Source organism: Glandiceps talaboti, chromosome 18 (assembly GCF_964340395.1).
Source record: "Glandiceps talaboti chromosome 18, keGlaTala1.1, whole genome shotgun sequence".
Classification (NCBI taxonomy): Eukaryota; Metazoa; Hemichordata; class Enteropneusta; family Spengelidae; genus Glandiceps; species Glandiceps talaboti.
This window is the reverse complement of record NC_135566.1, coordinates 19,541,375-19,613,463: the sequence shown is the minus strand read 5'-3', so window position 1 is coordinate 19,613,463 and position 72,089 is coordinate 19,541,375. Positions and strand designations below refer to the sequence as shown.

Here is a 72,089-nt window from a genome sequence, read left to right as displayed (position 1 = left end):
CCTATACGAAATTTGCCAGCGAACGATATGAATTTGTTAGTAACACTGGGTACGTAGTAAAATGGCATGTACCAAATGAATTGAGTTCATACTTAATACATATATACATAATATAATACTACTTACATATATATATATATATATATATATATATATATATATATATATATATATATATATATATATATATATATATACACACACACATACATATATTTCAATGTTACCTTCGTTCCTGTAGCTGCCAGCATGAATCGGATAGACTCTCCGAATCCACGTCCATTGAAATACGTCAGTTCGGCCGTCATTGTCGTTAAAGTTTGCGAAATCTGTCGAAGCGAGAGGTGGCTGATGTTGAACGTTTGTGAGTAGTAATGTGACACGATTGTGCCGCACCTTTAGGGAGCCTTCAGTATTTGCAATGGGGGGGGGGGGGCGGAGGAAATCACACATGGTCTGTTAAGAAAAACATGACCCTCCCCTTTGTCCCATTTTGTAAAACATGACCCTCCCCATGACATTTGCATATACTGAACGTTAATCAACATTGCCATTATATGTATACATACAAATTAAATGATTTTGACTCTGTATTAGAAAGCAATATTTGTACATATACGACCATTGCATGAGTTATATAGAAACGCCTGTGATCAGAACGAAAAAAAGTCTACTTCTTATCACTATCAAACTGACAAATATTGATACAAAAACAACACCGGGACTCTTTTATCAGTTTGTCTGTGTCTGTTAAAGTTTGTCATGTTGTAACATAACATTCGAGTGTAAGCTTATATAATGCAACGTAATAGTCTGTCAGACTCTGTCTGGTCCTAAAAATAACTGTACATGTCGTCACAAATTTACATATGAATACACGCCGCCATTTTGGCAGACAACAGCGTAACCGCGCGAACGACTGTCAAATTCGAATTGTTTACATTTTGTAATCCTGACTTCCGCATTCCTAGGATGCCAGTCTTTTGTTGTATAATTGGGTATGGTAACAGAGGAGATAGAGATGTTTTTTCGGATACCTAAGATTAGAACAAAAGAAGGTGAGAGGAGGAAAGAAATATCTCGAAAGCGTCAGAAAAAGTGGCTTTCAAATATATGTCGTGCGGACATAAAAACATCGGGAATTGAGAGTGGATACTTGAGAGTCCGTAGTGATCACTTCGTTAGCAGTAACTTCAACCGGTAAGTAAGAATAACTATATAGTAAACATAATTTTGTTCAATTTGACGATAATTACTGTAGGATAACATGTAATATAGTAATCCAAATTCAAATCAATCCATGTACGCAGTGACGGCAGGTAGACTAGAATATAGAAATCACACCATCGGCAAATGTACCGTTGTACGAACATGGTTGCTGCATGATGTAACCGACATGACCAATCTGATCAAAATCCGATGTAGATGTCGGCTAATCGTTCATTGCTATTTTACCTTCGTTATTTTGCCTGAATTGACCTTCTTGGTACATGTTTACATTTTTTAGCCTGATCGCCTCCTCTACATCTGAGATGGCGCCCATTCAAACGAATTTCTGCTCAGTGAGACACAGACAACCAATCAGGTTGCGTCTTACTTGTCAGGGGCATACATGTACACATCGAATATCAACAAACATCAACAAACATTGAATATCAACAAGAAGTCCAGTAATTGAACGCGTAGGCGTTCCCTGTAGTAGGCTTCTCCTCCAACGTAATCAGGTTGCGTCTTACTGAAGACAGTTTGTAGTGTACGCAACACAATGCATAGTCTTGCTGCTAGACGTTCGGGCTTTCTTTCGATGTTATAACTATAAGCGAACGAAGTTCGCATGTGAGGGCTTGCCCGAAAAAATACATATTCTTTGTCTTACAGTGTAGATGGGACTAAAAGACAAACTAAAAAGAAGACAAATTTTTGAATTTTGAATGTGGAAATGTGTCATTATATCACTTGATGAAGAATGGTACATGTTATTCTGTCCACCAACTCATTTCAAAAGAAGTTCTTCGAAAGTATAGACAGTTCTTATCGATAGCTTTGAGTCAAAATACAACTACATTATCTCTAGGAATATTACTACAATGGAATGACGTTACGATATTGGTGACACCGTGCAATGACATCATGAGTTACTGTTCCAAAAGTGTTCAAATTGTGTGGCCATGCATGATTTTATGGCAGATCAACAAGACTTGTAGTAAAACGATAAACTGCATATGAGACGATGCATATATGGAGTGTGTCTGGAACTTAGACTTTATTAAAGCCCAGAGCTAGGAGAGACAGGTGCTCCCAGCTCTGCGGTCAAATCCCCAAGTCCTTCAAATATATATGCGACGCTATGGTCGTTACAAAATTAAATCACAATAAGTAACGCATAGAAGATGAGCTTCCTAAGATAACAATATACATAATTACGAGTGTCATGGAAATGAAACAAAGGACATTAAACTTTAACTTGAATGACATCACCAGACATACGATATTAGTACCTATTGTCATGCCACCCATATGAGCGATTGCTATAAAATATATTCATTTCTCTAACTAGGTGTTTATCGACATGTATAAACAGTGTCATGTCTGAACCCAAACATAGTGATTACAAATTCATAACATCACCACTAGTCTGTGTGGTCACAGTGAATTGACATCGATGATACTGTTTCGTCGCAGCAATACGGCATGATATCATTCCACGCAACATTAATCTATAGATATGCTACATAGTTGGGAGAAAATGAAAAGTGTTGATTGAAATATTAGATTGGTTAAATAACATACACTTTACCACCCAGATGTGCTATGCATATTACTACACCTTAATGTGTTAGGAGATAACACATGTTTGACGTATTCCGGAGTATTCTTCCCTTTCCTCTGTGGTCCATCCATGAATTCCTTGATGCGTGGTAAGGCACACACCTTCTCCATAAATTCCTGTCAATCATATAAGATACATTATAGTACATAAAAGACACGGTTCCTCCTTCTATTCTACTCCATTATATTTCAAAAATAACCCATTTAAATTGAATGCCTTCCGAAAGGGCAAAGGTTTGACATTCTCGTTCTTACAGAGATTTGATGGAATACAACAGACCATGTGCAATTAGTTATTTTTCCTCAATTATTGATAATTGCCCATTGCTGTAAAGAACACGATGTAAATATTTTTGAGTGTTGTCATTATCCATTTGTTTTTGTTTTCTGTTGTGATTGTTCGAATCTGACCAGTTGATTATATTGCTCACAACAGACTCAACTAATTCCCATCAGTGGGATTTCTCTTTCTGGAGTAAATATGTTAGTGTTTGTTTGAGGGTTGGTGAGTATATGAGTGAGTGTTGCACAAGTGTATTAACTCTGATATTAGTGTTTGTTGGTAAAGTTGATGACTGTAATGTGTTTGAATGTCTGTTGTATCAGCGAGGATGTAAGTGTTGGTTTGTAAGGGTTATAATGACTGTAGGAATTTCTGTTGCAGTTGTCTTCCTCTCCACCTGGATATCTTCAGTTGGTCAAGGCGAATCCATGACATATCTAAAAGAAAAGCAAAAAAGAAAGAAGAAGTGTTAGATATTGAGATCATGGCTTGAAACAAAGCATCTTGGATTGTTACTCTTTGTTTATTTCAATAAAAGTTGAAACAATTATATGAAAGTTGTAAGAATTTGACATCCAACAACTTTCTACTCAAACTAAATTGTGTATGTGTGTGCATCATTTTGTATGTATGTATGTATGTATGTATGTATGTATGTATGTATGTATGTATGTATGTATGCATGCATGTATGTATGTATGTATGTATGTATGTATGTATGTATGTATGTATATTCATTTGATTGATTTTGGTCATTGAACCTTTAGGGCAATATGACCTATCTGTGTACTTACATATAGTTATGGAAACTCAGCTTTCAAAGATAATAAATATCGCTATCAGTTTTGAGAACAACCTTTTCAGTTATTTAAACAAAATTTTGGTTGATATGATATTGTTTGCCAAAGGTTGGTGACAATGTAGAAAAATAATGTGCAGTGAATTAAAGTTGATCGTGTATTCCACTATGCAGTTACATACCGGTATGAAAGAAGATTTGATCATGATGGTTGAGAATGCATCAGATTTGCAGTACACTCATTTGAAGATGAAATATGAAGAATAAAATGTGTTGTACATAAAAATTATTGTTTAAAGTTATTTTTTTAAACAAAATTTGAACATATTTTACCAGTTATGAATATGAGTTCACGATTTCAGATATGAGAAAGAAGAACATCGGGGATGGCAGGGCAATGGTATATGTAATTACCACAATATGGTGTGCATAAAAATTACCGTAGCGCATGGAGACCAGAAATTGATAATCTTGCTTACAAAAACAGTCAAAAGCATGTCCTACCTGTTATAAAATGTATGTAAGCTGTTGGTTTTTCCAATTTAGGACATGTAATGGCAGTGGCTTGGTCTGTAAAAAAGTGGACACAGACACTTATGTTATGTTATTTAAATATTAGTAATTTCCATAACTCAGAATGTAAGATGGCGTAGCTTGTGGTGTACAACATTTCTAGCAAAGTACCTGCCCGTATAGTACACGCTTTTTTGGACACATCTGGTTCTGGTAATCAGACCCAACCTATGCTACCTCTACCAACTATTAGCATATTGGAGGTAATTGAAGACTTGCTTACTAAATTTTTGATCTGGATGACAAGCTCAGTGTGGACTTCGGAAAGCAAAGGATGTCACACACAGCGCAGTAGACTAAACAGCAACTGTTCTTCTTTATCACACGTAATGTTACTGTTATCCGTCATGTAAAAGAACAACCCAGCTTGGAAAATAATGAACTTACCTTGATTTTATATGACATTTATTACTTATACTACAGCCGTATGGCAACGCTTCCTATTGTAATGAATTAAAAGTAGTCTATTGCAAACGTATTTGATTTGAGAGATCAAAATGGCGTGCCTCACATGGGGAGGTCCTGGAGGGGGGGGGGGGGTACCACTGGCCAGGTCTGATAGCGGTGTGTGGCCAATGATGTCAACCCCAGACCCCATTTTAGACCAATTTCGACCCAAAACCAATACCCTGTTTTAGACAGTTCAACTTTTTAGAAGACCCCATTTTAGTCCAATGCATGGTTGAACGATTCGTGTAATTTTGCGCATGCGCAGTTAATGTAACAATGCGATATCCAGGACCAAGCGTTTCTGGGGTGTGCATGCTATCTCAACCAGTGAATTAGCAGGGAAAATCCTGAACTCGTCGAGAATTTAGTAAGGAGCTCCTTCCAGAACCCCATGTTAGACCTAACAAAATAAAAAATTATGAAATGTGTACCCCATTTTAGACTCATTAGCTCTCAAAAGACAGTACCCATGTTAGACCAAAGAGCAAAAATCCCTACCCCAAAGGGCGGCACATACGTATACCCAATAGGTGGGAGTACCCCCTGGGGAGGTGCAGAACTTCTCCCCAGCCCCCGTGAGTGCCGAAAATGGCCAGTGATTTTTAGCATTCTAACGTAATAGTCTCCATCTAACATTTTAGTTGAAACAAAAGTCATCACCAAAACATGCAAAGCTGTACGATTACTTACCCAATGCTTTGAATATCACTGACAAGATATATTGGCACAAATGTCGTGTGATGATAACCTCGACACTGCATGCATGACTAACCAGCTAACAACCGCTGAGGGCAGCCTTTAATTTCACACACGTATGCGACGTGTGTGATGGGCTAAGCACATTACCGAAAACCATTAATTACATAAATTGCTCATTAATACTCATAGGATGTTTACGAAAACCTAATCAGTTCTTGCCATTACCCTATGGAACATGTCTAAAAAATTTCGTTTGAATTGATGCAGCCGTTCTTTTAAAAATGGTGATACAGGCACACACACACACACACACACACACACACACACAGACTTCATCCCTAATATATAACCTTCCTTACGGACGGTAAAAACATAGTGTCTGCATCACTTTTAGCAAGCCAAATGTTGCATTAAAGTGTTAAAATCAGTTTGACAAGCGATGAAAGACACAGACTAAAAAGGCACCATTAGGTATTGATGACGGCTCACAGTGTGAAGGCATCTCTGATAACAGGATCATCGAACACATTTTTTGAAAAGAGGCCAAAATATAATGTTATCAAAATTAAGCCAATGCAGAATTCAGTATGGCCTCCGAATACTATGTCATCTCTATATGAAAATGAAAGAGTGTCAATTTCCTCGACAACAAGACGGTATACTCCGAATTTCTTACTATCATTTCAGAGGCCCAGCAGCATTAGGTTGGTGGTATCAATGCTGGCCAGGGCAAATTTAAAACTGTCTATTAACGTCTCCGTTTCCTTAATGGATATCGGTAGAATGATCGACTCTGAGACTGTCAAGTCAAAAGTAAATGTTCATGCTATATTTTTTCTCTTTTTTGGTGATAATTTTGATGAAGGAAGAATTAGGCACCTTTCTCCTAGTTACGTAGAACATAATAATGAGTTTTATATCATATATGTGCCACAGGAAAATGTATACCCAAACAACAACAAAAATCCAGCATTTTTTATTTTCCCAATTTTAGGAAAAAAACGACTTAATCCATACCTGCACTTTGGGAAATTCTGTCAAAGAACCTGGAATATGCTCCTCGGTCATGAGTAAAGCCTCAAACAAAGTCATATCAGCATAGGTTAGGCAATCTCCAACCAAATACCCAGATGAACTATTGGTTAACAACTGAAATAGAATCCAACAGGTTGAAATAATTTTAATGGCACGCAGTGTCATTTTTGTATAAATTCTTCAAAATTGACGATTATTTTCCAAGTATTTTAAGTGGAAGAGTCTATCAAATACACCTCCTTGTATTTAATCATTGTTGCAGTTTACTTAAGAAAATATATTTGTTATTTCTATCGAACAATTCTTTCATTTTCTGCAAAGAGGTCAAATCATCTTAACACAAATTTTATTATCATATCTCCTCATTTCTGGTTGATTAATGATCAAACATATATTTGTTGACAAACAAACAAACAAACAAACCTTGCTTTCTCTTCTGGTGTTTTTCCATCCAAAAAAAAAAAATCTCGGGAATATTAATTAGGCTATATCTCAAGAATGCACACTTCAAATTCATTATAACTTGGTACACACATTTGCGATAAGAAAGTGCACCTGTCCTGAAAATATTACTAATGTAACTTTTATTTTTAATAAGTTATTGGCTTATTGTCGATTGGCCACAAAAAAGAAAAAAATGGTTTCTCGTCAGGAAATGTCGTCTAAAGTGGTGTGACTTTATCACCATTTTCTAAAACACGACTGGCTCAATTCAAACAAAATTTATTGCTTGTGTTCTGTAGGGTAGTGACAAGAACTGATTAGGTTTCGGTAAATATCCCAAGAATATTAATGAGAAATTTACATAATTAATGGTTTTTGGTAATTAGGCTATATCTCAAGAATGGTTATTCAGTCACTTTCAGACAATAATTTGCAAGCTTTACAAGACAGCTCTAACATGTAAACAGCAACTACATAAGGTTGACACATTTTTGAAATAAAGTTTCATAGCATCTTGACAGTAAGTGATGAGGGAAAGAACTTTGATTTGAGACAGGGACATGTCTACCTCTTGTGGGGTCCTAGAGATCTCCCCCTAGAAGCTTTTGAAGGTTTCTTTTGCCAATTTTGGTGATTCTTATTGTTGGTTTAACAAATGAGTGGCCTCTGGGGTGATGGGAGTTCAAGGGGTTTCCCCCTGGCAGTTTTTTGTTTCTATTTAGGCAATTTTCACGTTATTCATAGCCTCTGAGGTAATTTTGTCAAGCTTCGGCAAGCTAAAGTACATATAACTTTTTAGTCCCCGTCGGATGAAGTCCGGGACGGACTTATGGATTGCATACTGTGCATCCGTCTATGCATGCATCCGCATCTGTCCGTCCATCCGTCTGTCTAGAACTGTTTCTTGGAGATGCCTGGACCGATTATTTTCAAACTTGGTACAGGGGCAACATATACTATGGCATATGTATGCACATCAATTTGTTTCATGATACGATCCAATATGGCCGCCCAGCAGCCATTTTATTTTGCGAATTTCCTTGTCCAAAGCCATAACTCAGACATGCTTGAACAGATCTCATTAAAATTTGGTATTAGAACAGTGTTCTATGACATACATGTGCATATTCATTGTTGTCATGATACAATCCAATGTGGCTTCCTTGCAGCCATTTTGTTTGCGAATTTTCCATGTCCAAAGCCATAACTCAGACATGCTTGAACAGATCTCATTCAAAGTTGGTATTAGGACAGTGTTCTATGACATACATGTGCATATCCATTTTCGTCGCAATACAATCCGATATGGCTGCCTCATCACATATACATCAAATTAGTGGTACACTACACACAATATGCATGAGACAAGTATACAAATATATATATATAGTGTTTTATTTACCCAAAAGCACAAATGAACATTACAGATACACATACAAAAATACTATTTCGTGGGTAAATAGGGGAATCGGGATTTAGCTTACAGCTATTCAAGCCTGTCCCCTCCCATAGTTATATACAATGTTTGACAGCAAAGTGATATAGCAAAAGGAAATACATAGTACCTCGGAGTTCATAGTACTTATGAAGAACATACGGTAACAATAAATTGTACAGTGGTTTAATTTACTCTTCTAGAAGAAATTGTTTATAAGATCGCTTAAATTCGCTTAGCGTATTGATACATCTTATGTTGACAGGGATGCTATTCCAGATTTTTGCCCCTGAGAAGGAGAAAGAAAACTGACCTGAGTTTGTTCTGGCATAATGAGGGTAAATATTTTTATATGAACAGAGTCTTGTATTGTAGTTATGGTGTGAAGGTTCAAAATAATCATACAGAGTGTGTGGTGATAGTTGATGGATCAAGCCATAAATAAAGGAACCTATCAAATATCTATGCTGTTTAAAAACATCTAGAATATTCAACTGAGCAAACAGAGGAGATGAGTGATTCGTTGGAGATTTAAACAAAATGTTCTAACAATCATTTTCTGTGACATTAATATACGATTTAGATGTGATGAATAAGTGTTACCCCAAACCTCAAGGCCATAGTTGATATGGGGGAGTATGAATGTGTTGTACAAGAGTAGTAAAATGTGTAATGGTAATATATGTCTAAGTCTATACAAAATCCCACACTTTATTCTGATTAGCTTGTTTACCTTTTCGATGTGGTCGGACCAAGAGAGATGTTTGTCTAATGTAATTCCCACAAAGGTGACAACATCCTCCTCCTTGATGCTTTTGCCTTGTAATGTGATATCACCAATCAAATTTACTTTCTTGTTGCGCCCTCTAAATACTATAAAATTTGATTTTTCACTATTTATTGTCAGTTTGTTTGTATTGCACCAACGTTGAACCTCGTGTAATTGACCCGAAACATGATCCAAATTAATTTCCCCAACCTGTGAATAGGTATGAAAGAGATTGGTATCGTCTGCGAACAAACGGAAATCAAAGAAAGAGGACGAGTTTGGACGATCATTTATATACATTAAAAACAAAGTCGGGCCTAGTACAGAGCCTTGGGGTACTCCAAAGTGATTAAAACGTTTTTCCGATATATGACCGTTTAGCTGGACAAACTGAGAGCGACCTGACAGGTAGCTTTTGAACCAGTTATGACTGAGGTAAGCCCATATTTTGCCAAAAATCACAATTGGTCGGCGGAATATTATTTGCCAACCTTTGACCTACACTAACAAAATATTTGTTGAACTCCTCAACAACATCAGCTGGTTCTGATACAATACGCGTAGAACTATTTGCATCCACCTTTAGAGTAGGTGGTACTTTATCTGAACAGTTTTTCTTGCCTAACACGTCATTAATTACATTCCACAACCTGGCACCCTTACTAACAGTGAATAAATCAGCATAATAAGTCTGTTTCGCTTTTCTTATTGTACTTGTAAGAATGTTCCTGTAGGTTTTATAACGTAACACTACATCTGGGTTATGCTGACTAGAGATTACCTTTGACAACAGCTTATGTTTTGTTTTTACTGATTTCTTGATTGCTTTTGTAATCCATGGATTCTTTTTCCTTTTAACTTTGACAACTTTTACTTTCAGCGGTGCATGGTGGTCACAAACATCGGTGAATAAACTACTAAATGCATCAAATGCTTCATCCACATTGCTGTTGTTATTGATAACGGAACTCCAGTCAACATATTGTAGGTCCGAAATAAAGCTATCTCGATCATAATTCTTGAAATCCCTCTTTGTGACTGATTGTGAAATTGGTAAATTAATATTACTAGTGCACTCAAACATATCCGTACTATGACTATGAAACATGCCACATTCCATACTAATCCTCACCCTAAAAACAACCATACTAGGCCAAACAACATTAACCAGGCTTGTAAATGACAACATAAACTGCCAGCTCATTAAAACCCAATTATAGCGGGGACTATGCCATTCTCAACGACTTCTTAAATAAGTTTTCCATGTTATAAAAATGGGCCTGTAACATTGGTATAGGGGCATTGATATTGCATGTATAGTAAAGTCACTGGTATTTTAGAGCACTTAGGAGGTAACCTAGTGTACAATAGAAACTTGAATTTGATTTGTGGTGTTGATACATACATGTATAGTGTCCAAAATAGGAAGTATATTCAATCCCTTCTTACAAATTAATACTAAAGAGACTAGAACAATTTAGATTAAGTTCTTTTATAAACTATTTAATAGCATGGAGATTACCATTACAAAACCTGAAGTTCACATCTACCCCAAAGTGCAAGATAAGTGAAGCAATGATTGTGAAACAGCCATTTTTATGTATAGTTATGTTTGAAACCTTACATGAAGCTTAAGTAATATTCAAAAAAGTAGGGACAACCTTAGTTCACCAGTACTTTCTAGCTGAAGTAAGTAATATTTTCTGGAGTAACATAGTTATGATATTGAAGTAATATTTTTAAAAGGTCAAAGTAATTAATTGCAATTTTGAGCATAAATATTACAATTTGAATGAATTTTATTTCATTCAATAAATACATTTATTTATTCTCTCTAATTTATTCACTTCAGGATTGGATACAAGGCCACGGAAGATGGCACAAAGACTGGACCTGGATGGATGTGACAACGACTGCAAACGCCACAGAAGTGAGTCTACATTCTTAATTTCAAAATTACTCGACATCAAGATGTTATTGAGCAATATTTTTGTGCCTTCATCCATGGAAAATACAAGTTATCTAAGAGGGGAAGTGGCCTTTTGAATACCAATAATGTGACAAGTAGGGACAACCTTAGTTCATGAGTACTTTCTAGCTGAAAGTAATATTTTTAAAAGGTCAGTAAGTAATTGCAATTTTGAGCATAAATATTACAATTTGAATGAATTTTATTTTATTGAATAAATAAACTTATTCTCTCTTATTTATTCACTTCAGGATTGGATACAAGGCCACGGAAGATGGCATGAAGACCGGACCTGGATGGATGTGACAACGACTGCAAACGCCACAGAAGTGAGTCAACATTCTTAATTTCAAAATTACTCGACATCAAGATGTTATTGAGCAATATTTTAGTGCCTTCATCCATAGAAAATACAAGTTATCTAAGGGGGGAGAGGCCTTTTGAATACCAATCATGTGACAAGTAGGGACAACCTTAGTTCATGAGTACTTTCTAGCTGAATTAAGTAATATTTTCTGGAGTAACATAGTTATGATATTGAAGTAATATTTTTAAAAGGTCATAGTAAGTAATTGCAATTTTGAGTGTAAATATTACAATTTGAATGAATTTTATTTCATTCAATAAATAAATTTATTCTCTCTTATTTATTCACTTCAGGATTGGATACAAGGCCACGGAAGATGGCATGAAGACTGGACCTGGATGGATGTGACAACGACTGCAAACGCCACAGAAGTGAGTCAACATTCTTGATTTTAAAATTACTCGACATCAATATGGTATTGAGCAATATTTTTGTGCCTTCATCCATGGAAAATACAAGTTATCTAAGGGGGAGGAGTGGCCTTGTGATTACTCATCACATGACAAGTAGTGACAACCTTCGTTCACCAGTACTTTCTAGCTGAAATAAGTAATATTTTCTGGAGTAACATAGTTATGATATTGAAGTAATATTTTTAAAAGGTCAGAGTAAGTAATTGCAATTTTGAGCATAAATATTACAATTTGAATGAATTTTATTTCATTGAATAAATAAATTTATTCTCTTATTTATTCACTTCAGGATTGGATACAAGGCCACGGAAGATGGCACGAAGACTGGACCTGGATGGATGTGACAATGACTGCAAATGCCACAGAAGTGAGTCAACATTCTTAATTTTAAAATTACTCGACATCAATATGGTTATTGATCAATATTTTTGTGCCTTCATCCATGGAAAATACAAGTTATCTAAGGGGGAGGGAGTGGCCTTGTGATTACTCATCACATGACAAGTAGAGACAACCTTATTTCATGAGTACTTTGTAGCTGAATTAAGTAATATTTTCTGGAGTAACATAGTTATGATATTGAAGTAATATTTTTAAAAGGTCAGAGTAAGTAATTGCAATTTTGAGCATAAATATTACAATTTGAATGAATTTTATTTCATTCAATAAATAAATTTATTCTCTTATTTATTCACCTCAGGATTGGATACAAGGCCACGGAAGATGGCACGAAGACTGGACCTGGATGGATGTGACAACGACTGCAAACTCCACAGAAGTGAGTCAACATTCTGAATTTTAAAATGACTAGACATCAAGATGTTATTGAGCAATATTTTTGTGCCTTCATCCATGGAAAATACAAGCTATCTAAGGGGGAGGGAGTGTCCTTGTGAATACTAATCATGTGACAAGTAGTGACAACCTTCGTTCACCAGTACTTTCTAGCTGAATTAAGTAATATTTTCTGGAGTAACATAATTATGATATTGAAGTAATATATTTAAAAGGTCAGAGTAAGTAATTGCAATTTTGAGCATAAATATTACAATTTGAATGAACTTTATTTCATTAAATAAATAAATTTATTCTCTCTTATTTATTCACTTCAGGATTGGATACAAGGCCACGGAAGATGGCACGAAGACCGGACATGGATGGATGTGACAACTACTGCAAACGCCACAGAAGTGAGTCAACATTCTGAATTTTAAAATTACTTGACATCAATATGGTATTGAGCAATATTTTTGTGCCTTCATCCATGGAAAATACAAGTTATCTAAGGGGGAGGGAGTGGCCTTGTGATTACTCATCACATGACAAGTAGTGACAACCTACGTTCACCAGTACTTTCTAGCTGAAATAAGTAATATTTTCTGGAGTAACATAGTTATGATATTGAAGTAATATTTTTAAAAGGTCAGAGTAAGTAATTGCAATTTTGAGCGTAAATATTATAATTTGAATGAATTTTATTTCATTGAATGAATAACTTTATTCTCTTATTTATTCACTTCAGGATTGGATACAAGGCCACGGAAGATTGCATGAAGACTGGACCTGGATGGATGTGACAATGACTGCAAACGCCACAGAAGTGAGTCAACGTTCTTGATTTTAAAATTACTAGACATCAATATGGTATTGAGCAATATTTTTGTGCCTTCATCCATGGAAAATACAAGTTATCTAAGGGGGAGGGAGTGGCCTTGTGATTACTCATCACATGACAAGTAGAGACAACCTTCGTTCACCAGTACTTTCTAACTGAATTAAGTAATATTTTCTGGAGTAACATAGTTATGATATTGAAGTAATATTTTTAAAAGGTCAAAGTAATTAATTGCAATTTTGAGCATAAATATTACAATTTGAATGAATTTTATTTCATTCAATAAATACATTTATTTATTCTCTCTAATTTATTCACTTCAGGATTGGATACAAGGCCACGGAAGATGGCACAAAGACTGGACCTGGATGGATGTGACAACAACTGCAAACGCCACAGAAGTGAGTCTACATTCTTAATTTCAAAATTACTCGACATCAAGATGTTATTGAGCAATATTTTTGTGCCTTCATCCATGGAAAATACAAGTTATCTAAGAGGGGAAGTGGCCTTTTGAATACCAATAATGTGACAAGTAGGGACAACCTTAGTTCATGAGTACTTTCTAGCTGAAAGTAATATTTTTAAAAGGTCAGTAAGTAATTGCAATTTTGAGCATAAATATTACAATTTGAATGAATTTTATTTCATTCAATAAATAAACTTATTCTCTCTTATTTATTCACTTCAGGATTGGATACAAGGCCACGGAAGATGGCATGAAGACCGGACCTGGATGGATGTGACAACGACTGCAAACACCACAGAAGTGAGTCAACATTCTTAATTTTTAAAATTACTCGACATCAAGATGTTATTGAGCAATATTTTTGTGCCTTCATCCATGGAAAATACAAGTTATCTAAGAGGGGAATGGCCTTTTGAATACCAATCATGTGACAAGTAGAGACAACCTTAGTTCATGAGTACTTTCTAGCTGAATTAAGTAATATTTTCTGGCGTAACATAGTTATGAAATTGAAGTAATATTTTTAAAAGGTTATAGTAAGTAATTGCAATTTTGAGCATAAATATTACAATTTGAATTAATTTTATTTCATTCAATAAATAAATTTATTCTCTTATTTATTCACTTCAGGATCGGATACAAGGCCACGGAAGATGGCATGAAGACTGGACCTGGATGGATGTGACAACGACTGCAAACGCCACAGAAGTGAGTCAACATTCTTAATTTCAAAATTACTCGACATCAAGATGTTATTGAGCAATATTTTAGTGCCTTCATCCATAGAAAATACAAGTTATCTAAGGGGGGAGAGGCCTTTTGAATACCAATCATGTGACAAGTAGGGACAACCTTAGTTCATGAGTACTTTCTAGCTGAATTAAGTAATATTTTCTGGAGTAACATAGTTATGATATTGAAGTAATATTTTTAAAAGGTCATAGTAAGTAATTGCAATTTTGAGTGTAAATATTACAATTTGAATGAATTTTATTTCATTCAATAAATAAATTTATTCTCTCTTATTTATTCACTTCAGGATTGGATACAAGGCCACGGAAGATGGCATGAAGACTGGACCTGGATGGATGTGACAACGACTGCAAACGCCACAGAAGTGAGTCAACATTCTTGATTTTAAAATTACTCGACATCAATATGGTATTGAGCAATATTTTTGTGCCTTCATCCATGGAAAATACAAGTTATCTAAGGGGGAGGAGTGGCCTTGTGATTACTCATCACATGACAAGTAGTGACAACCTTCGTTCACCAGTACTTTCTAGCTGAAATAAGTAATATTTTCTGGAGTAACATAGTTATGATATTGAAGTAATATATTTAAAAGGTCAGAGTAAGTAATTGCAATTTTGAGCATAAATATTACAATTTGAATGAACTTTATTTCATTAAATAAATAAATTTATTCTCTCTTATTTATTCACTTCAGGATTGGATACAAGGCCACGGAAGATGGCACGAAGACCGGACATGGATGGATGTGACAACTACTGCAAACGCCACAGAAGTGAGTCAACATTCTGAATTTTAAAATTACTTGACATCAATATGGTATTGAGCAATATTTTTGTGCCTTCATCCATGGAAAATACAAGTTATCTAAGGGGGAGGGAGTGGCCTTGTGATTACTCATCACATGACAAGTAGTGACAACCTTCGTTCACCAGTACTTTCTAGCTGAAATAAGTAATATTTTCTGGAGTAACATAGTTATGATATTGAAGTAATATTTTTAAAAGGTCAGAGTAAGTAATTGCAATTTTGAGCGTAAATATTATAATTTGAATGAATTTTATTTCATTGAATGAATAACTTTATTCTCTTATTTATTCACTTCAGGATTGGATACAAGGCCACGGAAGATTGCATGAAGACTGGACCTGGATGGATGTGACAATGACTGCAAACGCCACAGAAGTGAGTCAACGTTCTTGATTTTAAAATTACTAGACATCAATATGGTATTGAGCAATATTTTTGTGCCTTCATCCATGGAAAATACAAGTTATCTAAGGGGGAGGGAGTGGCCTTGTGATTACTCATCACATGACAAGTAGAGACAACCTTCGTTCACCAGTACTTTCTAACTGAATTAAGTAATATTTTCTGGAGTAACATAGTTATGATATTGAAGTAATATTTTTAAAAGGTCAAAGTAATTAATTGCAATTTTGAGCATAAATATTACAATTTGAATGAATTTTATTTCATTCAATAAATACATTTATTTATTCTCTCTAATTTATTCACTTCAGGATTGGATACAAGGCCACGGAAGATGGCACAAAGACTGGACCTGGATGGATGTGACAACAACTGCAAACGCCACAGAAGTGAGTCTACATTCTTAATTTCAAAATTACTCGACATCAAGATGTTATTGAGCAATATTTTTGTGCCTTCATCCATGGAAAATACAAGTTATCTAAGAGGGGGAGTGGCCTTTTGAATACCAATAATGTGACAAGTAGGGACAACCTTAGTTCATGAGTACTTTCTAGCTGAAAGTAATATTTTTAAAAGGTCAGTAAGTAATTGCAATTTTGAGCATAAATATTACAATTTGAATGAATTTTATTTCATTCAATAAATAAACTTATTCTCTCTTATTTATTCACTTCAGGATTGGATACAAGGCCACGGAAGATGGCATGAAGACCGGACCTGGATGGATGTGACAACGACTGCAAACACCACAGAAGTGAGTCAACATTCTTAATTTTTAAAATTACTCGACATCAAGATGTTATTGAGCAATATTTTTGTGCCTTCATCCATGGAAAATACAAGTTATCTAAGAGGGGAATGGCCTTTTGAATACCAATCATGTGACAAGTAGAGACAACCTTAGTTCATGAGTACTTTCTAGCTGAATTAAGTAATATTTTCTGGCGTAACATAGTTATGAAATTGAAGTAATATTTTTAAAAGGTTATAGTAAGTAATTGCAATTTTGAGCATAAATATTACAATTTGAATTAATTTTATTTCATTCAATAAATAAATTTATTCTCTTATTTATTCACTTCAGGATCGGATACAAGGCCACGGAAGATGGCATGAAGACTGGACCTGGATGGATGTGACAACGACTGCAAACGCCACAGAAGTGAGTCAACATTCTTAATTTCAAAATTACTCGACATCAAGATGTTATTGAGCAATATTTTAGTGCCTTCATCCATAGAAAATACAAGTTATCTAAGGGGGGAGAGGCCTTTTGAATACCAATCATGTGACAAGTAGGGACAACCTTAGTTCATGAGTACTTTCTAGCTGAATTAAGTAATATTTTCTGGAGTAACATAGTTATGATATTGAAGTAATATTTTTAAAAGGTCATAGTAAGTAATTGCAATTTTGAGTGTAAATATTACAATTTGAATGAATTTTATTTCATTCAATAAATAAATTTATTCTCTCTTATTTATTCACTTCAGGATTGGATACAAGGCCACGGAAGATGGCATGAAGACTGGACCTGGATGGATGTGACAACGACTGCAAACGCCACAGAAGTGAGTCAACATTCTTGATTTTAAAATTACTCGACATCAATATGGTATTGAGCAATATTTTTGTGCCTTCATCCATGGAAAATACAAGTTATCTAAGGGGGAGGAGTGGCCTTGTGATTACTCATCACATGACAAGTAGTGACAACCTTCGTTCACCAGTACTTTCTAGCTGAAATAAGTAATATTTTCTGGAGTAACATAGTTATGATATTGAAGTAATATATTTAAAAGGTCAGAGTAAGTAATTGCAATTTTGAGCATAAATATTACAATTTGAATGAACTTTATTTCATTAAATAAATAAATTTATTCTCTCTTATTTATTCACTTCAGGATTGGATACAAGGCCACGGAAGATGGCACGAAGACCGGACATGGATGGATGTGACAACTACTGCAAACGCCACAGAAGTGAGTCAACATTCTGAATTTTAAAATTACTTGACATCAATATGGTATTGAGCAATATTTTTGTGCCTTCATCCATGGAAAATACAAGTTATCTAAGGGGGAGGGAGTGGCCTTGTGATTACTCATCACATGACAAGTAGTGACAACCTTCGTTCACCAGTACTTTCTAGCTGAAATAAGTAATATTTTCTGGAGTAACATAGTTATGATATTGAAGTAATATTTTTAAAAGGTCAGAGTAAGTAATTGCAATTTTGAGCGTAAATATTATAATTTGAATGAATTTTATTTCATTGAATGAATAACTTTATTCTCTTATTTATTCACTTCAGGATTGGATACAAGGCCACGGAAGATTGCATGAAGACTGGACCTGGATGGATGTGACAATGACTGCAAACACCACAGAAGTGAGTCAACGTTCTTGATTTTAAAATTACTAGACATCAATATGGTATTGAGCAATATTTTTGTGCCTTCATCCATGGAAAATACAAGTTATCTAAGGGGGAGGGAGTGGCCTTGTGATTACTCATCACATGACAAGTAGAGACAACCTTCGTTCACCAGTACTTTCTAGCTGAATTAAGTAATATTTTCTGGAGTAACATAGTTATGATATTGAAGTAATATTTTTAAAAGGTCAGAGTAAGTATTTGCAATTTTGAGCATAAATATTACAATTTGAATGAATTTTATTTCATTGAATAAATAAATTTATTCTCTTATTTATTCACTTCAGGATTGGATACAAGGCCACGGAAGATGGCACGAAGACTGGACCTGGATGGATGTGACAACGACTGCAAACGCCACAGAAGTGAGTCAACATTCTGAATTTTAAAATTACTTGACATCAATATGGTATTGAGCAATATTTTTGTGCCTTCATCCATGGAAAATACAAGTTATCTAAGGGGGAGGGAGTGGCCTTGTGATTACTCATCACATGACAAGTAGTGACAACCTTCGTTCACCAGTACTTTCTAGCTGAAATAAGTAATATTTTCTGGAGTAACATAGTTATGATATTGAAGTAATATTTTTAAAAGGTCAGAGTAAGTAATTGCAATTTTGAGCGTAAATATTATAATTTGAATGAATTTTATTTCATTGAATGAATAACTTTATTCTCTTATTTATTCACTTCAGGATTGGATACAAGGCCACGGAAGATTGCATGAAGACTGGACCTGGATGGATGTGACAATGACTGCAAACGCCACAGAAGTGAGTCAACGTTCTTGATTTTAAAATTACTAGACATCAATATGGTATTGAGCAATATTTTTGTGCCTTCATCCATGGAAAATACAAGTTATCTAAGGGGGAGGGAGTGGCCTTGTGATTACTCATCACATGACAAGTAGAGACAACCTTCGTTCACCAGTACTTTCTAACTGAATTAAGTAATATTTTCTGGAGTAACATAGTTATGATATTGAAGTAATATTTTTAAAAGGTCAAAGTAATTAATTGCAATTTTGAGCATAAATATTACAATTTGAATGAATTTTATTTCATTCAATAAATACATTTATTTATTCTCTCTAATTTATTCACTTCAGGATTGGATACAAGGCCACGGAAGATGGCACAAAGACTGGACCTGGATGGATGTGACAACAACTGCAAACGCCACAGAAGTGAGTCTACATTCTTAATTTCAAAATTACTCGACATCAAGATGTTATTGAGCAATATTTTTGTGCCTTCATCCATGGAAAATACAAGTTATCTAAGAGGGGGAGTGGCCTTTTGAATACCAATAATGTGACAAGTAGGGACAACCTTAGTTCATGAGTACTTTCTAGCTGAAAGTAATATTTTTAAAAGGTCAGTAAGTAATTGCAATTTTGAGCATAAATATTACAATTTGAATGAATTTTATTTCATTCAATAAATAAACTTATTCTCTCTTATTTATTCACTTCAGGATTGGATACAAGGCCACGGAAGATGGCATGAAGACCGGACCTGGATGGATGTGACAACGACTGCAAACACCACAGAAGTGAGTCAACATTCTTAATTTTTAAAATTACTCGACATCAAGATGTTATTGAGCAATATTTTTGTGCCTTCATCCATGGAAAATACAAGTTATCTAAGAGGGGAATGGCCTTTTGAATACCAATCATGTGACAAGTAGAGACAACCTTAGTTCATGAGTACTTTCTAGCTGAATTAAGTAATATTTTCTGGCGTAACATAGTTATGAAATTGAAGTAATATTTTTAAAAGGTTATAGTAAGTAATTGCAATTTTGAGCATAAATATTACAATTTGAATTAATTTTATTTCATTCAATAAATAAATTTATTCTCTTATTTATTCACTTCAGGATCGGATACAAGGCCACGGAAGATGGCATGAAGACTGGACCTGGATGGATGTGACAACGACTGCAAACGCCACAGAAGTGAGTCAACATTCTTAATTTCAAAATTACTCGACATCAAGATGTTATTGAGCAATATTTTAGTGCCTTCATCCATAGAAAATACAAGTTATCTAAGGGGGGAGAGGCCTTTTGAATACCAATCATGTGACAAGTAGGGACAACCTTAGTTCATGAGTACTTTCTAGCTGAATTAAGTAATATTTTCTGGAGTAACATAGTTATGATATTGAAGTAATATTTTTAAAAGGTCATAGTAAGTAATTGCAATTTTGAGTGTAAATATTACAATTTGAATGAATTTTATTTCATTCAATAAATAAATTTATTCTCTCTTATTTATTCACTTCAGGATTGGATACAAGGCCACGGAAGATGGCATGAAGACTGGACCTGGATGGATGTGACAACGACTGCAAACGCCACAGAAGTGAGTCAACATTCTTGATTTTAAAATTACTCGACATCAATATGGTATTGAGCAATATTTTTGTGCCTTCATCCATGGAAAATACAAGTTATCTAAGGGGGAGGAGTGGCCTTGTGATTACTCATCACATGACAAGTAGTGACAACCTTCGTTCACCAGTACTTTCTAGCTGAAATAAGTAATATTTTCTGGAGTAACATAGTTATGATATTGAAGTAATATATTTAAAAGGTCAGAGTAAGTAATTGCAATTTTGAGCATAAATATTACAATTTGAATGAACTTTATTTCATTAAATAAATAAATTTATTCTCTCTTATTTATTCACTTCAGGATTGGATACAAGGCCACGGAAGATGGCACGAAGACCGGACATGGATGGATGTGACAACTACTGCAAACGCCACAGAAGTGAGTCAACATTCTGAATTTTAAAATTACTTGACATCAATATGGTATTGAGCAATATTTTTGTGCCTTCATCCATGGAAAATACAAGTTATCTAAGGGGGAGGGAGTGGCCTTGTGATTACTCATCACATGACAAGTAGTGACAACCTTCGTTCACCAGTACTTTCTAGCTGAAATAAGTAATATTTTCTGGAGTAACATAGTTATGATATTGAAGTAATATTTTTAAAAGGTCAGAGTAAGTAATTGCAATTTTGAGCGTAAATATTATAATTTGAATGAATTTTATTTCATTGAATGAATAACTTTATTCTCTTATTTATTCACTTCAGGATTGGATACAAGGCCACGGAAGATTGCATGAAGACTGGACCTGGATGGATGTGACAATGACTGCAAACACCACAGAAGTGAGTCAACGTTCTTGATTTTAAAATTACTAGACATCAATATGGTATTGAGCAATATTTTTGTGCCTTCATCCATGGAAAATACAAGTTATCTAAGGGGGAGGGAGTGGCCTTGTGATTACTCATCACATGACAAGTAGAGACAACCTTCGTTCACCAGTACTTTCTAGCTGAATTAAGTAATATTTTCTGGAGTAACATAGTTATGATATTGAAGTAATATTTTTAAAAGGTCAGAGTAAGTATTTGCAATTTTGAGCATAAATATTACAATTTGAATGAATTTTATTTCATTGAATAAATAAATTTATTCTCTTATTTATTCACTTCAGGATTGGATACAAGGCCACGGAAGATGGCACGAAGACTGGACCTGGATGGATGTGACAACGACTGCAAACGCCACAGAAGTGAGTCAACATTCTGAATTTAAAAATTACTCGACATCAAGATGTTATTGAGCAATATTTTTGTGCCTTAATCCATGGAAAATACAAGTTATCTAAGGGGGAGGGGGTGTCCTTGTGAATACTCATCACATGACAAGTAGTGACAACCTTCGTTCACCAGTACTTTCTAGCTGAAATATGTACTATTTTCTGGAGTAACATAGTTATGATATTGAAGTAATATTTTTAAAAGGTCAGAGTAAGTAATTGCAATTTTGAGTGTAAATATTACAATTTGAATGAATTTTATTTCATTGAATAAATAAATTTATTCTCTCTTATTTATTCACTTCAGGATTGGATACAAGGCCACGGAAGATGGCACGAAGACCGGACCTGGATGGATGTGACGACTGCAAACGCCACAGAAGTGAGTCAACATTCTAAATTTATAAATTACTCGACATCGAGATGTTATTGAGCAATATTTTTGTGCCTTCATCCATGGAAAATACAAGTTATCTAAGGGGGAGGGGGTGTCCTTGTGAATACTCATCACATGACAACTAGAGACAACCTTCGTTCACCAGTACTTTCTAGCTGAAATATGTACTATTTTCTGGAGTAACATAGTTATGATATTGAAGTAATATTTTTAAAAGGTCAGAGTAAGTAATTTGCAATTTTGAGCATAAATATTACAATTTGAATGAATTTTATTTCATTCAATAAATAAATTTATTCTCTTATTTATTCACTTAAGGATTGGATACAAGGCCACGGAAGATGGCACGAAGACTGGACCTGGATGGATGTGACAACGACTGCAAACGCCACAGAAGTGAGTCAACATTCTGAATTTATAAATTACTCGACATCGAGGTGTTATTGAGCAATATTTTTGTGCCTTCATCCATAGAAAATACAAGTTATCTAAGAGGAGGAGTGGCCTTGTGATTACTCATCACATGACAAGTAGTGACAACCTTCGTTCACCAGTACTTTCTAGCTGAAATAAGTAATATTTTCTGGAGTAACATAGTTATGATATTGAAGTAATATATTTAAAAGGTCAGAGTAAGTAATTGCAATTTTGAGCATAAATATTACAATTTGAATGAACTTTATTTCATTAAATAAATAAATTTATTCTCTCTTATTTATTCACTTCAGGATTGGATACAAGGCCACGGAAGATGGCACGAAGACCGGACATGGATGGATGTGACAACTACTGCAAACGCCACAGAAGTGAGTCAACATTCTGAATTTTAAAATTACTTGACATCAATATGGTATTGAGCAATATTTTTGTGCCTTCATCCATGGAAAATACAAGTTATCTAAGGGGGGGGGAGTGGCCTTGTGATTACTCATCACATGACAAGTAGTGACAACCTTCGTTCACCAGTACTTTCTAGCTGAAATAAGTAATATTTTCTGGAGTAACATAGTTATGATATTGAAGTAATATTTTTAAAAGGTCAGAGTAAGTAATTGCAATTTTGAGCGTAAATATTATAATTTGAATGAATTTTATTTCATTGAATGAATAACTTTATTCTCTTATTTATTCACTTCAGGATTGGATACAAGGCCACGGAAGATTGCATGAAGACTGGACCTGGATGGATGTGACAATGACTGCAAACGCCACAGAAGTGAGTCAACGTTCTTGATTTTAAAATTACTAGACATCAATATGGTATTGAGCAATATTTTTGTGCCTTCATCCATGGAAAATACAAGTTATCTAAGGGGGAGGGAGTGGCCTTGTGATTACTCATCACATGACAAGTAGAGACAACCTTCGTTCACCAGTACTTTCTAGCTGAATTAAGTAATATTTTCTGGAGTAACATAGTTATGATATTGAAGTAATATTTTTAAAAGGTCAGAGTAAGTATTTGCAATTTTGAGCATAAATATTACAATTTGAATGAATTTTATTTCATTGAATAAATAAATTTATTCTCTTATTTATTCACTTCAGGATTGGATACAAGGCCACGGAAGATGGCACGAAGACTGGACCTGGATGGATGTGACAACGACTGCAAACGCCACAGAAGTGAGTCAACATTCTGAATTTAAAAATTACTCGACATCAAGATGTTATTGAGCAATATTTTTGTGCCTTAATCCATGGAAAATACAAGTTATCTAAGGGGGAGGGGGTGTCCTTGTGAATACTCATCACATGACAAGTAGTGACAACCTTCGTTCACCAGTACTTTCTAGCTGAAATATGTACTATTTTCTGGAGTAACATAGTTATGATATTGAAGTAATATTTTTAAAAGGTCAGAGTAAGTAATTGCAATTTTGAGTGTAAATATTACAATTTGAATGAATTTTATTTCATTGAATAAATAAATTTATTCTCTCTTATTTATTCACTTCAGGATTGGATACAAGGCCACGGAAGATGGCACGAAGACCGGACCTGGATGGATGTGACGACTGCAAACGCCACAGAAGTGAGTCAACATTCTAAATTTATAAATTACTCGACATCGAGATGTTATTGAGCAATATTTTTGTGCCTTCATCCATGGAAAATACAAGTTATCTAAGGGGGAGGGGGTGTCCTTGTGAATACTCATCACATGACAACTAGAGACAACCTTCGTTCACCAGTACTTTCTAGCTGAAATATGTACTATTTTCTGGAGTAACATAGTTATGATATTGAAGTAATATTTTTAAAAGGTCAGAGTAAGTAATTTGCAATTTTGAGCATAAATATTACAATTTGAATGAATTTTATTTCATTCAATAAATAAATTTATTCTCTTATTTATTCACTTAAGGATTGGATACAAGGCCACGGAAGATGGCACGAAGACTGGACCTGGATGGATGTGACAACGACTGCAAACGCCACAGAAGTGAGTCAACATTCTGAATTTATAAATTACTCGACATCGAGGTGTTATTGAGCAATATTTTTGTGCCTTCATCCATAGAAAATACAAGTTATCTAAGAGGGGGAGTGGCCTTTTGAATACCAATCATGTGACAAGTAGGGACAACCTTAGTTGATGAGTATTTTCTATCTGAATTAAGTAATATTTTCTGGAGTAACATAGTTATGATATTGAAGTAATATTTTTATAAGGTCATAGTAAGTAATTGCAATTTTGAGTGTAAATATTACAATTTGAATGAATTTTATTTCATTCAATAAATAAATTTATTCTCTCTTATTTATTCACTTCAGGATTGGATACAAGGCCACGGAAGATGGCACGAAGACCGGACCTGGATGGATGTGATGACTGCAAACGCCACAGAAGTGAGTCAACATTCTTAATTTTAAAATTACTCGACATCAAGATGGTATTGAGCAATATTTTTGTGCCTTCATCCATGGAAAAATACAAGTTATCTAAGGGGGAGGGAGTGGCCTTGTGATTACTCATCAGATGACAAGTAGAGACAACCTTCGTTCACCAGTACTTTCTAGCTGAATTAAGTAATATTTCCTGGAGTAACATAGTTATGATATTGAAGGAATATTTTTAAAAGGTCAGAGTAAGTAATTTGCAATTTTGAGCATAAATATTACAATTTGAATGAATTTTATTTCATTCAATAAATAAATTTATTCTCTAATTTATTCACTTCAGGATTGGATACAAGGCCACGGAAGATGGCACGAAGACTGGACATGGATGGATGTGACAACGACTGCAAACGCCACAGAAGTGAGTCAACATTCTGAATTTATAAATTACTCGACATCGAGGTGTTATTGAGCAATATTTTTGTGCCTTCATCCATGGAAAATACAAGTTATCTAAGGGGGGAGTGGCCTTGTGAATACTAATCAAGTGACAAGTAGAGACAACCTTAGTTCACGAGTACTTTCTAGCTGAATTAAGTAATATTTTCTGGAGTAACATAGTTATGATATTGAAGTAATATTTTTAAAAGGTCAGAGTAAGTAATTGCAATTAAAAGCGTAAATATTATAATTTGAATGAATTTTATTTCATTCAATAAATAAATTTATTCTCTTTTATTTATTCACTTCAGGATTGGATACAAGGCCAAGGATGATGGCACGAAGACCGGACCTGGATGGATGTGACAACGACTGCAAACGCCACAGAAGTGAGTCAACATTCTTAATTTTAAAATTACCCGACATCAAGATGTTATTGAGCAATATTTTTGTGCCTTCATCCATGGAAATACAAGTTATCTAAGGGGGAGGTAGTGGCGTTTTGAATACTAATCATGTGACAAGTAGGGACAACGAGTACTTTCTAGCTGAATTCAGTAATATTGTCTCGAGTAACATAGTTATGATATTGAAGTAATATTTTTAGAGTAAGTAATTGCAATTTTGAGCATAAATATTACAATTTGAATTAATTTTATTTCATTCAATAAATACATTTTTTCTCTAATTTATTCACTTCAGGATTGGATACAAGGCCACGGAAGATGGCACGAAGACTGGACCTGGATGGATGTGACAATGACTGCAAACGCCACAGAAGTGAGTCTACATTCTGAATTTAAAAATTACTCGACATCAAGATGTTATTGAGCAATATTTTTGTGCCTTCATCCATAGAAAATACAAGTTATCTAAGAGGGGGAGTGGCCTTTTGAATACCAATCATGTGACAAGTAGGGACAACCTTAGTTGATGAGTATTTTCTATCTGAATTAAGTAATATTTTCTGGAGTAACATAGTTATGATATTGAAGGAATATTTTTAAAAGGTCAGAGTAAGTAATTTGCAATTTTGAGCATAAATATTACAATTTGAATGAATTTTATTTCATTCAATAAATAAATTTATTCTCTAATTTATTCACTTCAGGATTGGATACAAGGCCACGGAAGATGGCACGAAGACTGGACATGGATGGATGTGACAACGACTGCAAACGCCACAGAAGTGAGTCAACATTCTGAATTTATAAATTACTCGACATCGAGGTGTTATTGAGCAATATTTTTGTGCCTTCATCCATGGAAAATACAAGTTATCTAAGGGGGGAGTGGCCTTGTGAATACTAATCAAGTGACAAGTAGAGACAACCTTAGTTCACGAGTACTTTCTAGCTGAATTAAGTAATATTTTCTGGAGTAACATAGTTATGATATTGAAGTAATATTTTTAAAAGGTCAGAGTAAGTAATTGCAATTAAAAGCGTAAATATTATAATTTGAATGAATTTTATTTCATTCAATAAATAAATTTATTCTCTTTTATTTATTCACTTCAGGATTGGATACAAGGCCAAGGATGATGGCACGAAGACCGGACCTGGATGGATGTGACAACGACTGCAAACGCCACAGAAGTGAGTCAACATTCTTAATTTTAAAATTACCCGACATCAAGATGTTATTGAGCAATATTTTTGTGCCTTCATCCATGGAAATACAAGTTATCTAAGGGGGAGGTAGTGGCGTTTTGAATACTAATCATGTGACAAGTAGGGACAACGAGTACTTTCTAGCTGAATTCAGTAATATTGTCTCGAGTAACATAGTTATGATATTGAAGTAATATTTTTAGAGTAAGTAATTGCAATTTTGAGCATAAATATTACAATTTGAATTAATTTTATTTCATTCAATAAATACATTTTTTCTCTAATTTATTCACTTCAGGATTGGATACAAGGCCACGGAAGATGGCACGAAGACTGGACCTGGATGGATGTGACAATGACTGCAAACGCCACAGAAGTGAGTCAACATTCTGAATTTAAAAATTACTCGACATCAAGATGTTATTGAGCAATATTTTTGTGCCTTCATCCATAGAAAATACAAGTTATCTAAGAGGGGGAGTGGCCTTTTGAATACCAATCATGTGACAAGTAGGGACAACCTTAGTTGATGAGTATTTTCTATCTGAATTAAGTAATATTTTCTGGAGTAACATAGTTATGATATTGAAGTAATATTTTTATAAGGTCATAGTAAGTAATTGCAATTTTGAGTGTAAATATTACAATTTGAATGAATTTTATTTCATTCAATAAATAAATTTATTCTCTCTTATTTATTCACTTCAGGATTGGATACAAGGCCACGGAAGATGGCACGAAGACCGGACCTGGATGGATGTGATGACTGCAAACGCCACAGAAGTGAGTCAACATTCTTAATTTTAAAATTACTCGACATCAAGATGGTATTGAGCAATATTTTTGTGCCTTCATCCATGGAAAAATACAAGTTATCTAAGGGGGAGGGAGTGGCCTTGTGATTACTCATCAGATGACAAGTAGAGACAACCTTCGTTCACCAGTACTTTCTAGCTGAATTAAGTAATATTTCCTGGAGTAACATAGTTATGATATTGAAGGAATATTTTTAAAAGGTCAGAGTAAGTAATTTGCAATTTTGAGCATAAATATTACAATTTGAATGAATTTTATTTCATTCAATAAATAAATTTATTCTCTAATTTATTCACTTCAGGATTGGATACAAGGCCACGGAAGATGGCACGAAGACTGGACATGGATGGATGTGACAACGACTGCAAACGCCACAGAAGTGAGTCAACATTCTGAATTTATAAATTACTCGACATCGAGGTGTTATTGAGCAATATTTTTGTGCCTTCATCCATGGAAAATACAAGTTATCTAAGGGGGGAGTGGCCTTGTGAATACTAATCAAGTGACAAGTAGAGACAACCTTAGTTCACGAGTACTTTCTAGCTGAATTAAGTAATATTTTCTGGAGTAACATAGTTATGATATTGAAGTAATATTTTTAAAAGGTCAGAGTAAGTAATTGCAATTAAAAGCGTAAATATTATAATTTGAATGAATTTTATTTCATTCAATAAATAAATTTATTCTCTTTTATTTATTCACTTCAGGATTGGATACAAGGCCAAGGATGATGGCACGAAGACCGGACCTGGATGGATGTGACAACGACTGCAAACGCCACAGAAGTGAGTCAACATTCTTAATTTTAAAATTACCCGACATCAAGATGTTATTGAGCAATATTTTTGTGCCTTCATCCATGGAAATACAAGTTATCTAAGGGGGAGGTAGTGGCGTTTTGAATACTAATCATGTGACAAGTAGGGACAACGAGTACTTTCTAGCTGAATTCAGTAATATTGTCTCGAGTAACATAGTTATGATATTGAAGTAATATTTTTAGAGTAAGTAATTGCAATTTTGAGCATAAATATTACAATTTGAATTAATTTTATTTCATTCAATAAATACATTTTTTCTCTAATTTATTCACTTCAGGATTGGATACAAGGCCACGGAAGATGGCACGAAGACTGGACCTGGATGGATGTGACAATGACTGCAAACGCCACAGAAGTGAGTCAACATTCTGAATTTAAAAATTACTCGACATCAAGATGTTATTGAGCAATATTTTTGTGCCTTCATTCATGTTAAATACAAGTTGTCTAAGAGGGGGAGTGGCGTTTTGAATACCAATCATGTGACAAGTAGGGACAACCTTAGTTCATGAGTACTTTCTAGCTGAATTAAGTAATATTTTCTGGAGTAACATAGTTATGATATTGAAGTAACATATTTAAAAGGTTATAGTAAGTAATTGCAATTTTGAGCGTAAATATTACAATTTGAATGAATTTTATTTCATTCAATAAATAAATTTATTCTCTTATTTATTCACTTCAGGATTGGATACAAGGCCACGGAAGATGGCACGAAGACTGGACATGGATGGATGTGACAACGACTGCAAATGCCACAGAAGTGAGTCAACATTCTGAATTTTAAAATTACTCGACATCAAGATGTTATTGAGCAATATTTTTGTGCCTTCATCCATGGAAATACAAGTTATCTAAGGGGGAGGTAGTGGCGTTTTGAATACTAATCATGTGACAAGTAGGGACAACGAGTACTTTCTAGCTGAATTCAGTAATATTTTCTCGAGTAACATAGTTATGATATTGAAGTAATATTTTCTGGAGTAACATAGTTATGATATTGAAGTAATATTTTTAAAAGGTCAGAGTAAGTAATTGCAATTTTGAGTGTAAATATTACAATTTGAATTAATTTTATTTCATTGAATAAATAAATTTTTTCTCTAATATATTCACTTCGGGATTGGATACAAGGCCACGGAAGATGGCACGAAGACTGGACCTGGATGGATGTGACAATGACTGCAAACGCCACAGAAGTAAGTCAACATTCTTAATTTCAAAATTACTCGACATCAAGATGTTATTGAGCAATATTTTTGTGCCTTCATCCATGGAAAATACAAGTTATCTAAGGGGGGGGGGAGTGGCCTTGTGATTACTCATCACATGACAAGTAGAGACAACCTTCGTTCACCAGTACTTTCTAGCTGAATTAAGTAATATTTTCTGGAGTAACATAGTTATGATATTGAAGTAATATTTTTAAAAGGTCAGTAAGTAATTGCAATTTTCAGCGTAAACTTTGAAATCATTCAGTTGATAAATTTATGGTCTATTGTTTTATATATTCAATTAGGATATTATCAGCAGTAATATCTTAGGTAAAGTAATAGCAATTTTGAGCGTTTTGACTCTTATCTCTAACACTGGAGAATGAATGACTTGTGAAATAATGTCACAATGCCATGATGTAGAATGATGCTCATGCATTATATGAATCACATTACACACTGGAATATTAGATGTTAGCAATTTTGTTTAAGGATTTAGTAAATATTACATTCGAATGGATGTTGTTTTAATAAATACTTTGATTAATTCACTTTAGGATGGACCCAAGATGAATACGAAGACCCAAGAATGTGTTTATTAAAAGTTGATGAAATTGTTATGTTTTTTTTCTATAAATATGATTGAATGAGTGAATGAGTGACTTGTTTCTATATTCCTTCCCCTCTCTCTTTCCCAACCTCCACATTAAAAATACGATCATCATTTTCGTCGTCATCGTCAACTTCCTCGCGTCTCGGTCCTTTTTCGCTGTCGGTTTGCATGATCACATATTACATATACACAACATTTCATCTTTTTCTCTACTCATTTTTTGCTAGGTTATGTTGGTGACCGGTTGGTCGGTTGGTCAGTAGTATTTTCACTTGCCTGTATATGGCCTTTCTCTCATACCTAACATGCACAGACACAAATTTCGCAGTTCCACCGCCGTCTCCATTTTCATCGCGTACATCTCCGTCTGTATTTGTCATCTTCGCCGCGTTGCCATCTGCGTTCGTCATCTCCGCCACGTATCGTATTTAAGTTCTTTTTAAACCAATTAAACATACAAACCATATGTTTGTATGTTTTATTCCCTTTACATTATTTGCTGTTAAGAATTGTGTGAGTGTGAAAGGAAAACTGTGTTCTCTTGGATATGTATGGCAACTCAAAAAAGGCGACAAAGAATTGCTTGGCAGCGATGACACCCCTAGCATTGACTAGATAATATGAACGTTAGACCGTTAGAAATAGTCTAACGTTCAGGGGACCTTTTTGCCAGACTTGCCATATCATAACCTGCAGCTGTTTACAGCGCTCACAGTAAATTCCATTTAGTCTTGAAGGATGAGAATTTAATTAAATTATACCATAACTTATCGATACATATAATGACCAACTGAAAGGACTATTGTCTGGCTTTTGTGGCTGTCATTCAAGACAATGTCTATTACATCTACAAGATATCAAGCGTACATCACCTATACCTGACGGCTAAGAGTGGTAAGTGTCATCTATAAGTTACTTACTTTTTGTTATTCTCCTACATTCGATGTGCGATGATGATGACTGCAAAATAACTGTTTTATACATGCTAACATAAGTGACATCAATGTAAATTAAGCATGTGTGAGAGTAAATACATACATAAGGGCAAATGGTTCGCATATGACAATGAATTACACACATAAGGCAAGTAACACACTATGAATATAAATGATGCACACACAAAGGCAAATGATGAAACATTGAAGTTACACATGCATGGTGTATCATAGAAATAAATGACACAATATAACTGGTGTACCTAGTATCAAATTACACACAAGACAAATGATGTGCCATGTAAAAAATGACACAAGGCAAATGATGCATATAATAAAGTAAATGACATGCATATGAAAATAAATGACCCGCATTAAGGTAAATGTAGACTGTAAGATACGTTGTGATGTACCGCCCTCACAGGCCTACTCTCAAACGTGTGAGGGCACCCCATCATGTTGTACCTTACAGACTAAGGTAAATGGTGAACCAAAACATAAATGATGTGCCCTTCAGGCAAATGATGCAATATAAAAGTGATACATATATAGGGTTAAGTTATATAGGGGTACCATATATGTCTCTGTGTGTATAATGAGCAGAGATATAAAGGAAAATAACACATATGAAAGTAAATGACACATACTAGACTGTATCACATTCAATCAAGGACAGAATATTGTTGTTATTCCTTCTGATTCTCAGAGTTGATTCGTTAACAGACAAAGAAAAATCGCCCCAAGTTCTTGATTGTCAATGAGACAGAACTAAAAATCGAACCAAATTATTACTGTCTATTTGATTATTAAACAGACAGAAAGAAAAATCGGTCTATTTCCGTTCCGTCTGATAAGATTAGGAAGAGACATGCGTTGGGGGGGGGGTAGATCTTCTTTCTGTCTGCTTGTTCGGGTTGATTGTCAACGAAACACGCAGAATGAAAAAAAATGGTTCAAATTCTTTCTGTCAGCTTGATTATCAAACTGGAAGACCATTTTCTTTTTGTCTACTTGATTGTCAGAGAGACAGAAAGAAAAATCGCGCATTTTCGTTCTGTCTGATTGGATTGAGAAGAAGAAACAGTTTGTCTTGTCTTTCTGTCTGATTGTTCTGGTTGACTATCCAGCTGCAGACAGAGAGAATAATTTGCCCAAATTCTTTGTGTATATTTGATTATGAAACCTCTGCTTGTTCGGGTTGATTATCAAACAGAAAGAAAATGTGGTCAAAATTGAAGTTTGTTTTTGCGGTCGGTTATCAATTTATAGACAGAGTAAAAAGGATCCATATTCTTTCATTTTGCTCCAAACTGCAAGCTGTAGCTGCCATTCTGAATGCAATAAACTACAGGACACTTACATGCACTGCAGAATGACACAAACTTTAGCAAAACGAAATACAAAAAATGTATATGTATACTATTACATAGACTCTCTCAACAGCCCTCAGAGCTTCGCATATGGCTGAAACTTTGGTTGATTTGTATGTACTGACATCTGCATAATCGTACTCGAATATCTCTGTACTGTACGCCCTCATCCATCACATAGGCTAACCTTTCGTTGTTTTGCTGTACCTTAGCCTGCGGGGGGGGGGGGGGGGGGGGCAGGGGGGGGCAGCTGTTCCCTTGAGATTTTTAAAAAAAGCAAGAAAAAAGCGACTTTTTGAATACATAGTTATGTTATTAAAATCGTTATTTACGTGACGATTCCTTGCACATGCGCTATTTAAACTGATGGTTCACTAAAGTCAAAAGTGACTGTACACTGACTCCTAGCTAAAATGTATCTTATATCTCTACTGTACGCTGGCTTAACTTCGAATAAAAATGTGTCCAGTTAAAAATTGTAACTTTTTGCAGTATAGCAAATTAAAAATTCTTTGTGCGGGAAAGTACAAAGAAGTGCACACATGCACTGTGCATTTTCCGCGAGTAACAGTCGTCTTGAAAGTCTCTTTCATTTGAAGATAGCAAGTCGCAATAATGTCACAGAGTGAAACTCCAAAAAAAGACAGAAAAAGTCGTTCATCGTGAGGTCGCCTGCTGCATGCAGTGACACCAAAGATGTACTCTACCTCATTTACATCTTGTTCCTAAGCTTATATTGAAACATTTACTGATAAATTGGCAGATCTCTTTTTGGAATATTTGGTGGCCCTAAAAAAAACTATTAAACTGGGTACGCAGTTTAAGATCCACTTTCAATAATTGTGTTCGACGTTGTCTTTGGTTAAAATGTTGTTTGATATAATTATCTCATCGCACTGATACTAGCGTTATTACGCAATTCATTTTGAAACGACAATTTGTTATGGAAAAAATGACCCTGAATTTGTAAACAGAGCCTGCTGTACCTTCGACATCAAAATCCAAATTGCAATTATTTCCATTATAATGATAATGACAAGGAGAATTCACTGAGTTCACCTTGGGTTCCGACATAAATGAGGGCCATAAAAGTATAGGGACGGAGTAGGTAAAGAAAATGATTATTTTGTTACTTATTTGAGAAAGCACCATCCGTTTTTTTCAATTATTTAAACTGAGTGGGTTTTTTTTACTTTGAAATGATGTGACATCTTTTCGGTAACTACTTTGAAAGATACGACATTAGACCAGGAAAAATGAAAAAGCTATTCAACTTACCCATATATATTTTTTTGTGATGGGCAATATATCCCTATGCGGGCTTCACATCTAGATCTGTTTCAAAATTAAGGATATTTCTTTATATTTTCTGAATTGTATATGTAACAATATACATTTGAGTCTATTCCAAATTATATAATATCTTATACAGTTGTTTTCTTGGCTCTGATGATGCATACAAACATGAATTGAGATTAAAGCTGTTGCATATCCAATGTACACTAAAAAGAATTGAGCAAAGGTTTACGACCATGGGAGTGGGCTGAACAGTCATTGGTCAATCAAAAGTCTGAAAGCCTTGAAATGTTTTCCTCTTTATTCGGAATTTTTGGAACCAAATTAAACTTCAGGAGAAGTCATTTACCAAGTGCACATCCGCAAAATATCTTTCAGCTTTGCCACAACAAAATACACTTCCAGATAATATGTAATGCGTAGCATAATTGTTCCAATTGTGATATTTTATTACCATATTCAAGCATTGAATATAAGACTTTAAATTATGTCTTTGGTTTGATATTTTATGCCTCTAGATGGCCTCCTACACTGTCTTATTTTCATTTTTTTCACCTTTGGAGTTGTATTCTTCCAATCAGTAGCAATCAAGGTGATAATAGTCTTTCTCCCAAAACAAGATGATATGGAAGGTGGTTGGCTGGCGAAGTACCTCCCTGTATAGGTTAGAACTAATTAGAGACATCTCCTTATGCATGTGAAATCCACATCCTGTGTAAAGTAATCTCGTTCGGAGTGTTATTGTAGTTGGCTATCACTATTAATTTAATGCATCATTGTACCATATAATTATATCTCCACTGTAGTGTAGGTGACAGAAGGGGTGGCTCAAATAATGCTTGAGTTTCATTTGACGGGCTTAACATTTTTTGAGAAGAGAGGGTGAAAGGAGCTACAACGTGATGTGTGAATCGTTGTGTACATTTCCTAACTGTAGCTATGCTGACAATTGCATCATGAGATAGTATCAAGATGACTGAATAAGTTCTATCTAAACTCGACCTGAAATATTGCTTTATTTTATCCTTGTCAAGCATTGTGAAAAATGAAATCTACATATTTACCCAATGTGATGGGTTAGCTTGCCCGTTGATTTTTATTTTCTCTGGCCTTACATATGATATTTAATTGCGTATGCTAAGACATATATTATGTTAATTTTATGCAAATGTATGTAAATGCATGATTGCACCAAGACAAAGTCCTGCCCCCCCCCCCCCCCTGGCAATTTGGTCAGGCTACGGCCCTGGTTATGAATGTACTGACATCTGCATAATTGTACTCGAATATCCCTGTAATGTACGCCCTCATCCATCACATAGGGCTAACCTTTCGTTGATGTATTAGTGTGACGATCCGTGCTACAACGCGAAGCCCGAGCTTCGAGTTAACACGGAGCAGAAAATAATACAAATTATACTACGGCTAGACCGACTTGGCCAATCAGAGGCCTTGATTTCGGTTGGTCATATGGAGCCATAAATAACCCACTCTTTCTCATATTACGCTCAGCAGCCTCCCGAACTCGTTGACTATCTATTACTTAGAAATAAGCACTAAATTCCTGTTTGAATTAGGGCGTGTGTTAAGTTTCTTTAGTCTACAGAAATGACAGTGTGTGCTTTCTACTCAAAGTCTGTGCCTCTACCGGCACCACGCTAGACACGTGCACATCATAGGTTCAAACACAGCCACGTGTTACTTGTCTGTGGTTCAAAATATTAAAAATCGGAGGGTAGAGAGGAAAACTATGATAGAAAATGAAAACGTGAATTGGGCTGAAAACATGTCTGTATGTGACTGAATCCTAACCTGACTGCATCAGACCTGGACAATCTACAGAAGAAAAACAAACATCTAAACTTAAGGACTCATCCTATATATTAACAGCACTCTCCTAGACCTACGGACTCGTACAATGTAGCAAAAGACTTTCCCCATGTTATAACGAGTTAGTCGCACGTCAACATAACAAGTTCAGTTCGTTGAGAAGAATATATTTAAATTTGTAGGCTTATGAAGATTTGTGGAAGTCAGTGGGCTTCTTTTTAAAACAAAGTGTAACTAGTATCACACCTTGTTCTTAAATGTGCATTGCTACAGAATACCAGTTATTATTCGTGATTTCATTGGAAGTGAATGTCAACTTTGAAGTGTGGAGTGAAAGTGTGTGGGATAACCACCGGTGTTCATGGAATTACCATACGTACGCAAATTAGCCTTTACGCACTGAAAGTCGCATTCAACCTAATCACTATACTTGTGTGTGACCTCTAACCTAGACTAACAGTCTCACTCACGTAATTCTCAATATCAACTCTAGGAATACCTGTGAGATAACTAGTATTATGAAATAATAAATATAACAATGCTTTGGTTCCGCTTACAAGGATTTGTTTTCAAAAAAAACCCACAAAACTTGGTTTGCACATACCTGTTAAATTGCATTAAAACCACGAACTGAACTGGGTTTTTGTTGTTGTTTTGTTTTTAAATGAAGTGCACCACCAACGGCGATTCGTGCAACAACTAATGACCTAGCCAACTATAGTTACGTGTAGTTCAGTGTCACGACCTTGTCCAGTGACTTTCCGTGACAGATTCGATTGACATATCTAAACATCTTACTAATATAAAGTATCTGAATTTTACACTTCCAAGACTAACTCTATACTTTACCATTATACAATGATCTTTTGAGAACAAACACTTGCCATGAATAACGACTATACCATTTCCAATGTTTTCTGCTTATACAATGTACATGTTTCACTTTGTTTTTAAAGGAAGCTCTCCATATAGTACTAGCACCAGACATATTGAAAGGCATATTTTCAATTGTTGTAGTAGAAGCATTCAAAGTATGTGATATTTTTTTACTATTCCCAGTAATTCCCTATTTCTATGCTTCGAAATGTATTTCAAAAAAACCCACTTGTATTCCAAGAATTTTAAACGCTGCATTTAAACCAAACGTGTACAAAATTGAATATAATGTAACGTCTAGTTTGAATTACTTTAAGTAACATTTGCTGTTACTAAAATTAATATGCTTTTCAAGGGAGAGTAATCTCAAACTAGGATGGTCAACATTAGTTCAGGAGTTTTACTTTTAAACTTTTTGTCACATCCATTCCAGTAAATTAAATCATCGTCCTTTCTTTGGCCAAAACAGAGGGCAAATCTATTTAATCCTAGACCAGAGAATTTCTAGTATTCTGGTGTTACTACCCCACGACGTTCTCCATAACATATTGGTATGGAGAGCGACTTGAAATAGTAACACCAACACAAGTATCTGGACTATTCTTGTCCTTAATTTCCTGATCCTCTTTACACTTGATAAGTTTGCTTTGGAAAGATTCTGCAGAAAATTTTATTTTTACACAACTTTCCCCCTTTTTTCAAGATATATTTTTCATGTAACAACATTGGTCTTTGACATCGCTACATTGGGTATTTCGGAATTGTTTGTACGATTAAACTGTCAACAAGTTTTATTATGACATGACTATTTTATGGTCTTTGAGATATGAACTTGTATTACTGATCTAGAGAAGGTGATTGGATATTATATCTCAGATGATGTCTTTCATAAGTCATACTCTAAGAATAGAGCTTTGTGTAAACTTTGAAATGTATTTAAGTTGGGTTTTTAGCCCATTTAGGGAGGAGCGGAGGCGGAGATTGGGCTTGCAATAAAATCAACCAAGTGGTTAGCTTGGCGTTCGTTGAACCAGATACGTATGTTTCGTTGTGAGTTCTACTCAACACAATCCAAGTTGGTACGGTACCTCGTAGAAGAGTAGTCTATCTGCTAGACCTCGGATGTTTTTCCGATACAATACGACACATGACCGAAATCGTTATCGAGGATGGAACATCCAACAAGCCCTCACTCCGAACTTCGTTCGCTTATAGTATCGAAGGAAAGCCCGAACGTCTAGCAGCTGCAGCAAGACTAGTAGAAGAGATGGTTTGAGAAGAAACTAGTTGGTCGGCTAATTCAACGTTATAGTCTTAAATGGAACAGACTGACGATTGGAACAGCAGTACAAGTGAGTACTTCCCCGTTTGAACATTAAATATCGATAAACTGCACAGTAAGCCGATCAACAGCGTTTCAGTTGTCAATGAGACAGAACTAAAAATCGAACCAAATTCTTACTGTCTATTTGATTATTAAACAGACAGGAAGAAAAGTCGGCCTATTTTTCAATATGTCTGCTTGTCAGACAAAGAAAAATCGGTGTATTTCCGTTCAGTCTGATTAGATTGGGAAGAGACATGTGGGGGGGGGGTTAGATCTTCTTTCTGTCTGTTGGTCGGTTGATTGTCAACGAAACACGCAGATGTAAAAAAAAATGTTTCAAATTCTTTATACCGGCTTGATTATCAAACTGGAAGACCATTTTAGTTTTGTCTACTTGATTGTCAGAGAGACAGAAAGAAAAATCTCGCATTTTCGTTCGGTCTGATTGGATTGAGAAGAAACAGATGGTCTTTCTGTCTGATTGTTCTGGTTCACTATCCAGCTGCAGACAGAGATGATAATTTGCCCAAATTCTTTGTACACTGGGAAACTTGTCATGGTTCTAAATTCAATGTATGGGCATGCAAAACAGGCTGAATTGTGGGATATCTCACTCACTGTGGAGTTGTGTAGAGTATTACAATGCACCCATTCATCATACACACTTAGTCATCCATATTTCAGTTGTCCATTTACATCAATGTTTTATTTTTTCCACAGTAACGTCAAACCAAATACCCTTTATCTAGAAAAAACACAGAACACCTAATTAACATTTGAACACAACAAACTTTATAAATATAGAACTTTTCATTTTGAAGCATTCGCTATATATAAATTTCAATGCTAAATCTTTTCTCTGCACCACTGTATCTAACAACTTCTAAACTTCTAAGTAATGCACTAATAACCACACACGCACACGCACACGCACACACACACACACACACACACACACACACACACATATATATATATATATATATATATATATATATATATATATATATATATATATATATATATATATATATATATATATATATATATCGTGTTAATTCGTAAAAGGTAAGAAATCGTTATCAAAACGTTGTTATATTTTAGTGTGGGGGCATATGGCAGATTTTTGGGTTTCGTGTGAAATTCATGTTAATTTTTGCCAACATATCTCATTGTGTTCCCCATCATCTGAGCAATTATTTCAATAATAAGGGTCATTTTTGCAGCAGTTTCATAAATGATGTAAGATCATGGTTATTCTGTATATTGATGGCAAATTAAAATATGTGAACTGTACGATTGCTTTATATCTGTATACATATACTTATGGGCATCTTGTAGACTATAAACTTGTAGACAGTTGTATAATTTTGCATTTTAATCACAAAATGATAAATTCTGGCTTCTTTATTTGCATATCATTTGCATATTATGTATGATGCTTCCAGTTTATTTGATTTCCTGTATTGTTTGATGTTGGTGATTGCTATTCTTTCAAAAATGTACGCCAACCATGAATTATTTCAGTTACTATGATATGAATACTCTGGTTGGTTTTTATCTTTTAAAGCACTAGTAAGTCCACACCTTGACTATGCTTCCCCAGTGTCTTCCCCACATATATACGAGTAGGGATATTGCATTTTTGGAAAAAGTGCAGCGTCGGTTCACCAGGATGATTCCGCAGCTTGGTGGCTTGAATTATGAGGACAGTTACGCATATTGAAACTGACAACTTTAGAAACTAGATGAATTAGAGCTGATTTGCTAGAAGTGTATAAACTTTTCCATTTACATATTCTCCTTGATCCAGTTGTATTTTTCAAAGTATCTACTTCGACAACAAGGGGATATAGATTAAAATGATTTAAAGACAGATCCGGATTGGATATACCAAAATATTTTTTCAGTCGACATGTTGTAAACATTTGGAACAGTTTACCAGAAAGGGTTATTGTTATTACTACACCAATTAAATCATCGTAATTACTTAGTAATTCTTTTAATCCAGATTGGATATACGTAAATATTTGTCAAGTCAATATGTCGTAGACATTTGGAACAGTTTACCAGAAAGGGTTATTGTGACTACATCAATTAATCATTTTATAGTGTATATTGATAACACCTCAGAACAGTAAGGGATCTATAAAAGCATCAATGGCTTCCTTCCCCATGTACATTCATGGGTACATGCATCGTAAAAAAAATAAAGGCATTCATTTATTGCATAGAACGACCCTTGCCAAATGATATGTCCTTTTGACCAATTTCGGCGTATTGGTGTGACTTGTTATTAAGTGTACACACACACATTAAAAATATTCCTTTTCAGATATGGCATCTGGTTTTAATACGTATCTACACATGTGGTATTGAATCCTGTCCAGGTACATTCTACACAGGATAAAGAGTCCAAGTTTAGGTCTACACAAAATTTGAAATTTTACCTCTCAATATTAGCATACAAGTTACATAAATTGGACCTCTTGCAAATATTAGATAGAAAAGAAACATCACTCAGTAAAACACGTTTAGAAACCTTCAGAATGTTTTACCCCCAATTTGGACCAATTGAGCATCTAGAGCATCTAGAGCAATGAAAAAGTCAATATGGCAGCTATTACTTTAGAACGTTTTTGTTATTTGTTCTGTATGCAGTTCTTCCTCTACGTTCTGTAGAAATATCATATTAAAAAGTAAATGAATCGTTGTTAAAGGCATTTCATGAGTGTTTATTAATTTCCCACTTTGCAATGGTGTCAAAATGAGATAGACTTAGTCATCAAGTTGGCATGTGACTACTTATTCCAAGCAATGAAAGTTACTTGTGTATGAGACGTTTACGTTGAGGATTTGAATGTCAGATTTTCTTTGAGTACTAAAACACGTGGAATGATAGCTAACAATGCAATAAAATTTGATTTAAGATACTATTTTCTGGTGGGTTGGGGTTGGGTGGTACATTAGAATCTGTCTCTGCTGTTACTTTCAACCTTTATTCATGACTGACCAAGAGGAAGTTCGTTGCGTAATCGAATGTAAGAGTGCCTTCACGCTGAATAACTAAACTAAATATGCATATATTCATATTGTTCCTTTGAAATATTATAAAAGATATTCTTCAGATACTGAATGTATCATCTTTATTTTATACTACATTGTCCTTGTTTTATTTTAGAATTTCGATGAAATAACGTAATCAAATGTAACAGCGGAGAACACGTCTATTCATGTTGTTCCTTTGAATTGATATGTAACGCCACCCAAATAGCTATACTAGTAGAAACGTAGACAATGCATACGACATAATTCCGCGAGTAGTTTTGAATAAAAATAATTGGGTCTATTCACTCGAAAACATAACTTTGTATAGTAACCATTCAATTGATGCTATGCTATTGATCAACAATATGTTTATATCAGATGTAAACTGAATGCCTTCAATAAAGGCAAAACTTTAGATTGCTGTTCCTTCACGCCTTGTCGAAAGAAAAATTCTGCGGTACCAGACATGATATTGCATATCCATTAGTTACTACATCAATAAATAAAACGTAGCTTTGGAAATCTTTTTTCATATCCCCTTCTGTAAAAGTTGAGTTTGCTGTATTTTCAACCCACTGTAACTTTCACTAGAGTTTAGTTCACTATACGAAATGTCATATTTGACCATGTCTTTCCACCGGGTAAATCTTTAGCAGAGGATGTGTAAATGTGGTGAATATGAGACGAAGTGACACTTTTGACTTAATTCACCTCCGGTGACCTCTCCCCTGGGGCTGTGAACAGTCAAAAGTATTACTTTGTCTCGTACTACCCCTTGACAGAGATGGTAGGTAGGTGGGTCACAGGTTGGGTAAAGGTGGGTAAATTTGACTAACCAAAAATGTTGTTATCTTTACAAAATATACAGGCATTGTTGGCTGTTTCTAAGGCCATATCAATGGAAGTTGACTATAATCACGGATTCATGCGTTTTCAATGCCTAACCAATGGTTAAGAATAGGGTCTTGGGGCCAAATTTTATTTTAGCCCCCTCAGACTAATTTTGAAGATACAAATTGCCAACATGTATTTTTTTATATGTGGTCCTATAATGAACGTAACCATATATGTTTCATAAAATTAACATGCATTTCACACGAAAATCCATATGCCCCTGCACTATTTAGCCTGTAGACAAGGAAAACAACAATCTAAGAAAGAGTACATGTCCCTATGATTTTGTAGTCAGGGCACCAAGGCTAAAATATTGAAAACAAATTGCCCAGATTGAAATACAATTTTTGGCAACAGGTTTGGTTAGAGTAACATCTGGGCCTTCAGAAAACTGATATTGCCCCCCTGGATTCTCTTGCGCAAACCTTATGCCACAGGAGACGGTTTCCATAGTAACGTTGACATTATATTGAAGGATTCCCGTGCCCCAGAAATGCTATAATCATTATTAAAGTATGTGTATATTTGAGGGGACTCGGAACTCAATGATCACATGACCTTTTCAAAGTCGTAGTCAAAATGAATTCAAAGTCATCTTAATTTGTTTTATTTTTATCGAAACATTCACTTAAACTTGTCTGTATACCCCAATTGGATTTGAATGGTAAAGCTGAAAATTGGTGAGAAAAATTGACAAACATAAAATCTTACAGAAATACTATAAAAAAGTAATAATGAAGTTGCTTTGTAGCAAAAATTTGTTACCAAGACAGCTGTTGTCAATATCCCCAATTATACCAAACTGGGTACGTTAATATACTAATTTAAAAGTGCTATTAATATGATGTAAGTGTTTGTACATAGCATTTGTAATGAACTGTATGCTTTCCAGGGACTTGAGAAAGTATAAAGTATAGGTCCATGCCAGAGGTAATCATAATTGTAAAGCGCTTTGAGCACAGAGTGGGGAAACATTATATAAAAACTAACATTATTATCATAAGTTGCAAACGTTTTTCGTCCACTGATTATGATATGCATATTGATTTGCAATGTTTTATGTTCTCTCAACTAATGACAAAGTTTGATGCGTATCATAGCTATAATTTTGTTGTCATAGTTTACTTTGTGTACATATGCAAATTGACCACTGTAAATGACGTCAACCGTTTCCCAACTGCCACAAGGGACAAGATTTATATCGGTTCCTGTAAAAAAATTACGAATGTCATTCTAAAACGTCTTATAGGAACAGATGACGAAACGTCCTGAATATTTCATAAAAGTGTTAAATGAAAATGTGTGAAGATCTTAGAATACAAACTTTGTATAACACGTTGTAGTTGGGCATAAAGTCTTTATTCTCACACACAAGTATGTCAAATAATATTACACTTCAACAGTTTGAACGGGGCGCCTCCGCCAACGGAATACACCAAAACAACAGTTAGTTCACGTCTGTCTACGGGGTTTCCCCGTCTGCGCATGTCTGTTAATGTTCAGTCAGGCCTAGCGCCCCTAACGTCATACAGTGATTAACCTTTTGTTTGCCACATCACTCCCCACCAAAAGAGTGTTCTCCTGGACACTAAACTTTAGAACTTCATATGACTGTTCATTGTTCATTTCATCAAGGTGAATAAACGTACTTCGCTAGATATAATAATAAGGACTCTACATTTTATATATATATATATATATTTACAACTTGACAAGTATTCTGGTCAATCAGTTTCTCTTATTCTTTAGAGTAAGTTCTGCATTGTTCAAAAGTTACCCGTATGTTCAAATACATGATCAGAGTACATCCAGTACATACAGACTAGCGTCTAGAAAGTTTCATTATAATCCAACATGTGTGCACAAATCACAATAAATCCAAGGACAGCAGCATGCACCATAATCCAGCAAACTGTACACAATTAACAATAAATCCATGGACAGCATCAGGTAAGGTAAACCAGTAATTACACATTGATATCCTATTATTGGTAGTACATATTATTATCCGCACAATGTCCAAGTGGCGATGTCCTGGTAGGGGTCCGTCAAAACACACAATATTGACTTTAGTCACAGTCTGGATATTGTCCTTGATAACACATTCAAAGTACACATTTTATCATATTGTTTTCCTCTTCTACTCTGTGTACCTTGCTGGTACTCTGGTTACCCGTCCTGATCTTGTCACCTGAGGGCGCAACACATGTTCATTCTCCCCTGGATCCAATACATTTTCTTCCACTTCTGGCACATTATTTTCTACTACTGGCACATCTCTCATCTCCCCAGTATGTTGGTTTTCAGCTACATTCAGTCTCTCATTTACATCCTCATCCTCCCCATTTTCAATCTGCTGCCTTCCAGGAATAATCACATAGCCACCAGGAGCAGGAGTTGAACTCTCAATTTCCCTCTGACTCTCCTTATCCCCTTGTCTCTGTAAACTTACTGAAGGTGGTGAATGTGGGTCATCTCGTTGTAAGTCTATACATGGTTTCAGTCTATTGTGATGTACCACTAATCGCCTACGGTGGGGTCCTTCCTGTTGTATGCGGTATACCACACCTGGCTCTCCATCTGGACCCACTATTCTCTTCTTTACTATAAATGGACCAACCCATGGCAATCTAAGTTTCTGACATCTACCCCTTCTGGTCTTTGGGTCATGTAGCCACACTTTATCTCCAACGTCATATGGTTGATGGTGAGCCCATATATCATACCCAACCTTCTGTCTTCTTTGCGATCTACCCAATGTTTCACGTACCTGTTGAAAGACAGTCTTCAAGTTGGTGACAACACGCCTTGCATGTGTACTAGGAGCCGCAACTGCCTCATCTGGAGTACTTCCATACAGTATATCTATTGGTAGTCTAGCTTCTCTCCCATGATTGAGAAAATATGGAGTTTGTCCTGTGCTTTCATGAACACTTGTATTATAAGCTAGTGCAATCTTCGATATATGATCGTCCCACTCATCACCATACTGTGCAACACATTTTGCCAACATCTCCGCCAAAGTCCGGTTGAACCTTTCGACCATCCCGTCCGACTGCGGGTGATATGAAGTAGTGCTTGATTTAAATTACGTCCCTGATCTGAGTGAAATCTTTCAAATACTCCATGTTCTGCAATATATTCTCCAAATATCTTTCTGGCTACAGTAGTTGCCTTTTGGTTAGGTACAGCATAAATGTTGACATATTTAGTGAAGTAGTCCATCACAACCAGGGCATAGCGATTTCCCTTTTTAGACATGGGTAACTCATTCAAGTCTGCTGCAACCATCTCAAATGGGCGGGTTACTGATATATTTTGCATAGGTGCCCTTGCCTTTGGTGCTGGTGATTTCCTTCTTTGGCACAGCTGACAGCTTTGAACCCATCTCCTAACATCTTGACTCATTCCAGGCCAATAGAACCGCTGTCTACATCTTTCTACTGTTCTCTTTACTCCCATGTGACCAGACAATTTAGACAACCACGAGAGGTTTTACATCAAAGGGTATCACACCACCAACAACAATATCGCAGACAATAGCCCTAGCCCATCGTTGTACATCTTTAGGAGGACGAAATTTGCTTCTGTCAGCGGACCGTAACGTTTTTCAAGAGTTCCGTGACGTTTGAAGATACACGACGCTTTTCGTGGTGCCCCGAGCACAACGTCCACACACTTCAGCAATTTACTTTGACTTGGAAAAAGTCTATCTTCTGAACAAGAAGGACAGAGACAACGAGAATTAACGTATATCTGTAAAGTCGGTCGACGTAGACATGGAGATGATGCTGCGTGTTAGAATGTACACTATGTGCTGTCATTATTATAAATCTGAAAATTAAAGTATTTGTACTAATTTTAAATCTACTTACCAGGCTTACACTGAGATTGGTAGATATCCAATTCTGAATCATGTAAACCTTCATAACGCGAACTAAACTGAGAGAACATAGTGATACAGTTTGTATTTTACGGACTGAAACTAAACACGATGTTCACCAACTATTGTACTCCTTCGAACTAAAGACTGAAACTAAACGCGAAATTGACCAACTATCGTAATGCTTCGAACTTAGAATCTTTTCCGAATCAGAACAAAATTACCATATGTGAACACCATGTGTTCTTCTAGATCGACAAGCATGGTCGAAGAACGCAAGACGCAAAACAAACCAGTGATAAGCAACGAAAAATGTGACGTCAACGTCGTCGATTGAAAGTACTACAAAAAGTCTTTATTTTTAATTCAAGTGATTTAAGTTTGTGATCTCTTTTGTTTGTTTGTTTTACTCAGCGGTTATCAGCATATCAAATATGATGTTTTCACATACCTGTATCGTCAACTCGTCACAAGATATATATATTGTCGTGAGATGTGGATTGTCGGCTGTACAATGTCAAAATGTCAAAATATAAAGAAATACTGACGATATTTATTTTGTAGGAATATTAGTTTCCTGTTTATTAGTTCTCACCTCTCATCTCCAACTGGGACCAAGTTAACTGCGTCGATCGTTTGTCGGTCGATCGATGCCATGCAATTCAAAGAACTAATGGAACTCTTTACATAATATTTCATTGATAACAAGTCATTGAGAATGACATAGTCCCCGCTATGATGGGTTTTAAGGAATTATCACTACTCTGATCATGCAACAACACTTGTGAACCTAAATCAAACAGACTTAGATATGTTGTGCCTGCTTGTTGGACATGGAACATGCCTACAACAATAAAGGATTGGTCGGGTATGGGGGAATCATATCACGATGAAAATGGATATGCACATGTATGTCATAGAACACTGTCCTAATACCAAGTTTGAATGTGATCTGTTCAAGCATGTCTGAGTTATGGCTCTGGACATAGAAAAATGGCAAACAAAATGGCTGCCAGGCGGCCATATTGGATCGTATTACAACAACAATGAATATGCACATGTATGTCATAGAACACTGTCCTAATACCAACTTTGAATGAGATCTGTTCAAGCATGTCTGAGTTATGGCTTTGGACATGGAAAATTCACAAACAAAATGGCTGCCAGGCAGCCATATTGGATCGTATGACGACGAAAATGGATATGTACATGTATGTCATAGAACACTGTCCTAATACCAACTTTGAATGAGATCTGTTCAAGCATGTCTGAGTTATGGCTTTGGACATGGAAAATTCGCAAACAAAATGGCTGCCAGGCAGCCGTATTGGATCGTATCACAATGAAAATGATTATGCACATGTATGTAATAGAACACTGTCGTAATATCAACTTTGAAAGAGATCTGTTCAAGCATGTCTGAGTTATGGCTTTGGACATGAAAATTCACAAACAAAATGGCTGCTAGGCGGCCATATTGGATCGTATCATGACAACAATGTATATGCACATATATGCCATAGAACACTGTCCTAATACCAACTTTGAATGAGATCTGTTCAAGCATGTCTGAGTTATGGCTTTAGACAGTGAAAATTGGCAAACAAAATGGCTGCTAGGCGGCCATATTGGATCGTATCATCAAACAAATTGACGTGCATATGTATGCCATTGTATGTTGCCCCTGCACCAAGTTTGAAAAAAATCGGTCCAAGCATCTCCAAGAAACGGCTGCAGACGGACGGACGGACGCACAGACAGACGGAACCCAATCCATAAGTCCCCGTCCCAGGCTTCGTCCAGCGGGGACTAAATATACCGCCTGTACTTTACTTGAAAGTCTGAGATATGTCCGTCATTACAGGCAAAATATCTGACCGACTACAAGTATGGAATGCCATCGATGTTTTCGAGATCTTTCAACTTCACGTACGTGAAGGTTCGTACATGTAATATCGTGCAGTTAAAGGCGAATGCGACTCGAGAAAATGAAGGCCTTTATGTACACTTTGGGTTGTAGAAGGTCATTTTATGATATACCATTTACATTATTAGTGATTGCCGATTAATACGGAGCAGAAATTACTGACCGTCTATTGTTTAGTGGTAGCTCTTGTTAGTGGACGCGCGTTGTCTCATGGGCTAGCCTCACAAATATCATGAATTATCATGATTATAGTGTGCGGAGAATGTGACATGAGTAAGTGGCGTTCTCTCGTGCAATGCATCTTGGAACCGGGAAGTTGACTGTTACATGTGTTATTAACATTATTATCAGTAGACACAGATACAGGAGAAATGAAGATGGCTTGAGGTTTCACTCACAACACTCAATGTTTTACACACAAACACACACACACACACACGCACGCATGGCTTGAGGTTTCACTCATGATACTCAGTTTTACACACACACATACGCGCACACAAACACACACACACACACACACACACACACATGGACACTTAAAAAAAAAACATTTTGACATTACTACAAGTTTTATTTGATGCTATGCACTTTTTGCCACACACAAAAAATCACATTACAGAGGAACAATTTGAAGAAGTTACATTCTATGACATTACATTACATGTTCTCATCATATCAGAGGTGTATTAGATAAAAATGACAAATTTACTTTTTAAGAACTTAAAAATCTTTCACATCACTGATGTATATGACAGCCTCTGAGTCCAATAACAAAAGTCTAGATTTTGATACTGTTCTCTTGATTACTTTAGTTTTTGTTCTACTTAATGATGTATATTCATGTTCAGTCATTATCAATTACTTGCTGAAAATCTCTCTATAGACAGTTGTTCAATTTATACATTTTATGAATCAGAAAAGGATGATATGTAACAATACTGGCTAAATAACACTGCTGGGAGTTACAACTGATTGAAACACAAGTGAGGTGTATTTCTTATGCTTACATTAGGAAACTTTAACAGAAAAGTCACTTTTATCAACCCTGCATTGCATAGCCTCTCGGACAAAGAGCTATGGAAACTGGCTGAGAAAAAGACACTGGTGTGAAGCATCATGGGAAATAAACAAATTTACAAGTTTCACAACTTTTGAAACCTTGCCCAAACAATGGTTAAGCTCCTTACTTTGTTCATTTCCCACAATGCCTTCTCCCAGTGTAAGAGGTCTTTTTTAAGCCAGATTTAAAATTCTTATAACTTTGTTCAAGAACGGTTGCAAGATACAGAATTAGTGAAAATAACTGTTCTATTCCCTTTAGCATGTAAGAGATGCAGCTAAGATAAAATTGGTCTCAGTCTTGTTCCCCTTTATAGATGTTAAACAGTACAGTGTTTTATAATGATCTAAAAGTTGGTAAAATCTATTTCGTATTTCCCAAGGGTTTTAACGGGCCCATCAAAATATAATTTAACATTAGGATATAAGTTTTACCATAACAGATTCTTTTCCCTTGCTCTTTTTGAGTTGTTTCAAAACCTTTAGATTTAGAGTGACATAGAATAACTACATTGCCTTCCCTTGCTCTCTTTGAGTTGTTTCAAAATCTTAGCAAAACTTCAGCTAAGAGTTGAATGACATTGAGCTTAGGTTAGTTTCTTTATTGAGTAACCAAGACTTCAATATCATAAATCTCAAAGAAACAAAGATTAATTTCAATAATCTGAAAATAACTGGGATCTACTGTAAACCTGGAAATAATCACTGAAGATTAATTTTCGCTTATTTCACAGGGAAAAAAATGCAAAAAATAAGTACTGTCTAAAATGCCTCCTTGTACATGAACACAACGTACCAATGTGGTAATTTGTAAAAATTAGCCTTTGAGAACTTGTTGACATCTGTGAAATTGCAAAATTTTCTAGTAGTAAAAGTATCCAGGTTCACAGTACCGGGGTATATTAAGCATTCTTACATGTTTTCTGACACTTCTGTTTAAGATAGGACATATATTACTTTGATTGTCTAATTGATTGAATTATCAGAACATTTTTTACTTGATTATTATACTCATAATTTGATATTATATTTGCGGTAAGGATTACTTTAACCGTACATTTATGAATGTTAAAGATTATTTCCATATTCAAATCTTTCAAATAGGTGATCTTAAAGAAGAAATGGATATAAAAATAAACATTTTTACCACAGCATACAGATGAGGCTAAAAGATAAATGGTTGCATTCCATTTGGGAAATGATTTCAGAAGAAACATTGCCCATTATTTGTTATTTTATGCCAAATTCATTTTAAATGAAGTTCTTCAAAACTGGGCATTCCAATAGGTTTACTATCAAATCAAAAATACATTCACATCATATCATGCCATATTGCTACAATGGAATAGCAAATGTAACAACATCATCAAATCTTGTTCCCAAAATACAATGACATACATTTTTTTTATCATTTCAAAAGAACCAGAAATATGCGTTCATATGGTATAGTTTGGAGAGATTCTGATAACTCTGTCCACAAGGCACATCCTACCTACAAATTATGTATAACAGTACTCTGTGTAATGTAAACCTGTGAACTTCAGTTTAGTAAAGCACACTCAGTGCATGTTTGACGTATTCGGGAGTGTTCTTCCCCTTCCTCTGTGGTCCTTCCATGAATTCCTTGATGCGTGGTAAGGCACCCACTTTTTCCTTAAATTCCTATAAATAATAAAGATGAATTGCATATATAAAAGCATATAACAATATCACAGACAACAAAAGCGTGGTTCCTTCTTTTATTTGCAAAAGTAAAAACAAAGTGTCTGCATTGAGGTTAGCAAACCTAATGTTGTATTCAAAAGGCAAAATCAAAAATCGGTTTGACAAGCAATTACAGACGCAAACTAAAACCGGTACCATTATTGTGACATGTTGATATAATGTAATCTATCAATGGATATCAACAATTCCATTCCCAGTACAGTCCATCTCTGATAGCTCATCACATGTAATTTTTCTACACAAAATTTCTAATCATGTGTGTACCATTCATGAAAAAATACCGCCAATGGTATTGTAGCACAACTGTACAGTTTTTAAAAATGTTTATCCATATGCTAGTCCATGCTAACAATAGGTGTTCATTTGCTGAATGACTATCAAGTTGCCTATCCAACCATGTTACTATCTTTGTGATATGTGCAATTTTTTGAATGTTTATTCATTTGTCTTTCAATTCCTGTTATCTTTGTAATACACGTCATTATTTGACTGTTGCTATGGGCGTGGTCTTGTTGCTAGGCAAATTTACATAAATTTTTTGAATGTTTATTCAATTGTCTACTAATCCCTGTTACCTTCACAATATACATGATCATTTGGCTGTTGCTAAGGGTGTGGTCTTGTTGCTAGGCACATTTGCATACATTTTTTGAATGTTTATTCAATTGTCTACTGATGCCTGTTGTTATCTTCGCATTATACGTAATCATTTGGTTGTTGCTATGGGCTTGGTCTTGTTGCTAGGCAAATTTTCATTCATTTTTGAATGTTTGTTCAATTGTCTATTAATCCCTGTCATTATCTTTGTGAAATACACAACCATTTGGCTGTTGCTATCGGCATGGTCTTGTTGCTAGGGATATTTGCATACATTTTTTGAAAGTTTACTCACTTGCCTACCAGATGTTGTTATTTGAGCAAAATATACTACCTTTCGGTTGTTGCTAAGGGCGTGGTCATGGTTGCTAGGGCCAATTGTGTCACAACTTTTTTGAAGAAAATCTGCAGAATAACTCTTCTAGAAACATCTCATCAAGTTTCAGTCTCATTTACCAAGTACTTTTTGAGATATAAATTTTGACCAAAATTCACATTTTTATACCTTATTTGCATATTACTGATGAGATCATTATATGCTTAATAAATCTTCATCTATACACCCACAGATGCATCCCTCTTAAATTTCACCCCAATCTGCTGAGTAGTTTTGGAATTATAGGTTTTTGACCAAAAAGACACATTTTAGCCCTAATTTGCATATTACAAGGGAATCATCATGTAATGAACAAATCTTAATTTACCCACATCTAAGAATGTCCCCATCAATTTCATGCCAATCTGCCCAGTAGTTTTGGAGTTTAAGTTTTTGGACCCAAAATCACATTGTTTGACCCAAAACCAACATCTCTGATGCAATCATTTTCATTTGAACAATATCCCAACTAGGTACCAGAAGTAACATGACCACCAAATATCAAAGCAATCGGTCCAGCAGTTTTTGATTTTAAGTTGTTTACACACACACACACACACACACACACACACACACACACACACACACACACACACACACACACACACACACACACAGACTGGCAGACAGACAGACATGCCTATAGCACTATTGAACCTTCAGTTCAGTTGTGCTAAAAATGGAACAAACTGAAAACACTGACCCTATCAATGACAATTGGCACATTAGCAACAGTATCATTTTCAATTTGTTCTGTCTTTGGTGTTTCCATGTAAATGGTCAAAAATATTTGTCTGCTTATTGTGTAAATGCATGAAAACGACTTACTGATTTTAACATTTTTGTTTGAAATCATCAACGTGCAAATGGGACCTAATCTACAATATATTGTAGTCCATCTAGATTGTTTGTGTCTCTCTTAATTTAAAATGGGCTTGTCAAAAACAAACTTTGTGACTTGTTGAAGAAGAAATTGAGTCATGATGGTGTAATTAGTCAGGGTGCCAAGGCTGAAAATTTTGAAAAAAAATTGCCCGGCTTGAAGTACAAATTTGGGCAGTATGTTTGGTTAGAGTAACATCTAGGCCTTCTGTAAACTGATGTCGTCACTCTGGATTCTCTTGCGCAAACTCACAGGAGACGGTTTCCATGGTAACATTGACATTATTTTAAGGATGCTAAAACATTAAACACATCATATCCCGTGCCCCAGAAATGGCATAATTACAATTAAAGTATGTTTATATATATATTTTAGGGGGCAGGGAACTCAACCATTACATGACCTTTTCGATTCAAGCTCAGGGTCATAGTCAAAATTCAAGTTCAACTTAATTTGTTGGACTTTGATCGAAACATTCATTGAAACTTTTCTGTATACTTCCGTCAGATATGAGTGGTAAAGCTGTAAGTCGGTCAGAAAATAGCCAAACATACAATCTTTCCTTAAATGTGAAAAAAGTATATATGAAGTTGTTTTGTACCAAAAAGCTGTTACCAAGGCAACTGCTGTCAATATCCCCAATTATACCAACGTGTTAATATACTAATCTGAAAGTGCTATTAACATGATGTAAATGTTTGTATATAGGGATTTGGGGACAAGCAATTCACTGATTACATGATTCTTTTGATCTAAGGTCAAGGTCATTGTTAAAAAATTCAAGGTCATCTTAATTTTTTGTAATTATTAAAATACCGTCGGAGTCTTTTCTATACCTAACATCACACATGATCTTTACAGATGAAAATCGCTCAGCAAATAGCAAATTATATAGTCTTTCAGGAAAAACACAGCAAAGGCATATACTGAGCTGCTTTTATGACAAACTTCTGTTACCAAGACAACTGGTAGCAAGATCACCAAAATATGAAGGTACTGAATATCGCAGGGTCCCGAAGTGCTAGATATGATGGAAGTGTCTATATATAGGTTTTAGGGGACGGGCAACACACTTATCACAAGGTCATTTCAATCCAAGGTCAAGGTCATAGTCTAATTACAAGGTCACCTCAATTTTTCACTTTTATCGAACACCCACATAAATTTTTTGCTATAAACTGCTGCAGACATCAGATAGCAAATTGTATAGTCTGTCATAAATTTTGTAACAAAGGCATATTTAGGGTCAGCTTGACGCCTGTACAACCAAGTACTATAAAGATAGCCACTCGTACTTTATTGACATCTAACAAAAAACCTACAGATCACACAGAAATGAAAGTTTTCCTACATTCCATACATATTGGCTAGAATTTGATATTGATCTTCATTTGATTGGTCAATTAGAAATATATAGGATTGGTTAGTAGAGATTGTTTAGACTTTAAGATTAACTAATTTGACGTAACTTGATTGGCTTTGTAAATTGCAGACAGGATCCTACATTTGACTCAAGCTCGGTGTATATTTCATTCCCGATACTTATTTACAAAAGTTTGTAACCAGGATTTAAATCGAGAATGATACAGAATTATGTAAAAAACTGAAAGTGGTGTATCTCAAGGTCTCAAAACTCTACTGGCAACTCACTGATACATACGTTTTTAGATAAAGGGTGATCATGTCGCATTTTGAGGCTTTACATATACTGTTGAAGGATTTTTCGACAATGCTTCTCCTGCTGTTGCTTCTAGATAGTATATGTGGTGTCCATATAGATTTTAGTCTATTAAAGGACGTTTTCATATTTTATATCTTACTACAGATATTTCAGATGGATTATGCATGAAAAATCATTCATCTTTCTGATTAGTTACATATTCAACATTTTTGTTGAGGACTTTTGTGTGGAAATGAATGCCAGCCCTTTACCAAGTGCTTTTATTTTATATTATATATTATGTCAGTATTTTCGTAATTCCTGGGTATTCATCTTTCACATCGACTGTCTTGGTAAACAAATACTGAACACCTTGTAAAGAAAGCACAACAGCGTTTTTATTTTCTGAGACGTTTAAAGAAATTTAGAATGAGTCATGGTTGTATTTTAGTCATTTTTTACCACACTGTCATAGAGAGTCTGGTTTAACAACATCACCTACGATGAGTTGTTGGACTTGAGAGAGCTGTCCAGACAGCACAGAGAATTATCGGTACAGAATCACCATCCTTACAATCAATCTATCAAATGATTCCAGATCCATTCATAAAGCTACATCCATCATCAAGGATTCCAGTCATCCGGCACATACATTTTTAGAACTGTTACCCTCAGATAGGCGGTATAGGAGTATAAAAACGAAATCAGAACATTTTAGAAATCTGCGATTTGTATTTTAAACCAGTCTTAGGACCTTTTACCATTTGTTTTAGTTTCATATTATTTGTATCTGCATTTGTATCTTTAGCATCATTTGTATTTTAAATTGTTTGATGTGTTACATCAATTTTATCTATTGCTTTTATATTTCACTTGCATTTGCTTTCCAATGTTTTATTCAATTATTGTTTTCTTTACAATCTTTAGTTTTCAATTTTATTTACCTCTTTTTGTGAGTGCACGTGGAAAGCCAATTTCTAATGCAATTTGAGCAATTGGCAATACAGTTATATATTATTCTATTGTATTATCATTATTAATTTTGTTTTGTTTTGTTCCACCAAGCAAATATCTTTGAATAATGTTGATAATTATGTCTGCTGTGTTTAGTATATTTCTTCCTTTGCAATAATAAGTTGTTTCTGAAATATGGTTTTCTCTTTATTTACCCATACTGGGTGATTAATTTCAAGTTTAGTTGTGATTCCTCTTCTACGTTGAATTTGTAGCCGTTTAAGCAACGATATCTGATAGGAGTCGTGATGTTTCTTCCTCAGCAGTAATATGTCAGGTTTGACTTTAATCTAATACGTAAAATACACGTAACCAATATGTAGTCCATCCCTCAAAACCAATGTAATGACAATTGCATCATACTCATAGCTCTTTCAGACACCAAGATATACAGCATTAAACTATTTGAGAATTATTCAAGATACCAAATCAGTTGATGAGGTAACATTACTTTGTTGACCCGGTAATTTCATTTGTGTAATTTCAAAGCAATGTCTAATATATTTTTGCCATTGTCTTTCTATTATGACCTTTTGGTAGCATATAACATTATCTTTAATTTTAACTATTGTAATAATTCGGTGATTTGTTGATTAAAAAGAATGAAAAATTAAGATGACCTTGAATTTGGACAATGACCTTGACCTTGGATAAAAAAGATCTTGCATTCAGTGAGTTGCCCATCCCCTAAAACCCATGTACAGACACTTCGGTCAAATCTATAGCACTTTGGGACTTGAGATCTTCAGTATTGTCATATTTTTCATAATTGCAGATCTTGATATCAGTTGTCTTGGTAACAGGATTTTGTAATAAAGCATCTTCAAATAGGCTTTTACTGTATTTTTCCTGAAAGACTATATCATTTGTTATATTTATGACTGATTTTCAGCAATAACAACTATGCCTGATGTTAATTATATAAAATTTTCTGCCAGAGTTTTAATAAAAATATAGAAAAAATAAGATGACCTTGAATTTTTATTATGACTTTGAATGTTGATCGGAAATGTCATATAATCAATGAGGTGCCTGTCTCCCATAACATATATACACATACTTTGATTATGATTACAGCACTTCTAGAGCCTGAGATATGACGTTTTTTAACGTTTAGCATCCTTCAAAATAATGTCACTGTTACCATGGAAACTGCCTCCTGTGAGTTTGCGTAAGAGAGTCTAGAGGGGCAACATCAGTTTTCTGAAGGCCTAGATATTACTCTAACCAAATATGGTATCAAAATTGTACTTTAAACCATGTAAAGTAACTCTTGTTTTAAGCCACTTTTTGGACCTTGGTGTCCTGACTAAATGGTTACAGTGCAGTGGTCAGCTTGGAATCTACAGGTTGCAGGTTCAAGCCCCACTGCTGCCATTTGTTTCTGAATGGCTAAAGTCCTACGGCAAGATTTGAACCATGACTGTGTCTCAATCAGCCCAGCTGTATAATTGGGGACCTGGTAGGATAGAGGTTGCAATGTCAATGCTTTAATCCTATGCACTTATAAAGGCTGCAATGGATTGTATGCTCCTCAGGGAGTTGAGTATTCAAGTGAGCATAATTTACATGATCACTAATATCGATGCCAGTGTGGGCAGATTTGAAAATGTATATTACCATCTTTGCTTTCTGAATGGATAATAGTAGATGGTTCAACTCTGAGATGGTTCAAACCTGAGATATTGGTTCAACTCTGAGATGGTTAAAGGAATAATTATGTATTAAATATTCATGCTATTTTTGTGTTGGCAATATTTTGCATGAAGAACCAGACATGTGCACATTTCCCAAAGTAGAAATCTTGAACTTTCACATCACACATACTCCTTTACATCAAAATCTATCCTCAAACAGCAACAAAATTGTTGTGTCATCAGACGCATTTTGTACTCCCTGATTTTAGCAATAAAGAAACCCATACCTGCACTTTGGGAAATTCTGTCAAAGAACCTGGAATGACCTCCTCGGTGTTGAGTAAAGCCTCAAACAAAGTCATATCAGCATAGGTTAGACAATCTCCAACCAAATACCCAGATGAACTGTTGGTCAACACCTGAAACAGAATGTAACAAGTTTTAACAGTTTTAATGGCAAGCAGTGTCATTTCCTACAATTCTTCAAAATTGATGACAACTTTTTTGTCTTTTATAGAGTGAATTAGATTCACCTCCTACAGGTGGAGCTTTATAGATGCTGACAATTATAGGGTAGCTGTGTTTTGTTTGAGAAAATATGGAGTATTTACATGTATGTACAATTTCTACAACAGCTCTTCAAGCTATATAGGTTACATGTAGACAGAGGTTCAATCACATGGCAAACTTATGAGAATTCATGACATATTTACTGCATAACTGAAAGTTTGAAAGCCCAGTTTGGATTTTAAAAAATCCACAAATGTGTATAAAGCTGATTATTGTATGTACAAGTAATTTTGGTCTGTGGTGTTTTACATTTTTGGTATCACGTTTCAGCGATATCAATGTTACTTGGTGCAAATTGGTTACCACATCAGATTTTGTCCTCGAGCCACCTAGGACCTATAACCACTACCGACTGAAGTACTACACAGTATTATTACGCATGGTAGTTAAAGTAAGAACAGTACAACCTCTTGGTCAGGCTACCTTATCGGCCTGCAGAAGGCATTTCAAGTCCTATTATTTCAACTTACTTCTTCTTTATACAGTGGGTAACAGCAATCAAGGTATGAGTTTAGTGATTTCTGTTCACACTTTGCCAACCCGAAGGGGTCACGTAAGAAACACTTTACAGTGTACTATTGCTGTGCCATGAAAAAACCTTACTCCCTTACTCTTTGTGGTGGGTGTCATTTATGTACATTCACTATTTAGGGGATGTCACAACTCTTTCGAAAAGCCATTCAATGCTGTTACAATTACACCCCTCTGGAACAGCTGGGCAAGTAAATGCTTGGATTACATGTGTAACAAAGAGGGGTATTTGATGAATGGTTGGAACTACTTTCGTGTTTTATTAACATTGATTACACACTTGTTGGAGGGTCTATGTATGAATTTGTAACTTTAGACCATGGAACAATAAACAAGTTTTTTTGACTTTACAAGGCATTGAAATTCTTCATAAGTGAAACTGCTCCGGTGCCTCATGTATGAACAGAATAAAATCTGACTGGAGATCTAGTCTCGATCCAAAAACACTTGATATGCTGATGCGAATATCCATAGATGGTCCTGCTCTTCATCTGTTTGAGCCAACCCAACCAACTGAACACTAGTTAACAAAGGACAGAGGTCAAGACAACCAACACTGATGGACATATTAAATGTAATATAATCATGAATAAATATTGTGGGCAAGTAGGTTTGCCCCCTTGGGCAAGTGGAAATTCTAATTCATTTAAGTAAGGTCAATCAAGGTGTCAGTTTCTTGATTTCTTTTCAAACATTTCATTACGCGATACCCAGCAATACTTTCGGTCATTTGATTTAAAACATAGAACAGTTGTTTTATTCTTCAAAAATCCATGAAAAATGCCTCATCCCTATTTATACTACAACCCTTGCTGACAGCACACATCTGTCTACAGAAGTAACCGACCAAACCACTGATCCCTGACACCAACCAAACCGATGATCCAGAACCTGACACCAACCAAACCGATGATCCAGAACCTGACACCAACCAAACCGATGATCCAGAACCTGACACCAACCAAACCGATAATCCAGAACCTGACACCAACCAAACCAATGATCCAGAACCTGACACCAACCAAACCAATGATCCAGAACCTGACACCAACCAAACCGATGATCCAGAACCTGACACCAACCAAACCGAGGATCCAGAACCTGCCACCAACCAAACCAATGATCCAAAACCTGACATCAACCAAACCAATGATCCAAAACCTGACATCAACCAAACCAATGATCCAGAACCATCTTCAGACAACGACAGTCATGGATATATATACAATATTAAGATAAACAAAACATCAAGCAAGACCTGGCGGTGTCGTGTACGCACTAATAAACTCATTCGCTGTCCCGCATCTGTGTTACAGCACGGACATTCATACATTGCTGGACTACATGGTCATAACCACCCAGGCCAACCCGGAATCGCAACGAGAACAACATTGAAGGTTAAGAGTGTAGCAAGAAATGAGTTATTCCGTTCAGCAGGAGACATAGTTGAAAAAATTATAGTTGAAGATGTTGGTCCAGACCAGCCATCTGACAGTCTTCCTACTACAACAAACCTTATCTGCACTGCAAATCGTCTGAGGCAACATTTACGACCAGAGGAACCACACGATTTGAATTTTGACATTGACTTAAGTTTCATCCCTCCGGGTTTTCTGCAGAAAGATGTTACTATTGAAGGAGCCCGTCATCTGATTTTCTATACATCGCAACAAGCAGAAGTCCTGAGCCAGTCGAAGTCTTGGTACGTTGATGCGACATTCAAAATAGTACACCAGCCATTTTACCAGATGTTGTCAATACATACATTCATGAAGGGTCCAGATGGGAACGTGACGCAAGTACCTCTGGTCTTTGCACTTATATCAAGGCGTGAGAAGAAAGACTACAAGAAGGTGTTAAAGGCAATTAAGAGACTGGTACCAAACCTAAGAGTAGAAAAGTTTGAAATGGACTTTGAAGTTGGTTTATGAAGGGCATTCAAGGCTGTTGCTTCCATTGGATGCAAGCTGTGTGGAGAAAGGTGTAATAGCTTGGTTTGCAAGTCTGAATGGAGCCACTCACAATTTCATTAAGTAGTTGATGGCATTACCTTTCCTCCCTGCAGAACACGTCGAAGATTCGTTTCAAGCTTTGGCAGAGAGGTCTACTCCTGACATACAACCTCTAATAAATTACATTGGAAATACATGGATTCACAGCAGTACCTGGCCACCTTCATCCTGGAGTGTCTTCATGAATCCAGTGCATACCAATAATGATGTGGAAGGGTGGCACAGAAGAATAAATAGCAATGCAAGTTGCAGTTATATCTATTAATTCCACTACTACATAAAGAAGCCAGTCTGACAGATCTGAACGTGAAGTGTGTAAGAGAGGGACAGCTACGTCGTTATCAGAGAAAATCCTGCAAGAGTTTGCAGGGAAGAATATTCAAGCTATGGGAGAAATACACAGAGAAGGAAATTACTACATCAAAGTTACTGTGGGCATGTAGTAAATTGAACGGACCTGTAGTGTAAACATCACCAACAACGATCTACTTGTCTTGCCTCATCTTGACAAGACCCAAACCCAAACCAATCGGCACTTTTCAGGGCCACCACATCCTCCAAAAAGAGATATACCATAACCAATGCACACATTATTTTCTAAATAAAGTAACTTCAGAAATAATCAATACCATACCATCTTGGCTGAGCAGAAACACACAAGTAAGTGAGTCTAAAACTACAGGTAAGCATCAATGTACATTGAATACTGTGATAAAAAAAACACACCAAACAATAATATCTTGTGAGGACCAATTGTAATGGTGTCAGAATTTTGGAGAGAGAGAGAGAGAGAGAGAGAGAGAGAGAGAGAGAGAGAGAGAGAGAGAGAGAGAGAGAGAGAGAGAGAGAGAGAGAGAGAGAGAGAGAGAGAGAGAGAGAGAGAGAGAGAGAGAGAGAGAGAAGAGAGAGAGAGAGAGAGAGAGAGAGAGAGAGAGAGAGAGAGAGAGAGAGAGAAGAGAGAGAGAGAAGAGAGATTGAGATTCACTTTCACTAGTTTGCACGTCGCGTCGATCGATCACCAGACATGAATTATATGTACAATGACCCTATATCAGTAACTTCAAGTTCTGGCCTAATTCCAGGATGATAATATTCAATTTTAGGATGATATACTATTTTCCGATGCAATCACCAGTTACAGTATTTTTTGAACATTTGCAAATACATAATAACATCATTATTTTGTATTATGGCCATCCTAGAATAGAATATTATCATCCTGGAATAGAATATTAGCTTACAAGTGACTGTGCCCTGTATACCCCTTATTTGATAGTATATATTCCAAGGCCAACTTGGGTTGGCACTTTTTGTATCACCTCATGTGACCTCGTGGATTGATTTAAAGGTACATGTATGTGAACAGGCTATATGCATACACGTTGTCTTTGAAATTGTAAGTGAAACACATGTATAACTACGCCAGGGAAGTACATAAGTAGTCATAAATACAGTACTGAGTCACAGACATTCCGCATCTGTTCTTTCTCACACCGACCAATTTCATAAACTTCTACGAAAATGACGGTGGAACTGACGTATTTCAATGGATGTGGACTCGGAGAGTCTGTCCAATTCATGCTCTAGCAGCTACAGGAACGAAGGTAACAATGCAATATATATATGTGCAACTTCAATAACTCTCTCGTTTTAACATGTATGGTGTATTACTATTAGCACAGGCACTTGTATCAATCTGGATGAATTTGAAAAAAATCTTTTTTTACTATAAAATTACAGAAATTCATATATATATGTAGAGAGAGAGTGATTGAAGAGCCTAATCATGAAGGTCAAAAAAAATAAAAAGCAATATTTACCTTTTCAAATATCGGTAAAAATCGAGGAAGATGTTGCTTTTTGATAGTTTCAATTAACTCATCTGTGTTTGGTACAAATCCAATGCCAAAGAACTTGGATAACAAATCCCTGGCGCCTTCATTGATCATATCAACTCTGAAAAACAATTGTGATTTAAAGATAAAAGCACCAATGGTGTTGTAGCAACTGTTGACAGTAAACTTTAATTTTCTGCAATGATTATGTGGTCTTGTTGCTAGACATATTCGCATACATTCTTTGAAGATTTATTCCCATGCCTACCCATCTAGGGTGTTATATTTGCAACATACACCATCATTTAATTGTTGCTATGAGCATGATCTTGTTGCTAGGCACATCTACATACAATTTTGCAATGTTTATTCATTTGCCTTTCCGTCACCAATGTTGCTTTGGCATTATAAATCATTGTTTACCTTTTGCTATGGGCATATCTTATTACCAAAATCACTTGCATCATCCACAAGACAGACAGACAGACAGACAGACAGACAGACATTTTACCTTGAACAAACCTTCAGTGTAACTAGTTGGACAGACAATGTTTCCAGCAACCTCAAGGAGAGATTAATCCAAGTGCCATTCACATACACTTGTTACATTATGTTAAGTACCCATGAAAATTTAATGGTTTAATGAGATCAATAAAATAATAATTTTTGTACACTCCTTTCTGCCTAAATATTCCTGACAGACATTTCACCAAAAAATCATGTTTTTAGCCCTAATTTGCATATCACTAATGGGATCATTGTGTAATTAATATCACTTGAGTTGTACATACCTGAAACAGCACTGTGAAATACCCATTTAGAATGGGTATACTACAGTCATTTAAAGATGATTCAAAATGCTCACATTCACTATTGCTATTTTGCTAGACGACATGTTTGTGAAATGTATACTGATTTCAAAACTTTAAAAAGCGTCTGCAAACACCTTAAAATGACCTTTTTTCAGTCAGTTCCCTTCGGATTTACTTCGAGTGTTTTCGGGTATTTCCGGTCCCACCTAGACCATGGGATTTTATGACGTCATAAGGAGACATGGTTAGCATGTAGCCTATGACGAGCGTAGTCAATAGGTGAATAAAACTCAACAGCATTGTGAAAAAATACATTGCTGGTGGTTGTAATAGACATCAGTAAACAAAAACTACACTCTACATGTCTTATTAACCAACATTTACCGATATTTACTCACACTTCCTGACTAATTGTCAGTGTCTGTGGGTATAAATGCTAAAATATTATGTCCCCATATTATGGCAAAATAAATCAAAACGGCTAGACTAGATATACATAAACACTTGTAATGTCGGGTGTTTCACATTCAATGACTTTTATTTATCTGATTTTTTATCATTTGCTTAGAAGAAGCATTACAATGCCGTCGTGATGCGTTGAGGGCCGGGGTCAACGGCATCCGAGGAAGGCATATTTTAGCCTACTATACTCGTACTTGCGTCACCTTTTATTTCATCTCCAATAAATATACTAGGTATTAGAATACCCATGGGAAACTTCAAGAAAACGTATCAGGACATGCAGTACCACAATATATTTGTTGGTCCCATAATACACTTATTGATTCGATTTGCTCCAAGCATGTGGAATCACGCTCCGAGTCATTGCATGTAAATGGAACTGTGGCCGACCTAATTTTGTTGTCCATATATAAAATGAGAGTGACCTGTAAATGTTTCTCAGTTTTCGTTGTGGTCTTGTATTGTCACATGTTTGGCTTGTGAACGCAAGTTTACATATACTATTTTCTGCCAGGGCTGTCTAGGGCCTAGGGCGCGATACTCTAGTCCGAGTCTGAGACCCATGTAAAACCTCAGAAACTCGCAGTCGGACTGAACAGAAGTAGGGCTCATCAACGTGTTGGGGACTCGAATTATTGCGTGTTTTTATCACAGTGTGTGATTATTATATATTTGATTATCGGTAGGTGGGTAGTGTTGTCAAGTTTTGTTTCGCTGGCAGTCACCGCGGTCGCAGCAGTATATATACGTAGGATAGTTACGGGAGTTCCGCCGATCAAAGCTGAAGTGGGTGTATGTACGTATGGACTCGGAGAGCACATTCGGGTTGAATTTATCCACATGTGTTGAAATAATCCATATTTATTATTTAGATATATTGCAAAAGTCGTACAGAAATAATGTCTCTAACGTCAAACCAAACACTGAGAAATTGGACTGAAGCGAACGTGTCTAATATCTAGTTACAGACTTTCTCTGATAACCATGTGCTGGGGTCACGACCTTGATTGCCGACGTCAATATTGTCCAATCATATATCATGAACACATCGCGATATTTGATTTGTTGGTTTCCTAAACTGTATACTTCGAATACCATGATTCGTTACAAAATTCTTCTAATGAATATTAAATAGGCTTGTTGTATGAAGTGATATTGCAAAAAGGGAAACCATACAAGTTTTCTTCCAGACGAGTTGCTAAAGTCATATAAATGACAACACGAAACTCACGAAATTTTGTAATTCTTTACAATTCTTGTTGCTGATAATATGGGTATTCTAATAGCTAGTATATCTATTCGAGATGAAATGTGTTTACTTTGTATGTGCCATTCAAAAGGCGACATCAGCGAGTACGAGTATAGTAGGCTAAAATATGCCGTCAACGCATCATGCATGTCGATGGTATTGTGATGCTTCTTATCGGCAAATAATAAAAAATCAGATAAATAAAAGTCACTGAATGTGAAACACGCGACATTACAAGTGTTTATGTGTATCTAGTCTAGCCATTTTGATTTATTTTGCCATAATATGGGGACATAATATTTTAGCATTTATACTCACAGACACTGACAATTAGTCAGGAAGTGTGAGTAAATATCAGTAAATGTTGGTTAATAAGACATGTAGACTGTAGTTTTTGTTTACTGATGTCTATTACAACCACCAACAATGTATTTTTTCACAATGCTGTTGAGTTTTATTCACATAGTCACTACGCTCGTCATAGGCTACGTGCTAACCATGTCTCCTTATGACGTCATAAAATCCTGTGGTCTAGGTGGGACCGGAAATACCCAAAAACTCTTGAAGTAAATCCGAAGGGAACTGACTGAAAAAAGGTCATTTTAAGGTGTTTGCAGACGCTTTTTTTAAGTTTTAAAACCAGTATACATTTCACAAACATGTCGTCTAGCAAAATAGCAATAGTGAATGTGAGCATTTTGAATCACCTTTAAACTTAGTCTGATGTTTGAAGTGTTTTCAGCTGTACTTTCTCTCACCACAGCCACAGAGAACATCACAATCATCCATACATATACCTCAAGTATAACACACAGGCACGCACACATCTTTGGAATATCTCATATCAAACAACTCCAGTTTCAGAATAAATCATTTAACTTACCTATATAGATATTTCCTCATGTCTGGTTGATTACAAGGTCAAAATATCTTTCACTGACAAACAAACAAACAAACAAACAAACCTTCCTTTCTCTTCTGGTGTTTTTCCATCCATCCCATGTTTTCTGGCCAGATAGCGACAGATGGCTTGACTTTGAACCAACTGCAAACCGTCAATTGTCAGCAAAGGCACTTGCATGAACATGAGACATCCATCTGAAAGATTTGGATAATTGAGTGAACTAGTATACTATTTCTTGTATGTATTTCACTGATACCATGGCACATTATGACAGCATGTATGTCCTTAGATGGATAGATTCATCGCTGGCGGTGCTCCTCTCAATTATCCACTTATAAATATGTACTTACAAGACAGCTCAATTGGTAACAAAAACTTCAAAAGCTTCTAGAGGGACACCCCCTAGGACCTCCATAAGAGGTAGACATGTTCCAGTCTCAAATCAAAGTTCTTCCCTCCACCTCTTACAGTCAAGATGCTATGAAACTTTATTTTAAAAATGTTTCAACCATATGTAGTTGAAACTTTATTCACAGGGGTCAGTGACAGTGATCATTTTACAACAAAACAGGTGGGATATGGTCTCATCTACAAGTATATCAATAATTATGAAATATAGAATTTTAATTTACATGAATGTATGGTCAGTAACTTGACCACAGAATTAGGGAAAATTGGTATAAAACACATGTTTTTGGTCAAAAAATGTGAAATTTAGTTTTTTGGTAAATACAAGGGTTACAATTGGAAATTAGCTGTAAAAATTAAGACAGATAGTATGGGTGTTGAGTAAAATATTTATCATAAAATCAACAAGTACTGTCAGTCGATGTTTATAGTAAATACAAACAAATTTGCATATATCATATATACAAATACAGCATACATTTTTAGCGCTAATTAGCATATCATTGATGGAATCATCATATCATGATGAATTCTTAATCTAAACACCCCTATGAATGTTCCCACCAAATGTCAGACCAATCTGCCCTGTAGTTTTTGAGTTTAAGTTTTTTGACCAAAAATCAATTTTTTTTACCCAAATCACACATAGGTCGTAAGATCATTTTGATTTGAACAATTTCTCAACTAGATACCCAAGGTAATACCCCAACCAAATATCATGTCAATCGGTCCACTGGTTTTTGATCACACACACACACACGCATGCACGCACGCACAGACAGACAGACAGACAGACAGACAGACAGACAGACAGACAGACACACACACACACACACAGACACTTTGCCATGCCTATAACACTACTGAACCTTATCAGTTCAGTAGTGCTAAAAACCATAAAAATGAAAAATGCATATGATTGATTGATTGATTGATTTGTTAAGTTGGAATCTCTTGAAATAATGTAAATCATATGAACCAAAATTTGACTTACCCTCTCTTAACTTGGTCATCTGTGCTTTATCTTTTAAAAACGTCTCTGTAAACTGAAAAAAAAGGTACTTTTTATAATACACACTGATGTGAGAACTCTTGATTACAAGTATTTATACATGGTCCCATCAATTCAATTCAATTCAAAACCTTTGTAATGGAAAATTTTCTTTTGGCATCTCAGAAATCCCTATACAAATAAAACGCCATCACAAACAACACACATCCAAACAGACAAATCTCAGAAATCCCTATACAAATAAAACGCCATCACAAACAACACACATCCAAACAGACAAATGTACAATAGTACATGTACTACGTAGATCTACAAAAAAAAAATCTTTAATCTGTTACCATGGTTTCCACCTTAGCAAAATTCTTTAATTTGTTACCATGGTTTCCACCTTAAGAAAAAATCTTAATCTGTTACCATGGTGTCTATTTTAGCAAAAATCTTTAATTTGTTACATGGTTCCCACCTTAGCAAAAATCTTTAATTTGTTACCATGGTTTCCACCTTAGCAAAAATCTTTAATCAGTTACCATGGTTTCCACCTTAGCAAAAATCTTTTATCTGTTAACAAAAATGGTCACATAGGGAAAATAAGGCCAAACATATTGCAGATTGATGCAACTCGTATATTACAAGGTACAATAAATATTTCAGTAAGTTTGGTGACACATGATGTAACAGACACCACCATTGTGTCAATACCTGATACCTTCTGGCTGTAACAAGTATACTATAAGGTAAAGACATGACGTAGTTTGATGAAATACAAGACTTTAAAACAGACACTTGATTGTCATAGACTACAAAAGACGTCAGACAGACACTAAGTCTTACATCAGGTGGTAGTATGATACTGTAAATGTTCTTAAAGTTTTACTAGGGTGAAATAAGTGTTTACTACCATAAATGCAGTAAGGAAAAGCAAAGAAAATGGTTGTTTGGCATTTAATGTGATATGCGTCTTACCAAGGAATATAACTGTTTTGTGTTTTCTGCAATATGTCTTTATTGACAAAATAAAATACTTGTTTTGTTTGATATATATGTATTTTCTGTAAAAAGAGAAGTGGTTATGGCCATTTTGATAGAAAAGTTCTGAGGAGTCATGTCAATATTCTACCGGTAATTCTATGTTGACATTTTCTGCGATCACTAACGTACAAAAATGTATCTCTCCATGTCTAGTCAAATGCACAAATTCTACCAAAAATCTAGCTAAACCTCCTATTGGGTGAAACGATGAACAGTGCATGTCAGTATTAATCCATGATAACAAACTGACAAGGTGGTTATGTGATTCGACCTCCATGCTCCAAATAATGTTCACTATACTTACTCTAACTCCAGTCTAAAAGTAAATCACATGGGGACACAATAAATAATGTAATCACGTTTATCAATGCTCCAATAACATTAAACTCACTTTCCAGGGTAAGAAAGGAATTCTGTACTGGAGAAATCCATTTGACTATATGGGAGAGATAATTGCAGTGACCATAGCACGTATAGTAAACCAGACAAGTCAATTGATTGCTACGTGTACTTCATTTACATTGTTATTATTATTATTATTATTATTATTATTATTTTATTGTTTCAATTCTTAAACAAACACGCTACACTATGTTTCAGCACATTGTACAACAAACTAACAACTAAAAATGAAATATAATACAACAGTTATGAAAACACGGAAAAAAAACACCAATAAAATGTCTCAGACAAAATAGCACAAATGAGAAATAAAATTGGTCAAAACTTCTTTCAAATACGAAGGATAAAATTTCAGAGGACAGCTGGCAGATTAAAACAAATTACATCATGGTGTCATCACTTTTGTTCCAGCATAAGTTATGGTTTTTTTGCAGCTTTGTTTATAGAAAGGTACACCATAAACTTGGGATTAACACCGAGAGAAGACATGGTAGAGATGATTGTATACTATTTATAGAGGGAAATAAACAGGTATTTGGGGGGATGAGTAGGATAAATGAGAAATTCTTATCTTGGAGACTTGCACTGATTGAGACAGGATGAAGCATATTATGTTGAAATTGTGGGGCTATTGATAACTAGATTTTACTGTAGACAATCTTGTACAGATGTAGGGTGTCATCCCCTGGCATAATGTAGCCATATCACTAATTAAGTCAGGGCTCAAAATTAACTGTTTTCTTTGGTAGTCCTAGTGGGTAGACTGTAAGATACATTGTGACATTCCGCCCTCACAGGCCTCCTCTCACCCAATGTGGGAGAAGTTGGCCGATGTGTAAAGGCGCCCTGTCACGGTGTACTTTACAGACTATCCCAGTGGGCTACCAGTTTCAGAAATTGGTAGCCCAAGGATTGTGACCTATAGTCCGATATTCCTGAACTGAAAACATATTCCTCTATTGGAAAAATGTATATTATTAAAATACTTTTATGTTCGTAAATCTTCCATTCTCATAACATAATCAGTGGCAGCCTGAGTGGGCTACCAGCTGCAAACTATATGGTAACCCCATGACTAGAATTGGTAGTCTGTGGGCATGGGACTACTGTTAATGTTGAGTCCTGTAAAGTGAATAATAAAAGTCAAAACCAAAAGAGGATATGAGTGACAAAAAATCTCCACTGTATCATGTACCAAGGTAACACAATTACAGTATGTTGTTACAAAGATTTTCCTATTACTGGTGGATGGTCTAGATTTAATTTCACGGGGACATAGATCTGTCCTTGTTTCTGGTAAATGTCATAAGCTCCAACAAGAAAAAGTCACTGGTTACATAAGTGTATCAATCATGAGGACAAATTGACAATACACAAACAAGTTATTCTTTCAATTTACTTCTGGTCATGTTGCAAGTCACACAAACAGTGAGTTGGCAAAAATTTAAAATACACAATTTCATTTCTTCCAAGAATCAGGGATATTACAGAGCACAATTAATGTGATTTCATTGTTTCTAAGAAAGACATGTTTAGATAACTAAGAGAGATCTTTCAAGTGCTGGTAAAATTTAACTCACAGTTGGCATAAATACAGGATTTCCTTTCTTCTAAGAATCAAGGGTGTTACGTATACAGCATCATTTCCTTGAAAGAATGTGTGCACATTCTACATCCCAGTGATAAATCAGGATGACCTAATCCATTCAGATTTCCTGATTTCTTGGATTACGTATATAATGCTCTATTGAAATCTTTCTCGGTAAGACAATTTGGACATCTGGTAATTTTTTAGTCACCCTCCTCTGTACATTCTCAATTGTTTCAATTTGCTTCATCTAGAATGGACACCAAACTTGATTTGCATACTCAAGATGAGGCTTGCCCAAACCCCCTGTAGAGTAGCTTAAAAATTCTTGGGTCCAAATATTCCATCGTTCGTTTTACATTATAATACCCATGACCTTATAATTATTTGCATTTGAGACCTTTTCAGATGTGATCGTCAAGGGACAACTTATTTTCAATAACTACCCTTACATCTTTTATTACTCTTTTATAGCCATGATTTGCATAACAAAACAAGGTGTGTATTGTCACACACCAAATAGAGAGTGAGGTTCATCTACTGCCTGCAGGTTAAGGACACAGGTACAAGTGGCCAGTGCTGGTAGTATGGGCGTTGGCAATAATGTCAACCCAAAATATCATTTTACACCAATTTCAACACACAATCAACACCCCATATATTAAGAACATGCATGACTTGGCAAAAGCTATGTATAATATATATATATAAAAACACACATTTCAGGGGGTGTTAACCTGGGACTCCATTATAGACTTCAGCTCTGACAAACAGTAAACAGGAGTTAGGCAACAAACATACACACACCATAGGGTAGCAGGTACGCCTAGCCTGTAGCCATAATAAGGGGGACGTCTCCCCCTCCCAGTGATCATTTCAAATATGCGCTCCGAAAACTGACGTGCCTTCGTCGTCCCCCGAGCCCTCTCAGGGATAAGAGGGGTCATGGCATGACATGACATGTTTAAGTTGTAAGACTCGAGAGTACTCGTAGCGGCATATTCCAGGCCTACGAGGTAGTCTTAGTCTATGGATGTACGTATTATGTAATTTCGTACGAACTCTTGTATTCAACGACAAGCTAACTTACGTAATTCGAATAATTAAATCGATGTCGTGCGATGTGAATGCAAATTTCGAGAGTGGAGAAGATCCACTATCTATGAAGTACATGATGCAAATTGCAATACATAACGGTCTCAACCTATGCATATACGCACAGGCACTTGAATCAATCTATATGGATTTTTTTGAATTTTTTTTTGAATTTTGCATTTAAAATAAGAATTTTGTCATATTCATGCAGATTGATTCAAGCCTCAAGTGCCTGTACTATACTTCGAGTAAATGGTAGCCGAGACTACATCTACATTTACAGTACAGTCGAGTCAGTCGTACATGATATATTGCATTGTTACCTTCGTTCCTGTAGCTGCTAGCATGAATCGGACAGACTCTCCAAGTCCACGTCCATTGAAATACGTCAGTTCCACCGTCATTTTCGTAGAAGTTTATGAAGTCTGTCGGTACGGTGTGAGAAAGAACAGATGCTGGATGTCTGCGACTCAGTACTGTAAATGACTACTTATGTACTTCCCCGGCGTAGTTATACATGTGTTTCACTTACATCAAAGACAACGTGTATGCATATACTATTCACGTACATGTGGCTATACATATCAATCCACGAGGTCACATGAGGTGATATAAAAAGTGCCAACCCAAGTTGGCCTTGAAATAAGATATTCAATCAAATAAGGGGTATACAGCGCACAGTCACTTGTAAGCTAATATTCTATTCCAGGATGATAATATTCTATTCTAGGAGGACCATAATGCAAACTAATGACGTTATTAGGTATTTGCAAATGTTCAAAAAATAATGTAACTGGTGATTGCATTGGAAAATACTATATCATCCTAAAATTGAATATTATCATCCTGGAATTAGCCCACAAGTGATTGATATAGGGTCATTGTACATA

The 72,089-nt window shown here is 35.5% G+C and overlaps 2 protein-coding genes across 2 annotated transcripts in view; both read right to left on the bottom strand.

The window, feature by feature from the left end:
• Positions 1-308, bottom strand: part of LOC144449804 (glutathione S-transferase alpha-4-like) — a 7,450-nt gene extending 7,142 nt beyond the window's left edge. Inside the window, exon 1 of the mRNA XM_078140377.1 lies at positions 228-308. Within this exon, the coding sequence (XP_077996503.1) occupies positions 228-308 (81 nt within the window). The remainder of the gene's footprint in view (positions 1-227) is intronic.
• A 48,589-nt stretch (positions 309-48,897) lies between these two features.
• On the bottom strand, positions 48,898-71,721 carry LOC144449095 (glutathione S-transferase alpha-4-like). The gene is made up of 6 exons (XM_078139524.1): positions 71,523-71,721; positions 67,068-67,119; positions 65,727-65,859; positions 62,224-62,359; positions 57,578-57,709; positions 48,898-51,060 (listed from the first exon to the last, which is right to left on the bottom strand). Exons 1-6 carry the CDS (start codon positions 71,601-71,603, stop codon positions 50,944-50,946), a joined length of 651 nt encoding a protein of 216 aa, XP_077995650.1. The 5' UTR covers positions 71,604-71,721; the 3' UTR covers positions 48,898-50,943.
• Between the last annotated feature and the right edge of the window lie 368 nt (positions 71,722-72,089).

Coding starts and splice junctions, on each gene's coding strand:
- LOC144449095 (XM_078139524.1), bottom strand. CDS start 71,603: ATGACGGTGGAACTGACGTATTTCAATGGACGTGGACTTGGAGAGTCT. Junction 65,860..67,067: donor GATGACCAAGTTAAGAGAGG/GTAAGTCAAATT, acceptor CAAATCTTTCAG/ATGGATGTCTCATGTTCATG. Junction 62,360..65,726: donor ACACCAGAAGAGAAAGGAAG/GTTTGTTTGTTT, acceptor ATTGTTTTTCAG/AGTTGATATGATCAATGAAG.